General features: G+C 42.0%; 2 protein-coding genes and 1 long non-coding RNA gene across 4 annotated transcripts in view; 2 read left to right on the top strand and 1 right to left on the bottom strand.

Annotated features, from left to right (window-relative positions):
• Positions 1-2429: 2429 nt before the first annotated feature.
• LOC123745849 (activating transcription factor 3) lies at positions 2430-51950 on the top strand. Its single transcript, XM_045726916.2, has 6 exons — positions 2430-2605; positions 45287-45447; positions 46154-46561; positions 47588-47695; positions 48281-51022; positions 51402-51950. Exons 2-5 carry the CDS (start codon positions 45301-45303, stop codon positions 49145-49147), a joined length of 1530 nt encoding a protein of 509 aa, XP_045582872.1. The 5' UTR covers positions 2430-2605; positions 45287-45300; the 3' UTR covers positions 49148-51022; positions 51402-51950.
• Positions 51951-55718: 3768 nt separating this feature from the next.
• Positions 55719-72089, top strand: part of LOC138359015 (uncharacterized) — a 60599-nt gene continuing 44228 nt past the window's right edge. The window contains exon 1 of the long non-coding RNA XR_011225715.1: positions 55719-55860. This is a non-coding gene — a long non-coding RNA (uncharacterized lncRNA). The remainder of the gene's footprint in view (positions 55861-72089) is intronic.
• LOC123745847 (carboxypeptidase E) overlaps positions 62424-72089 on the bottom strand; it is a 17686-nt gene continuing 8020 nt past the window's right edge. For both annotated transcript variants that reach the window (XM_069317570.1, XM_045726915.2), the window contains exons 7-11: positions 71441-71577; positions 71017-71156; positions 70587-70728; positions 69673-69854; positions 62424-64516 (exon numbers count right to left, since the gene is read on the bottom strand). In XM_069317570.1, the coding sequence (XP_069173671.1) occupies positions 64385-64516; positions 69673-69854; positions 70587-70728; positions 71017-71156; positions 71441-71577 (733 nt within the window). In that variant the 3' untranslated portion in view covers positions 62424-64384. The remainder of the gene's footprint in view (positions 64517-69672; positions 69855-70586; positions 70729-71016; positions 71157-71440; positions 71578-72089) is intronic.

Below are 72089 nucleotides of genomic sequence, written 5' to 3' on the forward strand. Positions count from 1 at the left end.
CCTGTATATAAGGGTTTTAAAATAAAGGGCATATATGTGAAATGTAGGAGTTGTGCTTGTGTTGTCGGTGTTTGGGCTGGCGTGGAGGATGGGGGAGAATGGGGGCGTGTGGGCAAGGTTGGTGGGGAGGGTGGGCTTTGCGTGGGCGGCGGGCGTGGGTGCCACACACCTCCAGCCCCCCCTCATACATCTGTTTCTATAGTTTAGCGTTGCTAACCTGAATTGTTTAGCTAATTTAGGTTTGATGGATCAGTTCCGGAGACCATTATATGTGCCGTTGTAACACCATCCTCCCCCGTCATCATGGGGGTTAGGGAGAATATAATTACTGAGTTGTCAACAAACTCCCTTCCTCAGCCACCCCCACTACCACACCTCCCTCCCACCCACTACCACACCACCTCCCTCCCACCCACTACCACACCACCTCCCTCCCACCCACTACCACACCACCTCCCTCCCACCCACACCACTACTACACCTCCTATCTCCCTCCCACCTCACTACCACACCCCCCCCATCACCACCGTTACCACACCCCCACCCTCCTATCCTCACTACCACACAACCACTACCAACCCCCTCCTACCTATCACACCTCCCACCCACCACTACCACACACCCCCCCCCCCACTCTCCTATCGCGAAACGATCCCGTTTGTTGCCCGAAATCCACACATTATATTTGTAACTCATTTTGAATGTTTGTACTTTTTACCTGAATAAACATTATTATTATTATTATCCCCTCTACCAAATCCCTCCCACTCACCACTACTACCACACCGCCTCTCTCCCACCTACCCCCCCCCCCCCGGCTACCACTCTCACCCATCCACCCACTACCACACCCTCACCCATCCACCCATTACCACTCAGACCATTGCCACGCCCCCTCTCACCGAGCCCAAGTGAAATGTACCAAGAGAAGTTGTGGAAGCCACCTCCATCCACAACTTTAAGGAATGGTTCGACAGCTGTGGTGATTGTTAGAATAGTGAAGCTTTAACACACCGGGTGCAAGACGGCTAGCAGGCGGAGCATAAAAAACTAGACTTCACTTCCTTCGTAGTCATTGATAGGGAAGTACCGTGATTTACTGTTGAGGGGGCGGGACCAAAGAGCTCTGCAACTCCCTGCAGAAACAATTAGGTGAGTACAACCTCTCCCTCCCACCAAATACCACACCTCCTATCAACCCATTCCCCATTTTTTGTATAAAACAACACATCCCAACCCAACCAACCCACTCCCACCTAAACCCCTTACCAGCCTACCCCCCACCATTGTCCCCTACCACTATCCCACGCCCACCACAACCACCAACCCACGCCCACCACACACCATAACATGCCTCACCATACAAGTGGCCGCAAGCATGTGAGGTACACTAGAATAAGGGCCAGCTTCCCATTGACAACCCGTGCACTGCATGACCCTATAGCCTCCTGCAAGAACAAGACAGTTTTTAGCTTAGTTTAATATATGGATTCCATATACCCATCTTGCGGGCGGTGGCGGAAGAGTTAGTCATATAATTGGTTCAGGAAACTAAAAAGTTCAATTAGCCTAGCACGAGTTTGAGCCGCATATACTTAAAACAACACCTGGGGGGGGGAGGGGGAGGGGGGGATCATTCATTGTTCAGTTTGGCGCTAAGATTCAAAATTTTTGTGAGGCCGAATAACTTTGTGCTCCTCGCACGGTTAATTTGTCCATTTTGTTTGTGGTGGGAGTAAATGTCGTCGGCAACAGTCAGCTTTTTCTCACAAATAAGATTCACTGTTACCTAAGACTGAGTTATGATGGCTTAGGCTGGTAGATGGGAGCCAGGCTGTCTGACATTCTAAATTGTTGTACCGCAGACAGTCGCTCCCTCACCTGGGGTAAAAGAGCACCACTACCAGTAATGACACCTGACCAGGTGTAGCAAAGAGAGTACTGTCGGGCATGAAGAGGTGTTGAGAGTAGTATGCAGGCTAAGGGGTGTAGGAGGGGGCTATATAGCAGGGGTGCCTGGCAGGGGAGTGTGGCCGCCTGGGGCCAAATGGGCAAGCCCGCTGCCGCCGCCGCCAAGTAGTAGTAACACTCGCCTTATCGGCCAGCCCCAACCCCTTTTATCTAAACCCCCATCGCATCCCCATTACAATCTCACCCTCAGAGCCACGCACATACTAACCCGCAACCTCCCCCCTAGAACTCAATAACGCACCCCAGCGAGACAATTAACGCCGTACGCATTGAAAAATCTCGCTCATAATGGGGAGTTGGGGGTGCGCGCGCTGTCCCGCGCCTCACGTTTTTTCTGTTGATGCGGCGGCGACCAATCAGCGTCCCTCACATTACGTAGTGCAGGAGAGGCGCAGCCAACCACCGCGCACCCGCATGACATCATACCTAAAAATAACCCCGTATATATATTGAGGTTGATAGGGGTGGATTTCAGTGGCCAAGAGTGGAGTGCGATGGTAGGGCGAGGTGGGTGTCTGGAGCGGGCCGTAGATGACCAGTCAGGACATATACACCGGTGTCAAGTAACAGGATATACTTTGTATAGAGAGAGAGGGAAAGGCTATACTCTCCCCTGATAGAGCTATTTCTTGAGGTACGTATACAACTCTTCCCTCTATATATGTCCCAAAACTCATGCTAAAGCGTTTACACTTTTCTATGGTCATTACAGGTGGGACTGGGTCTATATATATACATATATCATCAATAAATTGTATAATACATGACAGATGAAGAGCTATACAACGAAACAATGTGGATATTGAACGTGTTACCGGTATACAGACGAGTGTCAGTGATGAATGGTCGTACTCATTGATGATTTACCCACCTACACCTTTGGTTCAGTTTTGAATGAATGGAAAAAGTTGAAGTGTTTGTTTACAAGCTGAAACGCAGAAAACAACTGTGATATCTAAATGGTAGACATTCTATCCTAGTCTTAGAACGGCAGGTCATCGGCGACCCGCTGCTATCACTATACCTGATATATCACCCAAAAAATATATTTGTGGCATATTAAGGTGAGTGTAATGTGGCTGACATTCGGGAGAGGCCTATACCCTGACACGTGTGTGTAGCTCACTAGGCCTAGTCACGTGTGTAGCTCACTAGGCCTAGTCACGTGTGTAGCTCACTAGGCCTAGTCACGTGTGTAGCTCACTAGGCCTAGTCACGTGTGTAGCTCACTAGGCCTAGTCACGTGTGTAGCTCACTAGGCCTAGTCACGTGTGTAGCTCACTAGGCCTAGTCACGTGTGTAGCTCACTAGGCCTAGTCACGTGTGTAGCTCACTAGGCCTAGTCACGTGTGTAGCTCACTAGGCCTAGTCACGTGTGTAGCTCACTAGGCCTAGTCACGTGTGTAGCTCACTAGGCCTAGTCACGTGTGTAGCTCACTAGGCCTAGTCACGTGTGTAGCTCACTAGGCCTAGTCACGTGTGTAGCTCACTAGGCCTAGTCACGTGTGTAGCTCACTAGGCCTAGTCACGTGTGTAGCTCACTAGGCCTAGTCACGTGTGTAGCTCACTAGGCCTAGTCATGTGTGTAGCTCACTAGGCCTAGTCACGTGTGTAGCTCACTAGGCCTAGTCACGTGTGTAGCTCACTAGGCCTAGTCACGTGTGTAGCTCACTAGGCCTAGTCACGTGTGTTTGTTTACATTGACATTCACTTGTATCTGCTTTATGTTGTACACATCACAGAACAACATTCAGGTGCATGGCCACATACAACATTCAGAGATGCAGCCACATAAACAACATTCAGATACATGACCATATTCTCACCAATCTTATACATGGCCACATGTATGCAACATTCAGCTACATGGCCACATATACACAACATTCAGATATGTGGCCACATATACACAACATTCAGATACGTGGCCTCATACACAACATTCAGATATGTGGCCACATATACACAACATTCAGATACGTGGCCTCATACACAACATTCAGATATGTGGCCACATATACACAACATTCAGATACGTGGCCTCATACACAACACTCAGATATGTGGCCACATACAACACACATACACACACCTGAAGTGTTTACACTGCAGGTTTATGTATTCACAGAAATGTAAACGAATCCCCAGGATGGCCCTGGCGCGGGCTCCCCGACTCACGGTGTTAGGAAGGACTTGGGGGTGAGGACAGTGAACAGGTCCTGTGGAACAGAGAGGTGGAAGAAAGTCATTAAATACACAGCCGTAAAAGCAACAGGCGATTATGGGCTCACCATAGCCCGTGCTACATGGACACTTCGTTCTGAGTAGCTGAATCTATAACAACAACAACAGCAACAGGCACAAGTGTCGTAAGGAACAGGAGAGTTGGGAATTATTGCGGTATGCAATCGACAGCGGGAAAGTCGGGTCTCAGGAGCTAACGCCAGCTCACCTACGGTATACACATACTCTATCCATAGCACTTGAGTGTGAAGGTTGTGAACAATTGAAGTGTATTAGATAGTTGAGTCTGACTTCATTCATAAATTCAGAATTGTATAACAAGGCAAGGGGGGGGGGCTAGAAAGGCCCAGCCCAGGAGCTAAAACTCAGCCCTGCAAATAATTTTAGGTCAGTTGACGCAATAAAGGAGCTGACTGTATTCCACGTTGTTGGAGAAGAGGAGCTGTGGATACATGATCACGACCTCAAAATTCTAAAGGGGAAAAATTAACAGTATAAACAGGATTAGTACGTACGAAAACGTCAGTAGGCCTATGACCCAAACGAGGCTGGTCCTATTTGCATTAATTCTTACAGATGTGCTTGGCCAATCTGTACTTAAGCCATTCCAGGGTAAACTCTTCAACAACACTGGCATTGTCTTCACCTGACTTATATAAATCTTAATATTCCTTCATACTTGTCTCATTCTCCTCTCATTCTGTCCTCTGGCATGACCCCTCATACGTGTCTCTCAAAAGAGTGTAACCAGTGATCTTAATCTGTCGTGTTATAGACAGATAGTGATGTGGGGAATGTCTTCCAGCTGTGTGTTGTACAGAATGTGTCGAGAGTCAGCAATACGCTGATCAAAACTGTACACCATGATCTGAGCTCTCACAGGAGTATATATAAACCTAACGGCAGCCTGTTTCAGCAGCCTGTTTCACCCTGTTTCTTGGTGCATATACTCAAGAGTTTACTGTAGCCTTGGTTTATGTTCAGGACTAAAGTATACTTAATGATGGGTCGGCAAGCTAATGTGATGGCAGAATAATAATCCCCAATAGGTTGGGCAGGCCCAATACCACACAACCAAGATCTCACCAAACTAAGGTAGACCCAGGTAGACCCAGGTAACATTAGTATTTCTTAGTGTCACATATGTAAACTAAATACTTCAAAAAGCCGTAGGAATATAAGAGTTTCTTAATCTTTAGGTAATGAAGAAGTATGGAAGTAGAGAGTAAACTAGTGGAGACAGACTCCATAAACTCATTCAAAAATATATATAGACCGACGACAGAATTTGGGTATAAGTATAATCAATTGCAAGTTAATAGGCGGGACCCGTGAACTTAAGCTCAACCCTTCACAAGCACAGACAGGTGACTGAACACACACACACGCAAACATCCCAATCCTTCAGGAACCTCTACAAGGAAGCTTTAAGTATAATACTATCCTAAGGTAATTTTTGTTATTATTTTTGCTCCGAGGGAGAAGTTATTGGGCAGCGTCACTCATCCTGTGAGTGGACACACCGCCATAGTGACAGTATTGGGCAGCGTCACTCATCCTGTGAGTGGACACACCGCCATAGTGACAGTATTGGGCAGCGTCACTCATCCTGTGAGTGGACACACCGCCATAGTGACAGTATTGGGCAGCGCCACTCATCCTGTGAGTGGACACACTGTCATAGTGACAGTATTGGGCAGCGCCACTCATCCTGTGAGTGGACACACCGCCATAGTGACAGTATTGGGCAGCGTCACTCATCCTGTGAGTGGACACACTGTCATAGTGACAGTATTGGGCAGCGCCACTCATCCTGTGAGTGGACACACCGCCATAGTGACAGTATTGGGCAGCGTCACTCATCCTGTGAGTGGACACACTGTCATAGTGACAGTATTGGGCAGCGCCACTCATCCTGTGAGGGGACACACTGTCATAGTGACAGTATTGGGCAGCGCCACTCATCCTGTGAGTGGACACACCGCCATAGTGACAGTATTGGGCAGCGTCACTCATCCTGTGAGTGGACACACTGTCATAGTGACAGTATTGGGCAGCGCCACTCATCCTGTGAGGGGACACACCGCCATAGTGACAGTATTGGGCAGCGTCACTCATCCTGTGAGTGAACATACCACCATAGTGGCAGTATTGGGCACCTTCACTCATCCTGTGAGTAGACATACCACCATACCTGCCAGAACTCCCAGAAACCACCTACTTGAAGGGGTTCTGTGAGTTCTACTCCCCAAGCCCGGCCCTAGGCCAGGCTTGATTTGTGAGAGTTTGGCCCACCAGGCTGTTGCTTGGAGCGGCCCGCAGACCCACATATCCATCACTGGAAGTATTGAGCAGCGTCACTCATCCTGCAAGTGGACATACCACTACTGATTGTAACCATGATATATATGTGCTACAATGGGTTTAGACCCATTGTCTTGTGTATGACCCTCTGTCCTGTGTGACAGTGAATACCAGCATTATTCTCACTTTCATCGAAATCCTCAGATTATGCAAAATTGTAATTAAATTTTGTCAATAAAGATGTTAATAATACCAGAGCAGTAATGTATAACACCTCAATAAGAAACGCGGCCGGGTTGTTCATCGTGTGGTAGTGCCGTTCAAGAATGTGTAGTTCGGGTGTGGAGTCCACATCTGAGAAAGCACACTGTAAAAGTAGAGAAAGTCGAGAGTTTCAGTACGAAACTGGTTCCTAAACTTCAAAGGGGTGAGCTACAAGGGCATATTTACAACATAAATTCTAAAAAGGCACCGAAAAAAATAAGAAATCCAAACAAAATGGATTTTGTTTGGTCGAAACCCGTGACAGCGGTGAGCCGGTAACTGAAAGGAGGGGCCCCGGAGCTGAATCTCACTGCAAGCACATTTACATGTGTTCATGTGCAAGCACACGCGCATGCGCTCGGGCGCGCGCACACGCGCACCTGACTCACATCGAACCCGCCAAAAAACTGAGTTTTGGACGCGGACAAAGAGAGATGCAGGCTGCGAATAGCAACAGTCTGATGCTTCGTGAGTCATACCAGGAAGTGTCTTTGAAGGAGAGGGGTAGTGGGCACGTCGGAGAAGTGTGTATGTGGGGAGTGGTAGTGGGGGCTGGTGGAGGTTTAGTTGATAGGGGGTGGTTCAGGGGGGGTGTATGGGGTGACTGGGGTAATTGAAGGAGTGCTGGAGGTGGGGGAGGAAGTGTGGATGGAGTGTACTGGGGTTGAGGGGGGGGTGTATTGGAGGAGTGTAGGAGATATGTGTCAAGAAATCACCAAGCATTAATAATATAATTTTAGCCTGAAGTGCGGCAAATCTCTTCAAATGCACCAGAGTATGGTATTACAGTTACCCATAGGCGTATAGTCTATAGGTTTTCTCACGATTTCAAAATGTTATAAGTATTTCTATACTATCAACGGATATTGTTGACTTATTTAGTAATGTTGTAGCTTTATTGTTAAACATGGTGGCGGCCATTTTTGTATGTACACTCCCAAAGTGTGATGGAAGGGTTGATGCCAAATTGTTTCTGAACCCCAAATATTCTGCTGTCAATTGTCTAATGTTGTGATCCTGATCATCGTGTTCTTGTCATATCTACTTTTGAAACTATTTTTTGTGTTAACTATTTCTCCCTCTAGTCCATTTCAGTTGCTCGCTATCATTAGGCAATGTTTAATAAGTTCTTTCTAACATCTGTGACTCAACTGTGCCCAAGGTGCCCAACTGTGCCCAAGGTGCCCAACTGTGCCCAAGGGAGTCGGCGGCTAAGCGGACAGAACACTGGACGCGTGATCCTGTGGTCCCGGGTTCGATCCCGGGCGCCGGCGAGAAACAATGGGCAGAGTTTCTTTCACCCCTGATGGCCTTGTTACCTAGCAGTAAATAGGTACCTGGGAGTTAGTCAGCTGTCACGAGTTGCTTCCTGGGGGTGGAGGCCTGGTCGAGAACCGGGCCGCGGGGACACTAAAGCCCCGAAATCATCTCAAGATAACCTCAAGAAGGTTTCCATCAATTTACTACAGTACTCCTGTACTCTTCCTTACATTGAACATGTCCCTTTTATCAGTAATCTTATCAGTTCCCTTAAGAATCTTTTGAATATTATTGACATGTCTCATTGAGTCCGCCTCTCGAGTCTCGTTGCATGATTCAGGACCTTTTCAAGTTTGGATTTTTTGATTCTTCAAGTTGGAGCACTGCGCTGGGGCGATGATCTTAGGAATGACCCGGAATGTGCTTTGTTGCGTCCCCTCGCTTCCTTGTCTCTCTCTCTCTCTCTCTGTCACACTACGTTATCTTAGGGTTTCTCTTCTCACGTCAGTATTTTAAGACACCCCAGTTTGCTTTTTCATCTTGTAAAATGAAGGAAGGCTTATTAGAACAAATGCTGTCTTAAACAAATGACAGTTTAAAGTTGACTAAGAATATGCGACTTATTAATTCTTGTTTGATTGTAGTTATACTTATGTATATAGACTATTAATTAGATTTGTTAGGCCTAAAATAAATTTTTCTGTTGAAAATATGATTTACAAATTTAGTGTCTTGCATAGATACAACTTACCAAATTTTATTTACATAAACCAGCATGGTGTACACGTTAGTGATACTAGTCTTGCAGTTTATTACCTGCCTGACTCCTTTTTGTTAAGGCTGACATTACATTTACCTTTCTCCAACTCTGACATCTCTCCTGACTCGAGTGAGTTATTAAAGATCTTTGTTAGTCGCTTTCCCTGGGAGTGTTGCTATTTCCTTCAATACGCATGTTGAGACCTTAGGCTACATGGCCTCTGTTTTGTCTAATTTTCTAAGGTGTGTCTCCATCTTTTTCTATCACTTCAATCTAACAAAAAACTACATTTTCTAGAATATTAATTAATATTAATATATTCTGTAACTTTGCATATTGTTAGGCCAAGGATAGGTTAGAGTAGGTGTTTTGATTTTCTTGACAATTATTTTTATTTGTAATAAGTGGGTTTTGAGGTTTTAAAGTGGGGTTTAAATGTTGCAATATGCAACATTTTGAGGTGTGCAATTCGAATACAGGAAGAGAGCAAAGCATTGTTCTTAAAATGTTCGAACTTATTACAATTGTGGGCCGTGTGTAACAAACAGCCCCTCATCATCATCAAAAGCCAAATGGTCAGTCCATACACCCGTCAAACCCCTGTTTATGAATGAAAATACTTTACACACGACTCATCCCGTCCTCTGGCTGTGTTTATTCCATCCAGCGGCCGACCCCAAAGACGCCTTCGCCAATTTTAACATGCTCTTCATTCAAAACAGCAATTATGTTTAAATGTATATTAATATTAACCATGTAGCACAAGCTATAGTGAGCCCGTAAGCGTTGTGAGCCGAATGTAGTGATTTTTATACGTAAACAGGGGGTTTAGTGATCGGATTAACGAGCAAATGCCATTGTTTATGAGGCTGGGCTGGGAGCCTAGCATTATGTTTTGAGCTCTCCCGACGTGGATTCCAGAGTTAGACGTTTACTTCCCGTAGTTGACAGTGACGTTGATCTTGAGAATACCCAGCGTGATGGCCGGAGCAGTCTTCCGTTCCTCACACTTGAGTTATGTTGTTTCTCACCTGACTTGGAGAGGGGGGGGGGGTAAGGAATAGGTCACACACACACACACGAACACTTTTTATCACTGTTGGTGTTTATGATAAGATTTTCGTTACATAGCTAAAGCGGGTCAGGGTTTACTCGTGATAAGAGCCCGGAGTGAATGTGCGTGGGTGAGCGTGTGAATAAGCAAGCGAGTGTAAGTTAGAAAGCAAAGGTGTGAGTGAACGAGTGAAAATATAAGCGAGTGAGTGCAGCCCATTATCTAAAGCTGTATGTACATTGCCAAATGCTGGTTAATCCAGCCAACGTCTCCCCTGTTTATGAATGGAACTTTACACATACCTCACAATTGTTAAGTTCAGTCCTTTCTCGAAGCGTATTTCGCTGACGTGCCACGCTCTGAACACTCCTGCCTATACTTAGCCGAACCTATATTGTCCCAAAGACTTAGCCGAGCCTATATTGTCCCAAAGACTTAGCCTGGCCCATATTGTCCCAAAGACTTAGCCTAGCCTATATTGTCCCAAAAACTTAGACTTAGCCTAGCCTATATTGTCCCAACTATACACAATGATATTAAGTTATACTTGAAAAACTCCCTTGTTTTATTACTGAGTATGGAAATATTTACAAGCGTCTGCGGGAGGCTTCATCAGCTTGGATCAGCATAATCTGAGCACATGCTTCCAAGCATAAGAAAGCTTGTGGTTAGGCATAAGACAACATGTATGAGATCATGTCAGTGAGCGACTGAGTTTGTGAGTGAACCTGTGAGTTATTTCCATTAGGAGGGGGGGGGGGGAGGACTGTAAGAATAGGCTATTGTTTAGCGCGACAATTTGCAAAAATCAAAATGATCTATGTATTAAGAGCGGTAAGACAAAAAGTTGATGTATATTGAGCCGGATACACCGCCAAGAATTTTATTAAAGGGATTGAATGCCGACCTGCATGAAGCGAGACCGTCGCTCTACCGTCCAGCCCAAGTGGTTGGGCATATATGCACCAGGGAAAAGATAAACACGATATGCAACTGGGGAAACACATGTAAAAGCAACGAAAAACATTTCATTTGAATTTTGGAAAAAAAGATTGTCAAGGCAGTAGATTTGTCGGCATTAATCAATCACTCATTCACTGGGCTGACACTGATATTCGGCCGACTGGTCTGTGCTTATTGCTGAGGAACCCAATGTCTTCCCCACTCTCTCCCTCTCTCTTTCTCTCTTTCTCTCTTTCTTTCTCTCTTTCTCTCTTTCTTTCTCCCTTTCTTTCTTTCTTTCTCTCTTTCTCTCTTTCTCTCTTTCTCCTCTCCTCTCTCTCCTCTCTCTCTCTCTCTCTCTCTCTCTCTCTCTCTCTCTCTCTCTCTCTCTCTCTCTCTCTCTCTCTCTCTCTCTCTCTCTCTCTCTCTCTCTCTCTTTTCCTCTCTTTTCCTCTCTCTTTTCCTCTCTCTTTTCCTCTCTCTTTTCCTCTCTCTTCCTCTCTCTTCCTCTCTCTCTCTCTCTCTCTCTCTCTCTTCCTCTCTCTCTCTCTTCCTCTCTCTCTCTCTTCCTCTCTCTCTCTCTTCCTCTCTCTCTCTCTTCCTCTCTCTCTCTCTTCCTCTCTCTCTCTCTTCCTCTCTCTCTTCCTCTCTCTCTCTCTTCCTCTCTCTCTCTCTCTCTCTCTTCCTCTCTCTCTCTCTCTCTCTCTCTCTCTCTCTCTCTCTCTCTCTCTCTCTCTCTCTCTCTCTCTCTCTCTCTCTCTCTCTCTCTCTCTCTTCCTCTCTCTCTTCCTCTCTCTCTTCCTCTCTCTCTCTCTTCCTCTCTCTCTTCCTCTCTCTCTTCCTCTCTCTCTTCCTCTCTCTCTTCCTCTCTCTCTTCCTCTCTCTCTTCCTCTCTCTCTTCCTCTCTCTCTCTCTCTCTCTCTCTCTCTCTCTCTCTCTCTCTCTCTCTCTCTCTCTCTCTCTCTCTCTCTCTCTCTCTCTCTCTCTCTCTCTCTCTTTCACTTTTCCACTCCTGCGAGAGGGCGTGTGAGTTAGACCAGCTAGGGTATTTGTGGAAGGGTGCGGGTTCCTGGCTGGGACTTCCCCTTGCAGCTAAACATATACTGTTGGTGTTGATGCATCATGTGTGTGAGTGTGCCTCTCCCCCTCACCTCGACTCTGTATGGACTACCCAAGCTCGCTCCAACGCACACCTTACATTGTTTACAGTTGGCTCCAATAGACCGAGAGGATGCGTAACAGAACGAGAGGACACGGAACCAGCGGACACAGAACCAGAGGATATATATGTGGTAACTGAAAGCCTGAGATGAGTGTGTGGGGGCTCTAAGGAATACTTTTGAACAAATTTGTAGTTAGCAGGATGTTAAAAGTACGAAGAGAATAGCCATTTATTACCTCACCCAGCTAATGGTTAAAAGGAGCCTAGGAGCTGGAGTTCGATCCCTGTAAATACAGCAATATGAGACGTTTCCTTCACATACCAGTAAATAGGCACACGGGAATTAAGCGACAGTTGTGGGTTGCCTCCTTGGGAAGGTAAGGTAACTATCAGGAGAAAGTACTAAGCCATTACGACTATATAGCACTTGGAAAGCATATGTGGAACGCGATTTGGGAAAGGACGGAGGGATGGAATGGTGCCTAACCTCTTGGATAGTCGGGGATTGAACGCCATCCTGCAACAAGCGAGACCGACGCTCTACCGTCCAGCCCAAGTGGTTGGGTCGTTGGGAAGGCGAGGTCGTTGATTGAGAGGCTTCGATAAGCCTGACAAACTTCTGTCAACAGCTGGACGCCGTACATAAGGACGTATTCTTCCAGTGTACGAGTAGTTAACAAGTGGAAGGTGGTAATGGAGGCTGGGCATGTTCGTAGCTTCATATGTAAATATGATAGTAAAATACTCTGGCTATTACACTTTTGGTTTATTTTTTCAGGGATATCCGTGCGCAGGCCTTGAGCCACCGCCTAGCCTGCTATGTTACTCATTTCAGTATAACTTAAGTGGTGTATTAATGTTCATTACTTGTTTGTTGATGTCAGTAATGTTATACCAATGTGTATTAAGACTTGTACGTTCTTAAAATCTCAGTGGCAGCCTGATTTGATTTGTAACTCCCGACCTGTGTTCCAGTGGTCAGTTGTGCATTTCTCCACAGTGCTGACATGTTTAATATTCTTCTTTAACCTGTAATCTTATTTCCCCACACACACGGGTATCCAAGCCTTATGCGGTGTTGGTGTACATTTCTTCCTCTGTTATTCCCTTGCAACAAAATATGTGGTTCATAGTCGGTCACATTTTTTGTACCATGCCGCAGGTCCTGACATAGGAGCTGATGCTCTGCGATTACTGTTTATTTCTTGCGTGGATTTAGCTCTCATTGTTTAGTTAATCTGTGCTAAACTCTGGGGTATGTTAATGTCTACTTTCTTCCTTTTAGTTCCAAGTTTTTGAAGCTTCGTCTGTAATGGCCTGACATTCGAACATACCTTGGCACCCAGTTAATAAGTATTCACCGTTGCACTAGACTACATATTAATATTAATTTTTTTATTATTAATACATTAGGTACATCTGCATTTGTGCAGCTACCCTAGACTATATGAAGAGGAGTATAGTGTGTCAAAAAGCTAGCTACGTGATGCTAAAAAATAATTAAAAGATGGTCTCCTAGTTATGTATGCATACCTACAATGAGGTGCACCCAGCAAGGTAAGGTACCTTAAGGGTGTCTCAGAGTTACAAGAGGTATTTCTCGAAGGATTAATGTGGAGGCCAAAGGTGCCTGGAGAGTCCGTGGATGTGGCCTGTTCCACATATGAATACACATACATATCCACATATATTCCACTCTGAAATGGGGAAAAATGCAACACTCAGGCACTCTACCTTAGGTTAAACAAGAGAACCACGGTAACTGTGGAGGAGGTACAGATCTTGCAAGTCTCGCAACCATTGCAAGATGGGCTCAGTAACAATTGCACGGTTGGGGTTTACGACTTCTGAAAGGTTTGACGGTTCCACAACTAGTGCAAGGGTTGGGGTCTGCAAGTATTGCAAGGTAGGGGGTTCTAAGATAAAGCGGACAGGTCGTCTGGTTTTCCGCCTACCATTGTTCTGTCACCTGAAATGTCATCTTCCCCACTTTTCTTGTCCATTATCATGTGCCGTGTAGGTTGGTAAGGGGAGGGGGAGTCTGTCTCTCTCTCTCTCTCTCTCTCTCTCTCTCTCTCTCTCTCTCTCTCTCTCTCTCTCTCTCTCTCTCTCTCTCTCTCTCTCTCTCTCTCTCTCTCTGTGGATTTTATTTGACTCAGAGTGGGTGAGAGATAAGAGGTATGAGCATCCTCTCCCAACAACACCTTCCCAACATTCTTGGGAGGGAGAGAGAGAGATGTGTGATAATTTTGGTTTGTTTTACATGAGTACATCGGCATTTGTGCAGCTGCCCAACACTATATGACGGGTTGTATAGTTTGTGCCAAGAGCTAGCTTTGTTGGACTATAATTCTGATTATCATAGGCTCTCATGTATGGGATCATAATTCATATTCTTAACATTAATCATATTGCAACGTGGGGCTTCACGTTGCAAGACAATTAGGGCATTTTATCTCCCACTTAACTGAAATTTTGCAATTCTAGAGTCCATTTCGTTGCATACATTTGTAAAATGTTATTTATTTATTTTATAAGTTAACGTGTGGTCACCATACCACAGCTCCTGCGGCCTATTCTGATTTACATTGTAAATAATGTATTTTTTAAATCTTTAGGTTATGGACTTTTTTTTAATTTACTTATTTTAGCAATTTTAAAATTATAATTTTAGAATTTGCAAAATTTGTAGGATACTTTTAAAGTTTTGTTTTTTTTCTATTCACAGTTACTCCTTTGTTCAACCTTGCAAAATGATTTCAATTCTACACTTATCCCGTTCTTATAGTCCTTCTACACCTCTCCCGTTCTTGTAGTCCAGTCAGTCTGGATTAGTCGTTGGTCGCTTATAGCATGAGAAGCAGTTCTAAGACTTTTTTTTTATTTAATGATTTTTTTTCCAGTCTCGGTAAAGACCTCATTTGTTGATAGGTTTAAAATTTAAATTACCTATGAAAATATTAAACAGGTATCCTGATCTGTATGCAGCAGAATTGTACCTCTTTAGAGTCGCCCCTGATTTAATTGTTTATTACCCCTTATACTGTAATTACATATACTTAATAATATATAATTATTATATAAAATATATTAATAATTATATCATTATATAATAATTATATATTATATAATATTTATATATAAATTAAGTCTATAATTAATAATAATTTTTAATTCGTTTTATGGGGAACAGGAGGCTTGTATGTATATAGGTTTGCATCGAGGTTCCTTAAAGTTACTGAACCTCCCCAGGATGTAACCCCATAATATTTGCCAAACATCTGGGCACCTATTTACTGCTAAGTGAAAAGGTGCATTAGGGGGGGGGGGGGGCGGGAAGGAAACGTGCCCAACCGTTCCTGTCTCGCCCGACAGTGAGTTTAGAACGAAGCCAACTGTGCTACATGATATTAATGTAGCAAATATATATATATATATATATATATATATATATATATATATATATATATATATATATATATATATATATATATATATATATATATATATATATACTGTTTACATCCCGTAATTATTTACCATATTGTTTACATCCCGTAATTATTTAACACATTGTTTACATCCCGGAATTATTTACCATATTGTTTACATCCCGTAATTATTTACCATATTGTTTACACCCCGTAATTATTTACCATATTGTTTACATCCCGTAATTATTTAACACATTGTTTACATCCCGGAATTATTTACCATATTGTTTACATCCGTAAATATTTACCATATTGTTTACAGTGGTATTTGCTATACATTGTTTACATTATGATATTGTTTACACTTACGTTGCTTCCCGGTCGGATTTACAGGCCAGTAATGTGTCCACTTGCACTGTAAGGTAGACAGCCCGTCCTCTCAAGCGTTCCCATCGTCACTAACCTGTTGTACTACATTGCCCGAACCTAACCCAACCGAGGACCCACCAATAGAAAACGAGACCTCACGTCAATTGTACGAACCGCTATGATGTTTATACGTCAAAAATGTGATGTACTATGAACGGGTGGAGCGCTCAGCGGTGAGGTAGAGGGCACACACACACACACACACACACACACACACACACACACACACACACACACACATATCGCCAAAATTCTGCTAGGTTTTAAAATACAGCTGGAAAAAATCATCAGGGCAAATTGGGGGGGGGACCTTTGACAAGCCGCGGGCTTTCTGACCTCGTCGAGGTAGCCCTCAGGTAAATCAAATGGAAATATGACGGCCTGGCTTTATTAGTGACATAAATGGTTTGTGAATGAAGTCTGGATTAAATTTATTAGCGTTTTTATAAATTCAATGAATAAATAATATAATAAACATGTCAGTTGTGGAGAATTCAATTAATTTTCATAGCTGTTAGTAATGATAATGAATTAATAGTTGTGGTAATGGTGATTTAGACAATAACAGTGAGTGATAATACTATATTCATAATAATTATTAAAATAAAGCATTGTGAAATGCTCATTTTCCGGACGACTACTCACTCCTTATGACTTACAACTATGACTTACAGCAGCTGTTGGTCATGTTCCCTTGTCTTGTAAATCTTGTAAATATATTCCCCCGTCTTAACCTTCTCGGTGCCCTTGAGTATTTTACATCTTTTGTTTTATAATTTCGAGTAGCGTTAGCCCCATCCAATTGGAGGAGTGTTGCTGGAGTAGGAGCTAGATTAAGTGCTGCAGGAACTGGAGTAAGTGTTGTAGGAGCTGTAGTAAGTGTTGTGTTGTAGTAGTGTGGGTAAGAGTTGTAGGACGTGGAATAGATTTTGTAGTTATGTATGGGCTCCAGATTGTTTGGGGTGTATACTATACATGTGCAGGTATGTATTGTAGTTATAAGTGTATGTATTTTTGATAGGTGGGTGTACGGGTGATTGTGAGTGCGTAGTTTAGTATATTTGTGGATGCTGAAAATACAGGAGATGTGGGTGAGGGTGGGCTGCCTCTCGTACACTGCAAGCTTTTGTATAAAGTATAAAGCTGATCAGAATTACATTTCACCATTATAAATTCACATTAATGCATTCATAAATTTGTGTATCTATGTATTTACGTATGTAGCTTAGCCTAACGTTTTAAAAGCACTAGGATCACCTTCCGTGGTTGTTCAATAAATCTCTGAACAGTATGTTTGACAAATCTTTCACCCTGTCCATGGAGGACAGAAGAAAATGTATATATGCTAGTTAGCATTGTAAATGTATGGCCACGTCTGCGATAGAAAATAATAATATAATAAAAAACTGCAAGCTTTAGGTGATGATGTCTGCTCCCCCCTTCCCTGCATCACCCCACGCCATTTATCACCGCCCTCCTATTTGAAACTACCTCCTTCCCACCAGCCATCTCTAGTGTCTGTCCCCACCTGTCACATCACCGTCCATTGTTTCCTCTTCCCATCGTTGCACAATATCCATCCCAGACAACAAACTGAAAAGAAAACCATCTAGGGGGAGACTGAGCTGTTATAACAGGTCCAGTTGTCAGGCCCAACTGAGGAAGGCCGCCAGTAAGCTTTGTGAAGGGAGCTGCCACCATCCTTGAGGAAGGCAGCCATCATGATGAAGTGTGGGTAGGGAGGGGAAAGGAGAGGGATGGGGTGGGGTGGGGGGCCTGCCCACACAGGAGAGGTTGTTCCTTTCCAGCGCGCCAACAAGAAAGTGGGACGCGTCCTTCCCGCCAAAAAGTCATGATGCCCCGGAGGTCCTTCTCCCATTATAAACGAAGGAGTGAGAGCTCCTCTGAATGCGAAAGTAGGATTCCACAAAAAAAAACGTCGACTTTGATATTTTCAGCTATGTTTTATTAGTTTGAGAGGGGGGGGGGCACGACATCTGATATTTCCATGTGGAATAGAATATTTTTATTCCTTGCAGTATCAAAGCTTTCGGTGTCATCCATGTTGCTCTTTGTCAGCCATTTTGTAACACCTGGTAGTTCATGGACCAACAGCTGTCGTGTGATGACTGTGAACTGTCTTGTTGTAGGGAGAGCGCGCGTTGCTTTGTGCCACGGGGACTGCCTAGTTCAGTAATTCTAAACTTGGTATAAGTTGTTTTGACAGTTGAAACTTACTGAAGCCAACATAGAAACCGCTGAAGCCAATATAGTACATAGAAACCGCTGAAGCCAATATAGTACTGAAAAACTGCGAAAATCACATTTATTAAAATTTGGCTTGAGTGACTACGTGGGCGTATTCGACGTGAGGACATTGTGAGTTTTCAAGGTACTGGTGGTGATTAACGATGCTGGTGGAGCTTCAAGGTACTGGTGATGGCTTTAAAGTACTGGTGGTGCTTCAAAGTAGTGGTTGTGGTGTTTCAAGGTACTGGTGGTGCTTCAAAGTAGTGGTGTTTCAAGGTACTGGTGGTGCTTCAAAGTAGTGGTGGAGCTTCAAGGTACTGATGGTACTTCAAAGTGGTGGTGCTTCAAGGTACAGTGACAAGTGCTTCAAAATAGTGGTGAAGAGGGGCAGAACCGCGAGCCAGTGCCGTTGGTGAGTAATAGAGCCAACAGCCAACGGGTACAGGACACCACACCTTGCTAGGTTATATAAGAACACGCGGGGTGGGGCTGGCACGCGAAGTTACAGCCCCTCTCCTGTGCCAGGTAGGTCTACTACGGGCTCACCATAGCCCGTGCCACTTGGAGCTTTTTGTTCCAAGTAGCGAATCTTAAACAACAACAACATTGGGCTGGCAGCAGCGAGCAGGCCACTGTCACCGATAAAGAAAATGTCTAGCTACATCTTACTAGTTGTGGCTAGCTTAAATTATACCCCTTAATAGTTAAGGTCGATCAGGGGTTGCTCTGTATCCTACCACACCAACTTGGCTGCCGGGGACTTAAGAAATTCAGTAGAACACGATAATCAACCGTGAGGTAGATCAGTGGGTTGGACCTGAGGTTCCTTCCATATATTAATTATAACTCGTGCGTACGAACCTTGTGCACTATTGAGACTTGGCAGTAGTCCAACACCTTCCGTCGACCTTCTTGCTAAAGTCTCATTAAGTCTTGGGTATCTGTTAGAAAACGGCAATTTTCTTTTATTTGTAAACTCACTATTCATTATTTTTGTTTTGGCTTTTGATACCTGTAAGTCTACTTATTTGTGTATTTTTTAACTGAGAGAAGGAACAACACACAAACTTTGGTTTCAGTACATGAATTAAGGACTCGTACTGGAGAGACCAGACCGCGCTTCACAAACGACCACAAGAATACAAAATGCTGAGGCGCAGCACTGTGCCTGGGTGTTGTGAAGGGCCGCCACAGCACTGTGCCTGGGTGTTGTGAAGGGCCGCCACAGCACTGTGCCTGGGTGTTGTGAAGGGCCGCCACAGCACTGTGCCTGGGTGTTGTGAAGGGCCGCCACAGCACTGTGCCTGGGTGTTGTGAAGGGCCGCCACAGCACTGTGCCTGGGTGTTGTGAAGGGCCGCCACAGCACCTTGTAAAACATCGGTTGTGCATGGGCAGTATATAAAGGTAATGAAAGGATCATGTCTAGTACACAGAGATTAAACAACTGGGCAAGCACGACGCAGACTGAACTATTGGGTATTTATCTAGCCACTGAGTCGTACCTTAAGCTGGTGGTGGAGTGATATTCTGTGACTCTAAAAGTGCTCTGCAGTTCCTAAATAACCTATCACAATTTATGTCTGAAGTAGCTTGTAATATTATATGGAATGTAATTTTTGCACAATAGGAAGTTGATTTTACATATTCATACATAAAAACATTGATTGTAACCATGATATATATGTGCTTCAGCCTACAGTTTAGACCTATTGTCTTGTGTATGACCCTCTGTCCTGTGTGACAGTGAATACCACCATTATCCTCACTTTAATAAGACTTAATTGAAATCCTCAGATTAGGCAAAATTGTAATTAAATTTTGTCAATAAAGATGTTAATAATAATAAATGTAAAACACCGTGGCTGGGCCGTGAGACACTCTGCCCCTTCACTTAGGTCTCCCGCTGAAGCCAACATTTCTAGCGTTCTTTTAACTGAACAGTTGTATTTCTGGCGCGGTGTGGCTGGTCACCGCCACCGCCATCAACGATCATTCACACATCTCCATGGCCTTTCGTAATCCCCTTCAGTAAAACACATCCACCACTAACTTCTGGCTAAGCTGCGTCCAATGGACTACTGTATAAATACATCAAACAAAACATAGAAAGCTAATGAGGATTTACTAAGTTGCATTCAGATTGTCTCAAATTTCTATACTGCATCCAGATTGTCCAAAATACGAGGAGCTTGAGTATTGTGGGGCTCGAGTATTAGTGGGGCTCGTAGCACCATAAAATTAAGAGGCGACACTGGACGTCAGCAGGCCAGCGTCGCTAGGCTAGAAGCATCAGCACACCAGTGCTGCTGTTCCGCGTATATTTTAATATAAATCACAATTATTAAAGTGATTGGTTCAATATTAATTTAGGTTCAGACTTGGCACATCCATACGTATGAAACACTTAGGTTGGAAAACTGTTTAATAAAGTGAAATCAGACACTTTTTTCTGGTTAGCTAAGACATCTTAAACTGTGGTTTCTGGCCAGCTAAGATATCTTAAACTGTGGTTTCTGGTCAGTTAAGATAACTTCATGTCATAAGTGAAAAACGTGACCAACTTAGCTTGTATAGGAGATATTGCATGTGCTAATTAAAAGCAGGTCTGGTATAATTTACATTATATTTATATCCTTGTTCTCAGTGAAATATAAATTGACGAAGCAGTTACTTAAAACTGTATTTAACCAAACGGTTCAATCTGAGTTAACGCTCATGACTATATTGATCAGAAGCTATCCTGGCTAGATAACTACATTACACTAACACTACACTACACTATTTGTAGGAGAACAGTTCTCTATGTAGAACAGTTTTCTAACCCTGTCCATGAAGGATGGAAGAATATGTATATATGCTGGCTACCATTGTATAAATGAACGGCCACGTCTGTGGTAGAAAAAAACTGTAACAGCGGGTTCTTGAGCTATTAACTTTGTAGGTATCGATGGTCGTCACTTAGTGACCTGCTATTATTTACATGATAGCTTATTATTTTTACTAGTGTAGACTGTAGTCTGAAACCTGGTGGCCCCGCACTGCTGCTGGTTCTGTGTCGGGTGTGTATGATAGGTCAGCGAGTACTGCCTCCCGCCACCAGCAGCTCAGGCTACCAAGACGTATTACCTGAGCGCCAAGGCAGCCACGCACATACGCGTTCCTTCCCCTTGGGAAATTTAACACAGTTGCTTCTTGTTGTTTTAGATTCAGCTACTTGGAACAAAAGTTCCAAGTAGCACGGGCTATGGTGAACCCTTAGTGGACTTACCTTGCACATGAGCGGGGCTGTAACTGCAGCTGAATCCGGTTTACCTTCTAGTAAAGACAAGGGAGGAGGGGGGGAGTGGTCGGTTACATTCTGGAAGCAGTATATTTTGACCCCACGAACATACTTGCAGTTTAAGCCTAGTTAATTTCTATAAATTTTCATTCACTGGCGACGCAGTGTGTCGTGTAATACCCATCTGCCATCAAGGAAATATTGGTATTGCAGAGGAGTTAGCATGTGGGAAGTGTTCCCGGTAGTGAGGAGGTCGACAGCATACTGATGATGTGGGTGGCCGCAGTAGAGATTAATCTTCATGAAAATGGTCTCCTCCGTTTTTTGGACTTAGTTCCTGAGCCCATTATGTGCTCTCGTAGGCTCTGTAGCCTATCATAATACATTTCCACCACCGCTCATAGGGTGAGAGGCCAGGCTAGGAAATGAGGGTTAAATATGACGTGACTTTAACAATTTACTGTTACAGTTAGTGATGTTGATACTTGGTGATCAGGTTTGAACACACCATGCAGGCAGCCCTCTGCTCTTATAGCGCTCCCAACAATATTGAACATACAACACTAATTCATTTTAGGGGGGAATATTTTCTGTTTCATAATGCATGTAAATATTAGCACCCATCTGTTAATGCAACCATCTGTTTCAGGTAAATTTGGGTTATAGTACACTAGTGTTAAAGTTCGTCCCGTGGCAGAAATCACCGACTATGATATCGTGTGATAACGATATATAGTGTGGATAGTGATCCACAAGTTTTATCTCTACGAATCTACCATAGTTCCTGGCCCACTGTCCCTATATTTAGGTAAAACAGAATTCATTCTATCACACATTATAAACATAAACCCAAAATGTTATGGGTATTAAAATCTACAACCTTCTTGACTGTCACAAGACCGGGAAGGTGATGCGTTCACCTCTTGTTACCTCCACCCGGATTTGTGACGTCACAAGAACTCATCTGGATTCTAGGCCCGTGGGATGGGAGGAGGGAGGATGGGTAGGACTTCACACGGCTCGAGGACGTTGGTGGATGTTGTGGCGAGGCCTTACCCTTACCATGAGCCGTCGCCACACAGGCACGGTACCTTCTAACGATTCGAACTCAAGGATTTTCGCGTAATTATACATCACGCTATTGTGGTTTTCTTAAGTGTGTAAGTAATAAAAATCACATTAAGGTGATGTATCAATGAGAGAATCTGTTGTATTATTCAGTATGCAGTACTTGTTACCTTCATTTATACATAAGATTAATATTAAACAATATAGTAATATGAGAAAAAAGGACTGGATAATTTTTTTTTTTTTTAATCCTGGTGTGAATAGTGGGATACCGTTTTAGTGTTTTTAATATACTAAAGGGGACCCCTTCTGCACCCGGTTTCCCTTTCTGCTATCCTCCAGATTTCCCCTTCCTCTCCTCTCCTTCTTACTTCCCCTCTTCACTATCATCCTTCCCCCGCTTTCACATCTCACCTGTCTGCCATTCTCCTTCCTTTTCTCGCAGCATCATTTTCTTCCGCTCTCTCTCAGAAAAACTACTCAATGTTTTTTTTATTAACGCATTTAGGTACATCTGCATTTGTGCAGCTACCCTAGACTATATGAAGGGGAGTACAGTGTGTCAAAAAGCTAGCTATGTGATGCTAAAAATCCCCATCACACAGGATGGTTAGTCAAACAGAGGCACGTGATAAGTAGTCTGGACTGGCAGACTCTGGGTGCATTATGAGGATATCATCAACACAAGGGTGAATAAGGTAGCACTGGTACTAAAAAACCCCATTTCGCAGGATGGTTAGTCATACAGGGCCATATGTTCAGTTTCCTGCACTGGCAAATTTTGGGTACACTGAGGATATCTTCAAGAGCACGAGAGTGAATAAAGTAATTGCAAAGCTCTAGGTACCTCATGCCAACGGATCTAAAAGGTCTAATAACAATGAAGCAGTGATTTTTTTTTATTAATACATGAGGTACATCTGCATTAGTGCAGTGAAACTGCTAAATAAGTCTACGGATACCACAACAAAGATTTCAGCCTCAATTTTATGAAATTGCACATGTAAGGGGGGGGGGGAAGGGTTAGATGCCATTTTTTTTAAATGTGCCACTTGAGCCGACCCCGATTGGCCTATGAGACTCCCATGCCGCACATTCTTCATGTCTGAAAGTTGGGTGAGGCTAGCCCCATGCATCCGGTCTCCAACCTTCAACAGACAAATATTCTCTCTTATATATAGATTCTTAAAGACATTGACTATATTGATAATAGTGGTAATAATAAGCAGAGATGTGGGCGAGAGGTCGTGGGTGGAATGTAAACACTCTGGTGAGCCATTGGCATGTAGGGAAGCACATCTTTAGTATACTTGTAGCGAGCATATAGAATGAGTTTGGCGAGGCAGAGGAGGATTAACATCACGCGCGCACACACACACATAGGCTGCGGGCCTCTTTAAGTATAAGTGATAAATACAGTTATGAGAGTTGGCAATATCTGCAGATGCATGGTAGCCGCCACTAGGCTATGACTGTCTCCCCAGGATCCTTTGACACTGGCCAACATCTGCTGTTAAGTGTTTTATAGACCAACACGGGAAGCACTAAGTTGATTACGATACAGACAGACAGTCAGAGCAGAGAGATAAGACCCGAGGTGTTCATGGAAATACTTCAACAACATTTCCTGCCAAGAGTCAGGACAAGTGTGAATGCATAATAAAAAGTTGTAACTTTGACTAATTTCGAGTACCAAGAAACACAGTTTGCCTGTCAGTTATGATTTAACATAAGCAGGGAAAGCAAGAACACAGGCCATTGTTTTCTCGTAATCTTATTTTTAAACAAAATTCTTAATTTTCTTTAAATAGCCTACATGTTGTATATGTACTATTAAGAAATACATTAGAACTTGTTTGCTGGGTATCAATTGAAGAGGGTTTTGTAAAACAATAATATTGATAATAATAATATTGCAAAATAATGAATCGTTTCAGATGTTAGCACTTCACGTTTGTTCATATTTCGCTAAGAGTCTTCAGCTAGTCCCTCCCCTCTTACCCCTCCCTCCATCACCCCCCCCCCCCATTAAAGCAACTTACCAGTTGAACTCTTACGAAAGAACTAAATACGAAAGCAACTTACCAGAAACTGGAAGGTTCTTACTGAGTACCACACATGGTCTAGATGTGTGATACTCATACTCAAGATGATAAGTCCACAATTTGTCTTAATGGCAAAAATTTTAATACATTTATTGGGTATACCTTTTTTGGGCACTGTTTTAGTGCCTGTAATATAATTTTTTTTCAATGTGGTAAATTGGGGACTAATTTGTCGAACGTTTATATCTTTCAACATAGTTTTATTGTGATTATAAAACTCTTATTATGAGAATGCTTTGCAAGAAGTAATATTAGTGTGGCAAGCGAGGCGGGGAATGGAAAAGTGGGAGACAAGGAGCAAGACAGTCCAGCAACCACTTAGGACGGGATATACTAGGCAGAGAGAGAGAGAGAGAGAGAGAGAGAGAGAGAGAGAGAGAGAGAGAGAGAGAGAGAGAGAGAGCAGGTGATAGGGAAGCGAGGATGGAGGCTTTTCTCATCCCCCCTCCCCCGTACAGAGGTGTGAGGCCAGGTGGGTTGCAAGGGTGTAGGTGTGTGTGCGTATGATAATGAGTGCTACACACACACACACACCAACCCCAGTACACCCGTCCGCTAAGCCATCAGTCTTTGTTATCCATCCACCACAGTATGGGTTATGTTTACCGATGGTTGTTAGCTGCGGTGGACCTATCCTTGAACCTCCTTTCTCTTCCCTCTCGCCACTCCAACTCTAGCTGGAGTACTGGAAGAGGACTGGGTACCGGAGTCCAGCGCCGGGATGGGGGTACAGGGGTCAGATACCGTACACAAATCACTGCCATCACCTTCCCGACGTTTGCATTGTTTTAGCATTTTTTAATATTTACATGAATGATATCAGCGATTGATTAATGTGTTTTTATGATATGTTATTTGTCTCTTTCGTTTGTATTTCATTTACATTTTAATGTGTTTATTACGCAAATATGAGCCATACGTTACTTGGGGACGATGTACTTCTTTGTCTCTGTGGGCTCCAAGACCCCGCCCGTGGTTGTCTGGTGGGCGCCAAGACCCCGCCCGTGGTTGTCTGGTGGGCTCCAAGACCTCTCCCGTGGTTGTCTGGTGGGCTCCAAGACCTCTCCCGTGGTTGTCTGGTGGGCTCCAAGACCTCTCCCGTGGTTGTCTGGTGGGCTACTAATTACTGTCTCTTGTTGTCCCCACACAAAGAGGCTAATTCGAAATCAACTCTATCCACGCCTTGAATACAAATTCAATGCACCGCGTCATACCGGTACTATAGACACAAATTACTCCCTTTGCCCAACCCTGCACACTCACTCATCCTGTCCCCGCAGTCGTGTGATGTCGTAAGGGAAACAGATGACACCTAAATTGAGAAGGAAACCTGAATAAATAAATGGGTTTCCTCAAGAGTTAGGTTTTCTTGAGATTATCTTGAGATGATTTCGGAGCTTAGTCTCCCCGCGGCCCGGTCCTCGACCAGGCCTCCACCCCCCCCCCTCCCCAGGAAGCAGCCCGTAGCAGCTGTATAACTCCCAGGTACCTATTTACTGCTAGGTAACAGGGCCACCAGGGTGAAAGAAACATTTTGCCCATTTGTCCTCATCTGCCCATTTTGCCCTCATTTGCCCATCCTCCACCGGAGATCGAACCTGGAATCTCAGGACTACGAATCCGAAGCGCTGTCCACCCAGCTGTCAGGCGCCCTGTATTGTGTAATATATCCTTGCTCACAAATTTGTACATCCTTCCAAATTCATACCTTAATCATTAAATTACTATTTCAGAATGTCCTTAACTCCCAAGACATTATTGAACCATTTTTCTGTGTCAAGCAAGGTTCAGTGTTACAGAATTATTGATATCCTAATACATGATGGAACTGACGAACTAGCCAAAGTAATTTATCTTCAGGAAGGTGTCAGTTCCAACGTTAGGCTGCCTATCGATATCCTTAAACACTAATATTTAGAGAGCTTCAAAAAACTTTTGCAAAATTGAATGGAAATCTACTGTAGATGGTCCATCTGTCAATATAAGAAGAGCCTTTTATCTGTACTTCAATAAAAAGACTCCTAGATGCCACTCTCTCTCTCTCTCTCTCGGCTTTGACCAAGCACAGTATCTATAGGAGTATACACTATACCCGCTGTCGTAGATGTATGTGGCCAGATTCACAGTATCTCTGGGAGTATACACCACCCGCTGTCGTAGATGTGGTCAGGTTCACAGTATCTCTGGGAGTATACACCATCCGCTGTCGTAGATGTGATCAGGTTCACAGTATCTCTGGGAGTATACACCACCCGCTGTCGTAGATGTGGCCAGGTTCACAGTATCTCTGAGAGTATGTGTCCTGTACGTGGAGGGTGAGGGCGCATTGTCTAAGGTTGCTCCACCTGAATATTTCTGGTAGTAAATGTTTCACTAATAATTTTAACCTGATTAGCAAGAAAATAATTACATGGCATCCATTTATCCATTATAGTTAAATATTCAAACTTCAAACGTGATTATTATTATCAATTGGTATAATTCTACTTGATTTCAATTAGTTCACCATTGATATAATTACCGTTAAAATACTAATGCGGTTCAGTTAATTGAACCAATACAATAAATGTTGTGTGCTGTGAAAATCTATACTTTCTGCTGATGTATGTTAATAATTTATGTAAGTAGTTATTAAGTATTATAATTTAAGCATTGATGTAATATACTACCTGCACCATGATTACCACAGACGGGGTTTGTGGTACGAAAGTCAGTTTTAACATTTTGACTAAGACTCCACAAGATTTAATTAAACTGGAAACGATAGGATCTGTGACGCACTAGGCTTGAAGGATGGAACACACTTAGTGTACCTCATCCTTGAGTCAGAAGAGGAGCAGCATCCTGTGTCATACTCAAGTTGCTGTCTCGGTCGCCGTAGAGAGACCTCCTACAGTCCTACAACCACCTCCCCTAAAATAAATACACAGCGAAACTAGAATTTAGTATACGTAGAAACGAAACTGTAGAATTGAGTATACGTAGAAACGAAACTGTAGAATTGAGTATACGTAGAAACGAAACTAGAATTGAGTATACGTCGAAACGAAACTATAGAATTGAGTATACATCGAAACGAAACTATAGAATTGAGTATACGTCGAAATATTACTCAATAACAACAAATGAGAATAAATCCAAGGTGAGCATGAGGTATAGACAAACGCGCGTGGAATAATAAGCAGTTAGTTGGAGGCACGAACAAGTGCTCACTCTGTAAGGTATGCGGCAGTAGACAGGGCAGCCGGCAGCAGCCTCACGTTTTTCATGACCTGTCCGCCTCTGTCAGGGCGCACCTGGATCTGTCTCCCTGTCGAGCTGGCAGGAACACAGTCGGTGCTCGCTTCTTCCTACAGCTGGCTGCATGCTGCTCTGGACAGAATTTATTCAATATTTTCCCTATTCAGTCTTATCTTTTAGTCAAGCAGTCGAGGATGTTCAGAAGTTGGATTTTTTGTACGTTCTTTGTCATAATTTTTACGTGAGGTAATGTATCAGTTTGTCATCTTCAGTATGACGAACAACACAACTGTTTATTTAGGTTTCTAGGATAAAGTGTTGCGTAGAAATATGATTAGAATGAGTGTATTGAGAATAACTGCTTTGAGCCAAGATCTGTGCCGGCCAGTGTACAGGGTATAAGCCAAGGAGGAAGTCATGTGGGTTATGTGGCCTAGACCCAACTCTTCAACCTTGGGCGTGTTATCCTTGTAAGTTGAGGTCAGGATGCTTCTCTGCTGCTGACTTTTGAACAGAAAGGTCAGGTTAGGCAAGGTTTAATAAGCTTTGGGGAGGTGTAATGCGAGGCGTTACACATTTCATGATAATAAAATCTTTTAGTCAGCTCGAGTAATTACGCATGTGAATGAAACCATTTTTATCCTTCAATAAATGTTCACTAAAGAGCCTCTTCACCAGTGCACTTAACGCGATTAATTGTTTCCAGGATCAATAGATGTTGGTTAATAACAACTGTTATGATTACCAGTGAGCAATAGCGTAATTTTATCTTTTAAATATATAAGAAACGTTTAGTTTACTTAATTTCGCCATGGGTAATTTTGTCCCCAGACTGGCAAACCAGTTTCTCGTCAATATATAATATATATATATAATATATATATAGTTTGGGTATATAACCCAAACTAGTTATATATTATACTAATGTGTGTGATAAAGTGATTACCTTTCATCCTTAAATGGCGAGCACAAAGCATGCCTACCTGCACGTGGCTGTGGGAGCCAAGCAAGGCTGCAGGGGCGTCAGGAAGCCTCATATGGACTTGTTGACTTAAAATGTAACTCACGTGCTATAGACAGTTAACGCGCTGGGAGTGCACCTTTATGTGTTGATACAGTTGTAACTCATTTCTACCATCTGCTACATTTTGACCCACCCCTAAATATATATATGTATATATTATGGTAGGCACCCTACAGGTAATTGGGTCTGTATACTAGTGTTTTATTTCTTATCTGACTATGCGTTTATAGGCTCCATGAGACACACACACACACAGCATACATCTTCACACCAACCCACTCCTTCCTCAGTGTCATATACTCTACTGGTCTGCACTACACCAAAATTATCGCCCCCAGCTGCCCACGACTCGCCTACACTTCGCACACCGGTCCACATTTACTACCCAGCCTACACCCCCATCAACTACACCCACTCCATACACCATAAAACGGCACCCTGTGCACCCACTACACTGCTAGGTTTATACTGCGTGCCGCACTAGGACACCACCTGCTTGGGTTTATCCTCAAGTTAACTGTGAGCTACGTCAATCTATGTCAGATGTTAAATTTTGTGTTATGTATTTCATCAGAAAAAATATATATTCGCACTTTTGAAAAGTTTTCTTCAGTATGAAAATAAACACTTCGCTGAAGTTTAGTTTATTTTAGTTTAATTCATTTATTATGCATCTTGTGGGGGTGGTGGACCCCATACCCATCCTGGGGGGGTGGTGGACCCCATACCCATCCTGCGGGGGTGGTGGACCCCATACCCATCCTGGGGGGGTGGTGGACCCCATACCCATCCTGTGGGGGTGGTGGACCCCATACCCATCCTGGGGGGGGGGGGGTGGACCCCATACCCATCCTGCGGGGGTGGTGGACCCCATACCCATCCTGGGGGGGTGGTGGACCCCATACCCATCCTGTGGGGGTGGTGGACCCCATACCCATCCTGGGGTGGTGGTGGACCCCATACCCATCCTGCGGGGGTGGTGGACCCCATACCCATTCTGCGGGTGGGTGATGGACCCCATACCCATCCTGTGGGGGTGGTGGACCCATACCCATCCTGCGGGTGGGTGATGGACCCCATGCCCATGCTGCCGGGGTGGTGGACCCCATACCCATCCTGCGGGGGTGGTGGAAAAGGTTACAGAGGCACATAAAATACTCAGAAACTAAGCCCGAGAATTCGTTTAGCTAAGTTAATTGCACAGTTTAATATATATTGTTATATCCACAATGGACTCGAGAACGACCTCAGGTACACTCGCTAAGCAATTTCCGTGTGTATGTGGAGCTTGTTTTATAATTTTATATGTGTATTATGCACACCGCCCCGCCCCACCTCTCCCCCATGTGAAATAACACCATTAAAACTACTGGGATGAATGTTACGTGGATCATATGCGATTAATGAAAGTATATACAAAATTATCAAAAGAAAAGTGACAAGCCAGTATGGCAACATTGCACCCCGATATAGGTAAACAATACTGGAAAATTTAGGCTATGGCCTATACAAATAAAATAGAAAAGTATGCATGTTATCGTAAAAGGGGGAAAGGAATGGTGCCCAACCACTTGGACTGTCGGGGATTGAACACCAATCTGCATGAAGCAAGACTGTCGGCCTACCGTCCAGCCCAAGTGGTTGGTGTTATCTTAAATAGTAAATGTGGACTTTGTGGCTGACACCTTTCAGTGACTAGCTTTAATCTTACTTGTCTGTAAAACCTACTCGATGGAGACTTTGATAGTGTATACTATAGTAGGACGTGTAGGTCAGTCAGTAAGTTGAGGTTAGGCTGTACAGCAAGATCTCTGTGCTTCCTTATAGATGTTTGTGTGGTCAGAAACAATTACTGCAGCGTGGCACGCCTAAAACGTACGTAACTGGCTGTTTACTATCCATATCCCCATGAATTATGCAACCCTACATCCAAAAATGATTAGTATCCAGTAAATTATAGTTTATTGTTACTGTGGAAGGAATGAAAAAATATACTTAAATTTGCATCCAAATAAAAAAATCACGTTTTGTATTCTTAATTTTGTAAGCTCAAGAAAGACAACAACAACAACTGAAAGACAAGCAAATTATTGCTTATTTAAGTCAAAAAGAGATTTAGATAAAGTTATGGTTACTTTCATTATGTAATTTGGTACTAAAAGAGTAGAGAGCGAGAACTGTTTCGTGGGGCGGGGTAATTACCACAATTCATATTGTGTACATTCCATCCATACTGGTTCTACAATTTTTGGAGGATGGATTGGAATTATGTTGTTTTACTACAAGGACCTATATTATCGTTGACATATTCTATATTGATCTTATGTCAGCGATCGAAGTTTTTTTACCACAATCTCCAACACCAGACAATCACACCACATGAAGAAAAAGAAAAAAATCAGTTGAAAATTCCTACTTACATATTGCTGTATAGGAAGAAAGGAATTATCAGGGGGAAAGCACCAAGCCATTATGACTATATAGCACTGGAAAGGGGTCAGGATAAGGATTTGGGATGGGACGGGGGGAAGGAATGGTGCCCAACCACTTGGACGGTCGGGGATTGAACGCCGACCTGTATGCAATTTTTTTTTAGTCAAGGTGTGTTGAGGCCAGACTTGAAAGGCTATGTTGGATAACGTATTGATGTTGCATTTGTATGTTTCTTTAATTTATTTTTTTACATTGTGAAGCCCAGCACTAACATTCACCAAGGTAAAGCCTTCTGGGAGTCTCCTCAAATGTAACTAACCTTGAAGCGGTGGTCAGTAAATATTACAAAAGTTAAAATCTTTTAATCTTTTCGAACACTTATTTAAATAAATTTCCAATCGCGTCTTGTCTTCACGCTAAATTATTACCCCATACTTGTTTGGATATTGTTTAGACAGTGATTGTATAGTCTCCCCACTTAGCGTGTTGATGTTTAGCTCAGTGGCAATACAGACCCAGGGTATTGTAGGACTTAGTCACAGCGATTGCTTAGCACCGCATATAACCAAGATGAAAAAGACGTGGTTTGTGGTGGGGGAAGAGACATGAGTTGTATGGGGGTGGGGAGACGGTGTTTGTGGTGGAGGGTACATATAAGTGATTTGCGGAGGTGGAGACGATCCCTTAAATAAAATAAAATGAACTACCAGTTTACACACAAAGCAACACAAACGCGCGCTAGCATACTGACACAACTAGTGAACGCTGATTCCACACACGAAAGAAAAAAGTAGGAATAGAAAACTCAACTAGATCACTCGATTTACAAGAGGCAGGGCCAAGAACTGGAGCTCAAGTTCCGCAAAGACAGCTAGTTAAGAAGTACACGCAGCTTGTAGACCTTAGGTACACACGTTCGTGTGGGAGCTGGATGACTGTAGGAAAACAGCTTCACTCATGGCAGTCAGAGACAGTATCTCCCAATACTGACCAGGCTACCTTGAGGTACCTTGAGGTGCTTCCGGGGCTTAGTGTCCCCGCGGCCCGGTCGTCGACCAGGCCTCCTCCTCCTCCGACCAGACCAGGCTAGCCAAACACTCGTCATGGATGGCAGCTTTTCCCTGTAAATTGGGAAATGTGTATGATACCTTTATTTATATTTTGGCTGCTTTTATGTATACTGTTATTTTCTGGAAAAAAGGAATTAAAACTTATATAAGTATAGGAATATAGCCTCAGTGTATTCTGCATAATATAACTTTGATAATTAATCATTACATAGTTTTATGATATGTGCTACTTACATGGGTGCGTTTACCTTTTGATTAGCCACACTGACCAGAGGGTGGGGATCCGTTTAGCTGTTTTGGTCTAGGGACCAAAAACAGATCCGGCCCTGCCTACAACTCATCACATGACCAACCCAGTCCATAGGCAAGCTAGTCCGTGCCCTAGTTTAATATTCACATTCCCACATATTCATCCCACCAGGTCAGCTCACAACCCACTCACCAGTCCAGTTCACAGCCCACACACCAGCCCAGCCAATAAGCTAGCCCGTCCATAATCCAGTCTACAGCCTCACCAGCCCAGTGCAAAGCCCACACCATAGCCCACTCAACAACCACTCCACAGCCAACCCGCCAGCCTAGTCCCAAGGCCGCCCGCCAGCCCAGCCTACAGTCCTTAGCCCATCTTTCAGCCCACGCCACTGGAATACTGACCAAACTTATAATGAATCTTGCAGAGTAAAGAAATGTTTGAAAATATATGATATTTTCCGTGCTTGTTAGGCTAAACAAAAATTGTGATTATGTTTTTTTTATATTTTTAATACTGCCTTTGAATTAGTGTACTGTGTAAGTGTTATAACATTTTAGTATAGTATTTTTAACCTTTAATTTAAAATTAAAACTTTTTAATCCTAAGGTAATAATAGCAGTTTGCTACTAGGACCAACGCAGCCCCTTGCTGTAGCCCCAGGGGTGCGCCTTCTGTTTTTATTAATATGTTTAGGTACATGTGCATTTCTGCAGCTACCCTAGACTATATGTAAGGTTACATAGTGTGTCAGGAGCTAGTTATGAGATGGTAAGACATCCCTCTCCCTAAGGGCAGGCTACTGCCTCTCCCTACGTGTACTGCAAGTACAATAGCCTGCACTTGCAAACTTTGGGTGATGTGCCTTTTACATCTTTGACAGTACATCAGTAGTCCACTCTCTTGCCCCCGACATCATTGACGTCTCAATATCGCTATCGTTCGTAAAAAAATTACTAATTTCGTGGCAGTAAAACACTAGTTACGTTTTCTATTAAAAAGAGATCAGTTTAAATATAGCCAACTCCATGTACACATTTCACAATGTGGTTCCTGTATTAATATTCTACTGATGTATGTGTACATGCATAACTGAATCTCAGTCCGTGTCTGCGTATTCGTATATGTTATATTTAATCTGCATCAAGTTGTGTAGCCAGCAAGGCAAGCAGGGTGCCCCAACAGTAGCCAGGAATCCTCTTTAACCAAGCGCCGTCTCATTAATTACTCTGCTTCACTCCACAACACAGCGCTAATCCCCTTGTAAAACTGACATATACTTCCCGCAACCACTTGGGCTGGACGGTAGAGCGACGGTCTCGCTTCATGCAGGTCGGCGTTCAATTCCCGACAGTGATTGGGCACCATTCCTTTGCCCCCGTCCCATCCCAAATCCTTATCCTGATTCCTTCCAAGTGCTGTATAGTCCTGATAGTTCCCTTCCCTTCCCATCCACGATAAAATGTATTGTCCGCGAAACCTGAAGGGTTTTGTGTCTGTATCTGATGTACAATCATAACATAACTTAGGCTGTGTTATGATTGTGCACCATCAGCGCTTGCACTTATTTTGTGTTAATATTTTGAAGTGAAGATGAAAATGTATTTTAGGATTTCTTTAGCTCAACTTCCGAGACAAAACTACAATAACACTAGGTTTTTGGGTCGTGTGCTTCCAGTTGTGAGTTCAGGGTAGAAGCTTTTGGTCAAATGTAAAAGGCATTCTCTTCTCCCCACGTATCTCATCTCTCTCCCTAATTGTACAAACCCTACTCGGAGATGGCAGGTGGTCGACAGGTGGAAAGCTCCATGTGTGCAGGTGGTGGTGTCGGATCCGAAAGGTAGCAGTGCTGTTTCCTTAGTATGGGGGGTTGGTTTGAGTGGGGAGTGACGGATCAGACGTGTGGGCGGCATATAATAAACTTGACTTGTGGGCGGCAAGTGTTAGACTAGACTTGTGGGCGGCAAATAATGAACTTGTGAGCGTCAAATGTTAGGCTAGACTTGTGGGTGGCAAATAATGAACTTGTGAGCGTCAAATGTTAGGCTAGACTTGGGTTTTTTCCTTTATTAATAATAAAACAATACAAAGATCATATTTACATAAATTTACAAGGGAAAATACATTTATATATAGTGTATATATAAACCAATTTTTCACCAAGAAACCAATAAATTGGTTCCTCAGTAAACCAATTTTTCATATGACAGCATGAGCCGTAAACCCCAATGTTATAGTATACTTGATCCTGCCTCGCAAAAACTTCAATATTTTGTCTACTGAGTAACCTTCTTGCCTGCCGATCCACACACAAAAAATATAGTCAAAGTAACATAATTATTGTATTTTTAATTTTCTTGCATTTTATGTCAATATAAAAACATTAAAAACTCATTAAATCCGTTCTAATGTTTGGTCCACATTCAATTTTAAGAGTCTGTAAGCCAATCTACAAGAACAACTTTCTGCTTACAGAAATATTATACAATATATGCATATTATTCTCATTTTCAGTACTAATGGTTTTCTGGGAAGAACTACCATGGGATAATGGCGTCCAACTAGAAACTGGACTGAGCTGATTGGGGCACTCAGAGGCAATGTGGTGCTAGCTATTGGTGTTCTGAACAGAACTGAATTTGCTTAATGGCACCCATGGAAATCAAGCCCGTCCTCTCGAACGTTCCCAATCCCAACGTCACTAAAGTGATGTGCTAAAATTGCCCTAACCTAACCGAGGATCCACGAATAGAAAACTGGACAACACGTCAATTTTGCGAGCCGCTATGAATTTTAACACTTTTTTTGGACTTAGGGGATAAGCATAAGTCAAAATGCAATGTTGTCTTCGGAGCTGCTTTGTGGATTTTGTTAATGCTATCCTAAAATAAATTGTGCAGGAAGCAATGGACTTGGTGAGCTGTGTCAATGGACCGTGAGTTGTATTGAATCCCACCAAGAACCGGATTAATTGTGCCCAATAAGTAGTACCGAGTGAACTTGTGTTTGCTTAGGAATAATGAGCGAGGTTAATGGCATACGACTTGTGGTAGGTATTGAATTAAAAAAATACAAGTGATATAAAATTTTGTACCGCATTAGTTTTTATCTTGATCCACAAAATGTCGAGTCATTATATGACCCTGAAGTCTTCAAAATGAACCAACTGACAGTTGTGTGTTAATACCTTGAGCCAAAGAAAATCGGGTCATAAAAGATTTAAATATAAAAAGAGAAGCACTGGGTTGATGATTCCTGGATGATGTTTGTAGAGTATGTGATGATTACACCGTGGCGAGCTAGCTAGCGGCACTGAAACGTGGACCAAAGCGACGTAATTACTGCTCAGTTTATGCTAGGCGGAGACTGTCGTCATCTTCGGCATTATAAGCCAGGGGGTGGGAAGAGGGAGGCAGCGTCAAGGTCTTCCACACTAGAGAGGATCCATTAGCCCACCTGCAGGGCATAATGACCTTGCCACGGAACTATTATTACCAGCTAACCAAGCAGTTGCAGCTCCAAGCTGACGGGTCTTATGATGACGCGACGAATGGTAGACGGCGGCTACCTGCTTGATGTCTGGTTAGGGGGAGGGGAGTAGGGTAGTGAATGGCTCTTCATCTCTTCTTGTCGTTCTGTCGTAAGAGTTTTGGTGTTATGTATTTTGTCATTGGGTGTAAGCAGAAATACTCGTACCCTGTGCAGGCGGTCAACAAGTGCAATACACTGAAAGAAATCACAGAAGTCGCCTCCATCCACAAGCTTTTAAACCAGATTCGACAGAGTTTGAAACGCCGGTATAGTTAAATTATAATGAAACACCAAGGTGCACCAAGGCTAGAGGTCTTAGAGGGCACTTTCCAGCAGCGAGGGAGAGATGACGCGCCAGAGCGCGCCACCACCACCATGCCTACGACTGACAACAGATATAATGGCCACGAACGTTAATGGAGATGACTCCGTTTACTTGTGACTTTTTCCTGCGGGAAGATGATAGATAAATGTTACAACCGCTGGCCTTGAATACCTGCTGAGTGTTCACTGTTTACGTTTACCTGTGGCTTGTGTGCGTGCGTGTTTACCATTTGTGCCTGCAGGATCCAGCTCTTAGCTCTTGGACCCCGCCTCTCTAACCATAGAGTGTCTAATGTACGGGCCCCCGGCCTATTTTCCTATGTGATATATACTATATATGTTTATCTCACACACATACCCATGATGCAGTCCGTAGCAGTTGTCTAACTCCCCGGTACCGATTTACTGCTAGGTGAGCAGGAGCATCTGATGAAAGAAACTATGACCACTTGTTTCTGCCTCGAAACTAGGAATCAAACCCGGACCCTTTGGACTACGACCCCGGAGCGTTGTCCACTCTACTGCGAGGACCTGTGTGTGTACGCCTGCTTTCGTACGCACTCACACAGCATTTCCTACTAGCTTTTGGCTATTTTCACGCGTTTGATTTTCATAAGTGAATGTGTGCTTATACCTGTATGTAGATGCAGTGTTGCGCATGCGCACAGATGTCCACACATACGTAAACCACCCACCAATCACCATCGCTCATAGTAACCGCGCGTTGCAACATGTTCAACCCACACCTATACTATCTCTGGTGAAGTCTGCAGATTAGCATATGTATGACTTGAAGCATTCGTTACGTTGGGATTATCATCCATGGGATGTATGCCACCGGCCCCTCGTAATACACGGAGGTGGAAGTTGGGTGGGGAAAACACAATTGAGGTCAAGGCATTAGAGTTCTTGAAGAAGACTATAGTAAATTTGAAAGGGGTGACTAATATCTCCATATGTTCTTAAATTTCTGTTATGGTCCAAATGAAGCCAGAGACAACAAACAGACAGTGAAAAACTAAATGTGATGTTAACCCAAATATAAGTAATGACTAATAATATAAAATGGGTTATAAATACCTTCCTTATATTAATGAAGTAGCCTAGGGTAAATGTCAACATAGAAACTACAAGGAGAATGACAATGGACGAATGACAGAGAACCAGTTCTCCAGGTTCTTAGTGTTAAGTACCAACATCCAAATTCTCTGAAACCTGCTGCCATACCCGATATGCACTAGTGTGGGTTGTAGCCGAAGAGTAAATAAAACGGAGTATGTGAAGCAAAAAGTTTGGAGAATCATCAAATTACCTGAAAAGCTTCATGACTTTACCTGCTAGTAGTGCCTTCTGACAACCCGTCCTCATAAGCAAATGCTAAATGCTCGTTAGTCCAGCCACCAAACCCCCTGTTTATGAATGAACAACACTTTACACATGACTCACAGCTGATGTATTAATTTTTCTCAAGCAGTGCTTCGTTCACGTCCTCTGCTCAAATAACACCTCTATAAATATTTTAGGTTAGGTGTATTGTCTGTGCACCTCAAACATGTGAAATTATGACGATTCGCATAGGCTATACAACAGACGAATAAGCTTTCCTCATCTCGTCGCATAACCACACATTGAATATCTTCCCTCATACTTTATTTCAATTGCAAATAAGATTATCTGTTCTGGAACACCCAACATGACCTGATATAATGAGTGCATATTGCACAGCAATCTGTAATTATGGGTGTGGAGGTTTCGTAGATCAATTTCCGCGCTCTCACACCGGTACATGGACGAGCAGAGCCTGAGGATGGATTGATGAGATGCTTAATTCAAGACCTAGTGCCTTGCTCTGCATAATAATGGTTTATTGACAAACACTGGATGGCTGACATGTAACATTTCAAGGTTGCTTCTGTCATCAATAGGGCAAACTCGCGCAAATACATAGGCTTGATCTCTACAAAGTTGCAAATGGCTACATATGATCTATTAAGCATTAGCTCAGGCTTTTGTAAGTAAGTAATTATCAAAGAAGGCACCAAGCCGGGAAGGCTATGTAGCACCATCAAATGTGTGTAATAATCAGGCTTTTGTGTTATTGATGGTTGTGCCGGGGAATTTTTAAATATAATGATGAATAAAATACAGTAATTTATATCTGCTGGACTCAATACTGTATTGTACGCAAACGTATCCCAAGCAAAACCTATGACCTGGGTGGCAACTTAGTTCAACCAAAGCCATCATTTGCATGTTGAATATCACTTGTGTGTAGTTTTAGCCTTGAAGAAATTCAAGTCTTTGACAAATGTAAGCGAAAATCAGATTTGTTAATTCTGTTTTTTCTTAATAATGGCATATAAAAGTGACACGCTTAATATGTTCCCTGACGCCTTACAAGAACAGTAGTACTGTGGAAAGCACGAATGTTATCTTAGTCGGCTCTCAACTAGTTGGTCACGGGTTCGATACCTGAGCAGGGCAAGTCATTTGAACACGTTTCTTTGCACGTGATGCCTCTGTTCACCCAACAATGTCAAGCCATATTTAGAATTTATAGGGCAGTTATTTGAAGGGTTCATTGCAGTGTGGAGAGTTATACTTACAGTGTAGTCCATTGTGTTACAATGAGGAGTGTTGTGTTAAAGTGTAGCGTTGTACTACAGTGTTGTGTGAGAAGTGCTGTGTTACAGTGTACAGTGAGAGGTGCTGTGATAGTGTAGTGAGAAATGATGTTACAGTGTAGAGTGTGAGAAGTGCTGTTACAGTGTACAGTGAGAGGTGCTGTGGTAGTGTAGTGAGAAGTCCTGTTAAAGTGTAGAGTGTCGGGGTTTGCCACGGTGGCGCTGTGACCAAGGTGAGGTATTTTGGGTGTGAATTGGTTCCTGCCCCGTCATGTTCTCTCCCCTACCTGCCATGTTTCTCTCACTGCGTGGGTGATGTCGTAGTGTCACGCTGCTGCTGGCTCGTGGGGTGAAGGGAGCCTAGGGTGGTGCGTTAATATGATGTAGCGATGTGAGAGTAGCAGCGAGGTGTGTGAGAGAGAGACCCAAGCCTCAGACCTTGCTAGAGGTGACACTGCTGGCCCCAGACACCCGGCCATGTGTTAATATTAGAGAACATGTGGCTGCTTGTTATTACTGGCTCCCAGCAAGGCACCAGGTCACTTATCAACACCGGCTTTCTTTACCGCACACCTGCTTATTTGTCTCTCTCTCTCTCTCTCTCTCTCTCTCTCTCTCTCTCTCTCTCTCTCTCTCTCTCTCTCTCTCTCTCTCTCTCTCTCTCTCTCTCTCTCTCTCTCTCTCTCTCTCTCTCTCTCTCTCTCTCTCTCTCTCTCTCTCTCTCTCTCTCTCTCTCTCTCTCTCTCTCTCTCTCTCTCTCTCTCTCTCTCAAATTACTTGCCAGTGTCTGTTACTGTGTCATCGGTTCACAGAAAGAGACCTAATTTATTTTTTATTTTTTTGGAAATGATTACTCACAAGTAGGTGGTAGAATCCACGTAAAACGCAGTGATAAGATGCTTGTAAGGAAATCCTGTGTGGGTGTAGGTGCGCGCGCGCTTGTACTCGTCTATTTGTATTCAACAAATTATGCTTGTGGGGGTTGAGCTTCAGGTCATTTGGTCCCGCCCCAAAAAATGACTGTCATATCTACATTCAAAGCTGTGTATGGGGGTTTGCATTTATCACTTCACTCTGCAGTGCATTACATTTCTTCATCATTTTGACAATAAATGTATACATACTAATACATATATATTATGCGAACAAGCTTGAATGGACCCCAAGCCAATATGCAACTGAAAACTCCATTCCCCAGAAGGATTCGAACCCAGATAGCCAGAAGCGCTATGCACTTTGGCGTCCCTGATACCTTAACCACTAAACCAGCATGACTACAAAATCTTGGTAGTCGTGAGACTATCTATCCAAGATAAATAACACGACTACCGAGATTTTGTAGAGTCGTGCTGGTCTAGTGGTTAAGGTATCAGGTACGCCAAGGTGCATAGCGCTCCTGGCTATCTGGGTTCGAATCCTTCTAGGAAGTGGAGTTTTCAGTTGCATATTGGCTTGGGGACCATTCAAGTTTATCCCTTCATTAGTAAGTGTCAGTAACGTGGAGGGTCGGGGAAGGGGTGCTAAGATCAACCCATCCTGAAGGCCAAGGTCTTAAGGCAGGTGCTGACTTGTATAAATTTTAATTAGTAAGTCAGTACAAATTTTAATCAATAAGTCAGTACAGATTTTAATCAATAAGTCAGTACAGATTTTAATAAATAAGTCAGTACAGATTTTAATAAATAAGTCAGTACAGATTTTAATAAATAAGTCAATTTGATTTATACAATAGACAACCCAACCGGCAAAATGACTCTTTACGCGGTATAATAAGAAACATTTTTATGATTTAAATTATTATTATATTTTATTATATTGTGGGTTTATGCATAGTTATGTCTAGGCAAGGTTTGGTAAGGTGTTTATATTATTTTGATTTAGTGTGTTTACAATGAGACTGAAAGTGAACGGAGCACGTTTCATGTGAGATTTTATATATATATATATATATATATATATATATATATATATATATATATATATATATATATAGATATATATATATATATAGATATATATATATATATATATATATATCTCACTACATCCTGCTCGAAGCTATGCCATATAATATCGGTCACCAAACACTACTGACTTATGTTGGTTTTAACAAGTCAATATTGAACTTGTACGTTGTGATCCTGACAGCCCTTTGTTTTGACGATGAAATTTGCTTTGTTTTTGACGGCTGGGGGTTGTGGTGGTGTTGGGGTAGCGGGTGTGTTGGCCTGCAAACTCTAGTGACGCAACACAAAACAAACGCCTTACTTTGTCATGAAACTGGTGCATAATTTGTATTGTTATAATCGAGACTGGGGTAGGTCGAGTCCTGCCTGACATGTCACGTCGGCAATAGCAACGGTAACTACAAGTAAACAGTATCAACCAACTATATTGACAACAGTAGGAGAGCTGCAACTCTGAGCAAAAAGTTCCAAATAGCACGGGTTATGGTGAGCCCGTAGTAGACTTACCTGGCACAGGAGCTGGGCTGTAACTGAGCTGCATCATCGACAGACGCAACTAGAGTATAGTGGCGAGGTGCCGCTGCAATTTCTGTTGTTCATGAGTCAGTTGTTAAGCTTGCAACTTCTACTGTAGAGCTGAGTCAGCGTTATCTGCAGAAGCCATAACAGTTAATTAATGTGACTGCAACTCGACAGTATTTACATCGACTATAGAAACTGTTAACACTTACAATAGTTGTTAGTATAGATGGTAATTCTCGGAGCATCTGTATCTTCCGTTTCTCTCTTACTATTGCGTTTGCCATTGCACATGCAGCGGCCGCTGTTCCTGCAGCAGTTTTATCTGTTGCAGCACACGGTGATATATATCCGTTACCTAACACACGGGAGACATCTCCCGTCACGCAGGGTGCAGTTGCACCTCCACAGATCTCCAGTATCAGCTCTTGATACTGGTAATGGCTCAAAAGGGCCCACCACTTACGGGCTATTCATGCCCGTGCCACCTCTTGGGTTGCTTAATCTTCATCAATCAATCAATCGTTACCTAAGTAAGTAATTATCAATAGAAGGCACCAAACCGGGAAGGCTATGTAGCACCATCTATCCGTTATCTAATGCCCAATAATCTGACCACCAACGGGGCACTCAGCTTCCTGTCTTCTGTGTGTGACCTTACCTGTGACCTTACCTGTGAGTGACCAAGGTGATGACATTGTGTTTTACCTCTCCTCGTGACACCGTCGAGGACACATCTTTTTCGCTGTGTATCAAGGATTTGTTCGTACCTATTTTGCTGAGGTTTTACAGTCATTTGTTTATATTTTATTAGTACATTTATTCACATAAATATTTATTTATATAGAGAAATGTATTCATATTCTTTGACACTTTTGTGTTCTCAGTATTCGATTCTGTTTTAGAGATTCATTAACTCTTTGGGTTTTTATAATCTTAAGCAGAACCCAATTATCTGAATATAATCTTAACATTTAACAGAGAACATGGCTCATGAAATTATAAATTAATAATGAAGTTTCCCCCTGCTGTGATAAGTACCGTATCTGTCCTGCTTGGTATGCTCTTGGCAGGCTCTGCAAGCTCCTGTACCCTGCTCGACTTTCCCACAGCGTAATCTGACGTACCGCTTGGCCATCATTGCCCCCCATCGGTGCATATACTTGTTTTAAGTCATGATGTGTGCCGCCTTCCTCTTCCCAGTGACGGCCTTGTGGCAGGGAGACAGGTAGCGCCACCAGCGGCCTCCACTCACACCTCTCTCAACTTGGCGCCAGCCCTCCCGTTCCCTACTCACCGATATTTACACCCACAGCTGTATTCCGCTCCTTGGTGTACATACACTTGAGAGTTTAGTCTTGAGCTATATTCAGAACTAAAAGTGTACTTGCTGGTTGGTTAGTAACTTGTGGTGACGCAACCCTCATAGCGGGTTGTTAGGCCTTCACTACACTTGCACGCAGATGACAGGGTTTTTTTCGGAGGGGGGGGGGGGGGGGCGGGATTATGTAGAGATTGAAATAGTCACTATTTCCGTAGCCAACATTTGCAAACGTTTTTAAATGTTTTGGTTACGAGGAAAACGATCCATGTGACGGAGCTTTGGTGCCGTTGGCAAGTCTGACTTCATGAAGTCTCCCTATCCAAGACAGAGCACGGTAACCCAACCAGTTGCTGATCTTAGGAAATGTAGATGTTTATCTCTCAGAATGTTTGGTAATATGTTTATTGTTTGTGATGTGTGTATATGTATGTATTAACACGATGTACTGAACGGGGTGAAAATAGTTTGAGCTACCTCATCCCTGTGTGTATTTTACCTAAATAAACTTATTTCAATTTCAATTCAGTTGCTGATCTGACTTGGTGTTGTTTAACTAAGAGGCGGGCGTATATAATCCTCTGCGCTATGACAGACATTTTATCTTGCCTTTTTATAATGTTATTTGGCAGTGATATTGCTTCCCTTGTTGCATTGTCTATGTATCAGTTATTGACGTAGCCTATACGATGTTACTAAAGTGTGTGGTGTACCGCAGTATCTGTAGTCTATGGTGTGTAATGACCTCACCTGTCTACCGGGACCTCAGCTCATGTTGTGCTTTGGGTTAGATTGAGGTAGACCGCACGCTGAAGTGGCACCGGCTATATATTATAATATAAAAATTATAATTACTATTGAAAAAAGGTTGTACAGGTAAAATATCGTGAAGTTGTATAGATGGTGGCAATATATCTATTATTCTGAAGCCTTCATAAAAACTATGATTGTTTCATTCCATCTTAAAATATTGCACTGAAGATTGTTTGCGTCTTAATTGTTGTACCATTTCACTGACTTTCCTACCCCAATAACCTGGTAGAAAAAAAATTGATTTCTTCTTCGTTCCTGCTCTCATTTAGACGTTTTGCCTCTACGTGGTTCAGTTTCATGTTCTATGTCTTCTTTTAAAAGATCTCGTCTTAATGGCCATAATTTTCCTTCCACATCATTTTGTAATTTCCTAACATTCTTTAGTACTTCTTCCATCTGTTTAGCACAATTTAGGGTGATCCTCAAAGGTCAATCTTTTCCTTTTTCGTACCTGCCAATTCTATTGTCGCAGACATTTTCTTTGGTTGTAAGACCTTCCACTAGCCCAACAATTTTATCTTCTACTTCCGCTTCTTCTACAGCTCTTTCTGACCTAGATGGTATCTCCTTTTCTTTGCAACCGAAAATGAATAGGGACTTACTTCGATCGACTGCATTTTGCACCAATTTCGGGTTTGATTGCCAGTTCCATTGACTTCCAGCCTCGTTTTTTTTTTATCCTGGTTGCTGCCGTTTTTGGCTTCCTTCACTGCTGCTTCTATTTTTTTCCTTTTCCCTGGCCACTTGTGCATACGTTAGTTACATATCCTTCTTGCACTGTTCTATTCCCTGTGTAACTTCCTCCATCTGTACTGACAAAAACTGTTTTTTTTCCTGATGGATTTCCTTACCTAACCTATTGTAGTCATTTATGTATATATTTGCATTAACTTCTTCGAAAGCTATTTTCATGACTATTTTCTTCTTACATGGCTTTGTATTTAGCTTCCCATTGATTCTTTTCCTTGCATAATTCTTTCACTAGCCCTTCAAGATCTAATACTTTGCTACTCAAGTGGTCATTATTTTCTTTATATTTACTGATTATTTCTACATGATAGTTCACAATAAAGTGTTAATTTTGCCAACTTGTTGTGGTGACTGCTAATATTAATACTCTCCTCATTGAATCGACCAAAATCTAGCCCCGTTTAGGTGTTCTTCTTCTCGGCGGCCATCTTGAATTTTGTTGTCTACACTATTTACACTAGGGCAACTTTTTCTCATCCAAATATTTCACTTCCCCAAGCACATTCGTTTTATCTCACCTATTTTTCAAATACACTACACCTTAATGTTCCTTAGGACATTATTCCAAGTCATCATGCGCCAAGCCATCACGGCTATATAGCACTGGGAAGGGGTCAGGATAAGGGTTTGTGATGGGACGGGGGGGAAAGGAATGGTGCCTAACCGCTTGGACGGCCGGGGATTGAACGCCGACCTGCATGAAGCGAGACCGTCGCTCTACCGTCCAGCCCAAGTGGTTGGGAACCATTCCTTCCCCCCCGTCCCATCATAAATCCTTATCCTGACCCCTTCCCAGTGCTATATAGCCGTAATAATAATAATAATAATAATAATAATAATAATAATAATAATAATAATAATAATAATAATAATAATAATAATGGTGTTGCAGGCTCACTACTCACCATGTACCTGAACGTGAACTTGACGCCGCCACCACCGGCGGCGGGCGAGGGTTCCTGCACTACACCCAAGACGCCGGAGATCCTCAACTCCCTCATCAACCTGACTAGTCCGCCCCTGCCACACTCGTACTCTCAGTACCAGACACAGGTCAGTTCATGTCAGTGTCAGTGACACAGTGCCAATCATGTCAGTGACACAGTGCCAATCATGTCAGTGACACGGTGCCAATCATGTCAGTGTCAACCAGGTCAGAGCCAGGTAAGTGCCAATGCCAGAGCTACGTTGGTGCCAGAACTAGGTCACGTACAAGAGCCAGGTCAGTGCCAGTGCCAGACCTAATTCAATGTCAGAGGAAAGTTAGTGTCAGATCCAAGTAGTGACAGGACTAGGTGAGGTACCAGAGATGGTCAGTATTACTAATGCAGAATAATGACTTAAACAAATAAAGTGTTGAACATTTCGTATGAATTGTCAGTAGGCTTTAATACTGAATGATATGCAACACTGGGAAGAGCCTTCTACTAAACATCTATTTTTTCCCTCATTACATTCTTTTTAATTAAGAAGCTTAGGTACACAGCGTGCTGCTTTCCTTATTCTATGTGAAGAATTACAAAGTATAGATCAATAGCTAGCTATGTATGAGTTCATCAAATATCCCCATCTCACAGGATGGTTAGTCCTACATGGAATCGGGAGAAAACATAAGATGAGAGTCCACTCTACTAGCCTGGATTAGCACTGGAAAAGTTTTTTTTTTTATTTTTTATTCAGGTCTTAGACGTCTCACTTATCCTGTGTATAAATCTTAGATGTAATGAACCAGTTGTAGAATATTGTGTTACTGTTGCAGGTGGAGGGCGGGACACTACTGAGTCCCATTAGTGACGTGAGCAGCCCCGGCGACGAATCGGCAGTCACTCCCCTGACTAACATGTGTCGAGGCAGAGAAGATCCCACATCACGGCACATGAGCGAGCATATGTCGGGCTGTGGCGGGTTTCCAAGCAGCGGGGGTGTTGGAGGTGGCCTGGTGGGCGGGTCCCCCGGCACCTCAGGTATGGGCGGCCCCCTGGCTGGGGCATCGCCCCCCTCCACCCCTGACCTGCCCTCGCCTGTCAATACCGTAGAAGCAACGAAATCGGCACTCATCAAGGAGGGTCTCAAGCTACAAATCCGCACCAAACTGCAGGCCGCTGGCGTCGAATCTCCAGAGTCTATCCTCGAAGACACCAAATATATTAAGGATGAACACAGCGATGTGAGTAGCCTAGCTTCCCATGACTACCCAAGTCATTTTTTTTTATTTTGAAAAGCTATAAAATTTATAATCTCCCACTGATGTGCACTAAGCTCTACCTGCCATAGTAATCACAGGAGGAACCTCTCCTAGTGCCAGAGACGTTAGATGTTCCTGTAAATTTAAATCATAACAACTTTGACTGCAATTCATGAATGAAAATCTGCTAACTTGCAGCAGCAGAAGGAAACTTACCAAAGTTTGAATGGTTACAAAATTACGACTTGGACTGTATTGTAGACTGTGTTTTAGGAAATTTACAATCGTAGGGCAACCTCGCAAATTCCGAACAACAATTTTATTAGATAGTTATAATTTAACCTTTAGTGTTCTTTCACATCACACTAATTTGATACAATCTAATTTATGCATAAACCATAATTTTTAGTAATTATAAAGATAAATACCAGTTAGTTTTAAAGTTCAGATGGTTTGGTAAATGATGGATTATTGGCGGGTGCCAGTCTTAAAATTAATTACAATTCAAATTAAAAAACTATTCGTAAATCATTGTTCTCATTTGAAAGACATTGCAAAACTCTCTACCAAACGAAATTATATCAGAAAGTGAGTGTAATTACTTTTAATTAATCACACACACACACACACACACACACACACACACACACACACACACACACACACACACACACACACACACACACACACACACACACTCTCTCTCTCTCACTTTCTCTCTCTTTCTTGGGTGAGTACACATTAGGTAAGCACACACCAGGGAAGTCTTCGTGCAGGATCCAGACACTAGGCCACAGTGCTGGCGAGTAATGAGCAGCCTACCATCAGGAAAGCTTGGATAGGCTGAGACTGAGTTTGGGTTGGTATCGAGGCTTGGAAGTAACACTATCATCACAACAGGTGGTAATGACGTGCTAGTGTGACCTGGTGTGAGGATGAGGTGAGGAGACGTGATGCTAGTGACGTGTGGTGATTCACGTCATGTTAGTAACATGTTTGTCACAACAGCTGACTGAGGAGGATGAGGAGCGGCGGCGACGGCGGCGGGAGAGGAACAAGATAGCAGCCACCAAGTGTAGGAACAAGAAGAAGGAGAAGACCATAGTGCTCATGACCGTAAGTCATCATGCTTGTTTATTCGCTCTTACTCTCACCGACTCATACTCACTCTTACTCTCACTGACTCGTACTCACTCTTACCGCGACTCTCACACCCCACCAAAAAATCCCCCACCCACTCATTCTCTTCCCCTCCCCTTACCTTCTCTTTTTCATGTTGACTGTGTCTGGCTTTTTACCTGGTATTCCCAATCAATCCAGTCGTCTTTTTCTCCCTGTCTATCTAGTAGTCTGCCAAATACTTTACTCTCAAATGCGTTGCTTTATTTATATACCTGACTCATTCTGCCGGTCTCAGAATGGCATTTTTTTTTTTTTTTTTACATCTGTCCATCTTCACCTTTGTCTCTTCCTTTTCATTTATAATTACATATTAAGCAGATTTATTTTTTAATGAATCATACACTAGAATTACAATGCTCATTTAAATTAATGAACATGTATAAGATTGTAGCATGTTGTACAGCATGCAATGTTTATAAATGCACAGAATGTTTATAAATGTGCTATTAGTGACTAGAATAAATCATATTTTTCATGTATACTGTAATAAGAATTGTTGTTTTCATTTTTCCCCATTAGGAATCCGAGTCTGTGGAAGATATGAATATTAGGCTCAAGACAGAGATACAAAGGCTGAAATCAGAGAAGATGAATTTGGAGAAGTTGCTTGGTGACCCAAAACACCGTGCATCCTGCCGCCATTCACCACGTTGTTCTAAGACTCTACGGCCACCGCTCGTTATTGTCACACCGGCAGACTCGCCAGACACCACTTCCAGTTCTTGCTCCTCCTCCCCTACTTCCTCCACCTCGTCCTCTTCCTTGGGCAGCCCTACTTCCCCTCCTCTCACCAGCCCCATTAGCTACAAGGCTCCTCCCCAGGCTGCCCCTCAGACCCCACCTTCTACCCAGGTCACCTCACCCATGACATCTCCTAATGCCACTTCCTGTGCCTCGGCATCTTCATCACAATTCTTGGCACCAAAATATAGCCCTCCTCAAAACCTGAATCAAAGGCACAATCTATATCAGTATCCAGGTCGATCCCAGCAGAACTTACCTTCTATGGGGGAAAAACAGCACTATGGAAGTCCACCCTCCCCCACTGGCCCACATGCTAAGCCTGCTTACAATTATTCTTGTTTGGGAGTACCTCGGAGTCATGAGTTTATACCGCCAAATCCGCCATCTCAAAAATCAGTATATACGACACCTAAGTCGCGCAATGCTGGATTAGTTCGTTATAGTCCATATAGTGGACGCCCTCCACCTGTGCCATCCCCGCTGGCTACCCATACCCACCCACAACCAGGGGCATTGCCTGCTGGGGACACCTATCTTCAATCAAACAATAACAGTGGTTGCGGGCGTGAAGACCAGCAAGCCTATGTAACAGATGCACACACAAATCAGTTCTTTCCTCCCTGCTCATACAGCAGCATGTGACCCACAGCTGGGGGCATTTAACCCCAAATAGGTTTTGGTTCAAGAATAGCATATTCTACAGGAGTGACATGCAAAGTGGGCTCCTTGTAAATGTTGTAAATTATCACTTTTTTTTCTAAAGACTGCCCCACTTGCCGAGAGGGTCAGCCTGCCAACCAGTCATTAAGACTGCTACACAAGTTTGCTTTAATCATGGCCCGTGATTTTTGGGTGAAATTTACACATGTTCGCTTGCCTTGTATTTTTTGCTGTTGGATAAGTTTTGTTGTTGCATGTTGTTATATTAGACCTCGTATTTTCTGATGGTGTTGAACATTTAGCCAAGAAACAGGATTGCGCCATAATTGTCAATATTGTGTTGGTGTTGCCCTGTTCTTGCTAGTGCCGGGTTTGTTCGTGTGTGTGTGTGCGTGTGTGTGTGTGAGTGAGAGCTCCAGAGCCTGGTTACTTAGGAATAGCACTTCTTATAAGACATATCCGTTATATTTCCCAAGTGTCTTGTATTATGTGATCCATACATATATATTTTTATTAGCTTTATTTTCGTAAGTGAAATGTTGGCAAATATAACATGATGCTAAACGACTTAGGTACAAAACTCCACAACATTCCTCTCTCCCTGTATCATGGTGAAGGACGTGTCTGAGTGTGGCCACACCAGGAGGTTGTGTGGTCCCGACCACCAGCAGGTCTGTAGTGCCACTCAATATGGGCTGCACACTTCAGTGCTGGCCACGCTCACCTATTATCTGCACTTAATATCATCAACTTTGCAAGTGCAGCTTTATGCTACTACCCATAATCAGTATTCCATCTGCTGTTACCTGACTTTGGATTAATGGGACCTCACTATGGAGGTCACACATTGTTGTATATGATAATTCATCATAGACAATGTTAGCGCCATGATTCTGTGTATCGCACCCTTCGTGTTTGTGAAGGTGTTTGTATACTGTATATTACCCCTTTTGTGTATCATCAGTCACTATGCATCGGCTGATGGTGTCCCAGGTGGACTGCTTGAGATGGCCTGGTGCCCGTCCGATGCAATTAGTGACTGCCAGGTAGATGGGTGCCCGGGACCAGGTGTCCCAGTTGCATCCCGCTCCTGAGCTGCTACCTACCCTCACCAACCTTAAGTTCCAAACAGCTGGCTGTTAGAGGAACTAGTTGTCCTTTGTTTTGTCTTACGTTAGCTTAAAGCTGCTCAGATCCCCCACAATACATGGTTGCATTGTCTATAACATTATCTCTTGACTAGTAACTGCAGGCATCCTGCCAGCTTGAAATGTACACATTTATAGAGCCATTAGACGTTCTACTCGACTGCAATTTGTACGAGGTCTAAGACCATATTCAAACTTCAGTTTCATTATGCATTGCCATTATGATCATATACTTAACCCCAGGAATATGATCAGTTTCTTATGTTACAATCAACTTCCTGTGTTACAACCAACTTACAACATTACAGTCAACTTGCTTCTTATGTTAGTCAACTTACTTATGTTACAACCATCCTCTCCCTGGAACCAAACTTCCTTTCACAGTCATCCAATTTCTAATCCTTACAATCCATCCTTGTCATCTTCTGATTACATATTGGACCAGTAACCAGAAGCTCCTTTTCCTTTCATCCTGCCTCCTTTAGTACTCCAGTAACACAGGGGATGAGGAGACAAAATAATATGAGGCTGATGGTGTTGGGCACTGTACAAGAGGTCTGCTTCCCAGCCACCACGACCCTACTGTCGCAGTCCTCTGCACCAGTAATTACTAAGCCGTCCAGCTCTACCTGCTGCTGTCAGTAAAGAGCTCATTTAAGCAATCCCACGAAATTGATTATATTTGAGGAATGTCCCAGAAATTAATTAGGTAAGATGCAACACTTTACTGGCTTTATAAATAAAATTTATAATGGCAGGATTACTACAAGAATTGTAGTTTATGAATTAGTATGTAATTGCCCGAAACGCATTGCGTAATAGTGGCTTTAGGCATTGTATGTACTAGCTCTGTCTATATATCAATCCATTAATGTAACATCACTTGTATGTATATACCTTACCTGAATAAACATCTGAATCTGAAACATCTAATACTTTATGTTGAATTTGTTTTCTGTATATACATGTACAGTATTAACTTGTATTTATTTAATACATATTTGTAATTAAAATAATAATGACATTATTCATTAATGACAGCCATTAATATTCATAATTCATAATGACAGCCATTCCATTCCCAACAGAAATGGACGGCTGCGGTGGGTGAGGCAAAGTTCGTTAAATATAGGTCACTCACTCACTTGGCAATACTGCCGATGCTGCCCCACGCTACCGCCACACTCGATCACACGCAACTGAACGACTACTAAACGAAATTACAACGAAAACGACATCGCTGATCCAGTACCCCTCACTGCCGAGAGCACCAGCCACGGACCCTGTCATGGTTGAGGGCTGGTGCCCCACGCCATCCCACATTGAATGGTGACATTCCAGGTGTGTGAGGGGAAACTTGAGGTCGGGGTGACACTGACCTACTCATCGACTATGTCTTCCTCCTGCATATAACTGCAAGAAAATCCGAACGAGATTGATATTATGTATATAATTATCTGTAAAAAATGCAAATGGGAAACTACCTGTATTGCATTGGCATCATATTAGGTTGGTCATGTATATTTATAAAAGACATTATCTCAGCATTTACTATCAACTGCTAATGTGCTATCAGATATTTTTATAAAGCTGCTTCATTGAAGACAAAGCAGATTATTAAATTTGCGATATTCTTATTCATGTTTGTTCTGATTTTCCCTGAAAAAATTATATCTATTTAGAGCAGGAATTTACAGCACTGAATCACACACAAACACACAATATCAAGTGTTGGGTATTCCAATACACTCCTATACATTAATGCTGGAATTTTTTACCTGCATATCCCAAGTACATATTAGAAGATAAAACATACATTCCCAATGGGCATAATATCCAAAACCATCACCAAATCATTCTTATCACTGTTAATTCAACATTGAATTAATGTTGATAACTTTGAACCAGTGTTGAATCAATGCCACTCTTGGATATTGTGCCCACTGGATAAATTTAGTAGGCTAAAGCCTACTAAATTTTGTATTCCTTGCAGTAAAAAATTAACAAATAGGGTGAATACCTAAAGAAAGCACACACACTGCTATGCCAAGTAAGAAGAGGGTCATTATATCAATATGATGGCCAGCAGTGGTTTTATGGTATGTGATGTAATACAGGGCAAATTGTTAATAATGTACACTCGGTGACAAAATAATGTAACAATGGAAACTGCATGATGAGCTAGCAATGTTAACTATTGACTGGTTAAAAATCATAAAGGGTCTGAACAATTTTACCTTGCAGAAACCTAAATATTTTGCAGAAGAACAATTAATAATTACTGTAGTTTATTAATGAACTACAGTAATTAATGAATACAAGTACTCTTTCATCACCATACTGTTGTGCTGAACATTTTAAGGTGTTATACTGAATAATTATAAACCACAATGCAGAACTAAAATATATATACTGTTCATACTGTAAAATATTGCACTTTATTATGTAGAACAAGACTCAGTCTATATGGAATAATGCTGAACAATGAGCACAAATTTGTGTTAATGATAAGCAGCTTCAGATGCTGACTTATACTTAACAGGACCTAGATCACACCAAATACTAATTAACAGGACCTAAATCATACCAAATTCTACATACCCAGGGGCCTAGATCATATCAAATTCTACTTACGATGGTCTAGATCATACAAATTGTACTCACCAAGACAAAGATCATAGAAAATTCTACTTTCCAGGGAGGTGTTAGATCATACTGAATACAACTAAACATGGCTTGCAACATACCAAATACTATTTAGCATGGTTTAGAACTGTAGATCATACTGTATACCAAATTAATTTGCTGAGCTTAGATCATACTGAAAACTATTTAACAGGACCTATAACATACTGCAAACTATTTAAATAGCCCAAGATAATTTTGAAACTATATTAGTACTGTATTATATTATTGTTACTATTTATTTATTTATTTGTATATTTATATACAAGAAAGTACATTGGGTTGTGAGAGTACATAATATCGGTGTTCTTAGATTCTTACAAAGCCACTAACATGCATAGCATTTCAAGCAGATCCTTAAGCTAACAAATAGTGAGTAAGTAATTATCAAAAGAAGGTACCAAACCGGGAAGGCTATGTAGCACCAAAGCTAACAAATAAAGGTAAGATTATTAATTGGTACATTGTACCAAAATTTATGTTTGCCATAATAACTACAAGATAAATTGATGGGAATGATTACACTGGTGAAGTTGCATATCTTCAATACCGAACTCGGGGGAGTTGGCAGCACAAAATACAGTGTGATTTTGAAGCACAAGGTAGAAAAGTATGAGGATGAAATTAGGTCTTTTTTTTTTTTTTTTTTTTAAATAAAGCATAGGTTGGACAATTTTTATTCATTAAGGACTGAGTTCCATAGATTGGGTCCCTGTTTGTTATTTGCATGGAGTATTTGCACAGATTTGGTCTGACTTGGGATATCAAAGATATACAGTACTGTATTTATTTCTGGTGTGGTGCTCATGGGTTCTATTACATCTGTCAAGGAGGAGTTTCAGATCAGGGTTAGCATTTAGGAACAAGGGTTATCAGGGTTAGCATTTAGGAACAAGGTTTTGTACATGTAAATAGCATGAGAATGTGCTGAGTGAATGTTTAGCTAGCATATTTAGGGATTTAAACAGAGGGGCTGTATGTTGTTTGAAGACAGTTTGTTATAGTTCTGATAGTAGATTTTTGCTGGGTGATAATGGCTTGAAGTAATTTGCAGTGGTTGAACCCCATGCATTATTATTATGTACTTATCGGGGCATATATCATAATGAATTCAGGTACAGCTAAGCAGTACTGTACAGTAATAAAGAATTACCAAACAAGAATGTAAAACGACTGACTATGAAATTTTGTCAAATATTACCAAAAGCATGGGTTACCAGGAAATGGATCATGGTGAATATGTAATACCTGATTCCAGATCATAATTAATGTGACTTGGATTATTCTAAATGAAATTGAGCAGAGCCTAATTTTTGCCCGAAACGCATTGCGTAATAGTGGCTTTAGGCATTGTATGTACTAGCTCTATCTATATATCAATCCATTAATGTAACATCACTTGTATGTATATACCTTACCTGAATAAACATCTGAATCTGAACATCTAAACAAAAAGTGAAGTGTGGGAAAGCAATGTCTGGAGTGAAACAACTGAATAATGTTTAATACGACCAGGCAATGATCAAATTATACTATATTCAATCTATAATGAACAGTATCTCATCTATAAAACTATCTAAATTATATCCAGTAATACCATAAGTTAGTGATTCCCAACTTTTTTTGCCATGGTAAAACCCTAACAAATTATTTTTTCATACACCAAAAAGCTGTCAACTTATGTAAATATACACAGACTTTTTATAGAAGAAAGTACCAGACAGTGTCTGGGATGACCTTAAAAAGTCACATTATTTAAGTGTTGGGAGCCCACAGAATGCAAATCTACTTTCAGAGCATATGTTTTGCATGTATGAATATACGATGAAACTATGGACTCGGTAACCCCCCTCTAATCTCCAACTTCATGAGGGTTTTCATGAAAGCTGACCTTTTTTAAAGGGAGTAACTGATCGTTCACCTGTGATAGTCCCCTAACATCCACTAGCCACCCTGCAAAGTTTAATGAGGCTAGCCCAAGGTGTAGGGCTCCAATATTGAACAATTAAACATTCTATTATTGATTGATGCCTTACCTTCCGGGATCCTTCGATTGTACAGAACATATTGGACTCTTCATTCTGTGCAGGGAGAGCACCACATGCATCCCGTCTTCAGGCCAGACTCGTTAATTAATGCTGTGTCCATCCCCAAAGACGCCTTCATCATAGTTCTATGTATAGTTAGGTGTAGGTTAAGATTTTAAATGAATGAACGTCATCAGTTGAGTCGTGTGTAAACCACTTTGCATTCATAACGAGCATTAATTTGGCCTTTGTTGACAAGGACGGGCTGAGGTCCGACGTACGGCCATGGTTCCTAAGCAAGAAGTGGAGTAAGCTTTGTCCAGCAGTAACCTCGGGGGAGGAAGATGATACGGCAGAAACCTGCACAAGGAACGCGAATGCAAGCCATATAAACGTGATATTCTGTAATCAAAAACAAAGGCTAATCCAGTTTTTTTTAATGAAAAAACGCTTTCCATTCCACTAATAACTGATGACGTTCGAACATTTCTCAGGCAGCGCTTTGCAGATGATTTATGTTCGAGTCCTACGTCTATAAATCTATAAATGCTTCACGCAGGTATTACAAACAAATAATTGCCAACATATAACATTAACACTTCATTTAATTATATAAATTTGTAAATGAGATAATAATTATTTTTAATAAAACAGCAACATCAACATTTATGAATGCATGAATGCGTCGGCGGCCTCAGAGACGAGCGGCGCCGGACGGGCTGCCTCGTCGACACTTTGACAATTGTTAATATTATTGTTGTGATTTCTCGGTCTCCTTTATACAAGGCGTCACGGGTCTTGTCAGCGTTCTTGAGAGATGACTCTAGCAAGAACCGTGAGTATTCTTTGGCTGAAGTTGTTTATGGGCAGCGTGAGAGTTGCAATCATGTCTTCATGGATTACTTGTTTGGTCCACGGGTCTGTCGACCCTTAATGATCATTTTTCTTGTTAGGAATATTTGTCTAAGACGTCACGCCATTCTGCGATGTTTAGGTGTGATCGTGATCATGTTAACTTAATCCGTAATTTGTAAAAAGCTATATTAAGTGCGTACTAGTGAATGTTACAGGTGTAGTGTGACCTGTTTACAGCAGACCTGTTGACACTAACTGCAGCTGTCATTACAGAAGGAAAGCATATAGCTTTCCTTCTGTAATACCATTAATTATACAAAACGTTCCTGAATTTACCTGCATTTACTTAGTGTAAGAGTAGACTCACTCATTCTTGCAACATTCATCCAGGCATCATTGCATATGGCTCTCCCAAGCTTATTTTTACTGTTCGGTCACAGTAGATAAATTCTTGGGTTTTCAAGTAGCGAATATGATTCATGAAGTTGTTGATGGGGTTTTGGAAACATTTCACAGATATTGTTGGATGTGGGATTTTTCAGAGGCAGGCGAATGAATGCATTTAATGAACAAATCCACAAGGGCCGTGACGAGGATTCGAACCTGCGTCCAGGAGCATCCCAGACACTGCCTTAATCGACTGAGCTACGACAGGGTAAAAGAGTTGAAATGTAATGATGTTAGGAATGCATTTAATGTTTAGCAACAGCCAACAACAGCAGGTGTGTTGATTGAAGATGGTGTGATTATCGTGTGTGAATACCGTCTCTGAATGCTACAGGTTTGTATTTCATACATGGTTCTCTCATATGTGTAGCCAAACAAAGTTACTTTATTTAATTTAACCCCCATAATATGTTATTAACGTCTTACAGTCCCTATGGATATATACAAGGGGTATTAATTCTTTAATATAAACATAATTTTGCTCGTATCAAAATGCTTGAAATAATCTTTGCTTACAGTTGTCTAAAATGTGCGTTGTTTGACGGTCGTTTAGTAACTACCTCTTGGTAGTAACTAAAGTAGGTAGTTACTTAGTAACTAAATAGTTAGTTACTTGGTAGTTACTTAGTAACTAAGTAACTACATCTTGGCCTATACGTGAGATTACATCCTTAATATTGACATTACAAATGTTTTAAATAAATTGTGCCTCATGCCTGTATGGGATATGCATGGAGATTTATTTAAGGATTTTACAAACCCATGTTATAGTAATAATAAAAATAAAATTGTATTCATAAAATATAGATAACATATTTACAATGGTTTGCACCTGGGTTCAAATGCTAAATTGTATGAGTTTGATGCCAGTCCAAAAGCCAGATACTAGTGAGAAAAACTCACATCATAGTGAATACCCACATCACACTGGACAATACCCACACCATCCTCCAAAAATGGTAAGACCCAATAGCTCCTATGTATGGAACTCAATATTGACTCTAGGAAGTGTTTAAGGTCAGGATTAGTAGTGCCATTCAGAGTCTTATAGAGATAGAGTACACTAAAGTGTGTGTGTGTGCAGTGAATTTATGTGTGCAGTGATTTTAACATCAAATCACTGTACATTGTATTAGCTTGTATAAATGAGCTACTTACTGTGTTAGCTCATGCAAATCATGCTTAATCTAAGCATTTCTAGCCTAATTTACTGTGATCTCTCTCTCTAAACAACGACTTTTAGGCCAATGTAAGCTTTTAGTGCCAAATGAAAACATTCCACGTTAAATACATGTGAATACTTCAAGCTTTGGCAAGAATCCCAACTAAATATAGCTAACTCCAACATGGGCACTTGAAGTGTTCAATTTGCCCAGTATAAAATAAATAGAATAAAACATTAAAAATAGGTGGTAAACATTCATATAGGTATATAGGTATAGGCGAGAACGGGTTGAGGTATATCAATGGAAATGTTACTCATATAATTACGTTTTCTTTTAACCTAATTTGTCATAGTTAAGGGGAAACAAATATATTACCGTAGCCACTCCTGAGCACCAAAGTCGGGTGAACACACCTAGTAAATCGAGGTTAGTTTACGTGTCAAGATAAGCAAGCTGACAACCAGACTCATTAAGACAGCAGTCTACCTTGCTTCTAACTATTACATATATCTTAATCCCTTATATAATTAGAGTGAAGTGTGTATTAAGTATTCCTGTACTCCAAGATGGTTAAACACGATTCGGTCATCATCTTGAAGTACACATACAATGTAGATACAACAAGAAGAGAATACACCTCGAGAAGTATATATATATCTCTTGTATGCCAAATTCTTGCATTACATCTCAAATTGTAGGTTTTGTAACAGTGCAACTATTATATTACAAACAGCTCAACATATTAATGTGTCTACAAAGAGTCTACACAGGGTAAACAAAAATCCTTGTTCAAGTGGGTTAGGGATCAAGCTTTGCTGATACTCATCCGGAAACAACACACATCATTGTTTTCGTGACTGAAGGCGAGATAGATTAGGGATCCTGGCAGAGGATCAGAGAGGCTTCAGCTGCCACCAATCACTTGTAAATGGTCACTAACGTAGCCTCGTGTCGTAATATGCTGAAGTTTGAAGTTAATAGTCACTAATGTAGCCCCGTGTCGTAATATGCTGAAGTTTGAAGTTAATGGTCACTAATGTAGCCTCCTGTCGTAATATGCTGAAGTTTGAAGTTAATAGTCAATAACGTAGCCTCGTGTAGTAACATGCTGAATTTGAAGTTAATGATAATTAAAAAGTCAATTTTTATTTGCAATAAAATTGATGAAATGAGAAATATATTTAAATAAATCAACTTTATTATTAAGTGAAAGGTTCTGTTTAAAATGTGTCCAGTACACAAAGATTATAATATTTTTGGTTAGCAATAACCATATATGTATGTAGATGTATATCTAATATGCAGTTTGAATTAAGATATAATCGAAAAATTGTATTGGCTGTTTCTTTTCAGTAGTTGTTGGATTGGCATTCTATGTTTTGAAGATTCCCATTATCTATCATATTATTTTCCTTGTTGAAGTGTTTGCTTTATTGCGCTCTCTTTAAACCTAAGAACGTTTGACATTATTATTCCAAGATCTTTTACTTAGTCACTTCTTTCATTAAAAGATCTGGCATTGTCTTGAATATACTGGAGTCATCTAAGATGGAGCATGTATGACTAACCATCCTGTGTGATGGGGATTTTTAGCATCCTTTGACACACACTGTACGCTCCTTCATAGAGTGATTGGGAGCTGTACAAATGCAGATGTACTTGAATGCGTTAATAAAACCTTTTTCGTTTATCTTGATATGGTAAGGGTCCGAGAATGGACCGAAACGTCGTCACTTGCTTTTTCATTTCAAATATGAGTGGGGTTGGGGCATTAATTTCAGCCCCGTTATTATATCTGCAAGAGAACATTTATTCATAGTGTGCATAAGAGTGCGGCTGGACCCAGAGGTACAGTTGTGATGTAGATGTTAAGTGTGTGTGTAACACATCGTTTCGGTAAGGATTAATGGGATTCGTGTATAGTAAATCCTTCATGTAGCACACATGAAACATACCAATTTTGTTTTGTGTTATAGTTAAAATAATTTAAAGTGAGGCGAACAGTAAAAAGCCCAGAACAATGACGCTTTAGTTTTGTCAAAGTATCTGAGATTAATGGGTTCTGCATAGTATGTAAAAGAGTCCCTGGGTGAACAGCGCTGACGTGTTCAGCTAGTGAGTCCCTGGGTGAACAGCGCTAACGTGTTCAGCAAGTGAGTCCCTGGTGAACAGCGCTGATGTGTTCAGCGAGTGAGTCCCTGGTGAACAGCGCTGACGTGTTCATCGAGTGAGTCCCTGGTGAACAGCGCTGACGTGTTCATCGAGTGAGTCCGTGGTGAACAGCGCTCACGTGTTCAGCGAGTGAGTACCTGGTGAACAGCGCTGACATGTTCAGCAAGTCGTGTGCACAGGATCCATAGTGACGCAGGAGACGCTACATTTATAGTGAGTTGAATATTTTCCTTCTATAAAATACATTTTATCTCGGTTAAGACGAGAAATAGTTTTATTACGAAAGTAAGGATAAAAATCCCTTGGCATTACCGATTGTAGTTTATTTGTTATCATTGAAAATTATGTGTACAGGGCTTACTTTAATCTTGTTAATTGTTTTTTAGTTTTAAGTTCAATGAGGATAATAAAATATACGTCATTTTCTTTATTTTGAAATATATTTATAGACACTTAATCCAATATATATATATATATATATATATATATATATATATATATATATATATATATATATATATATATATATATATATATATATTAATAATATATTACATATAGTCAACTCCATTCATTATATGGGTTCTGATCTAGGCCTAAAATAATAAATTTGTGCATTACACATTAATTATGTGCTGTATAAGAAAATCAACTTCAGTAAGTTTATCAGTGATATAAATGTTATAATGACACGTCAATTTCTCACGTTGGTGTTATTTATACATTGGTCAATTAGATTTGTAAAAAGGTAAAGAAACCGTTTATAAATAATGTGTTCGGATAGAATACATAGTGAGTGTAATACTCTTCTTCATTTAGATTAATTAGCCTCTACCTGGTCATACCTGCTTATTCCCGTTAGTGGGGCTTAATATTAACAATGTGAACTTGAGGAAGATTCCTCCTAATGAGGAGAGTAAATGGGAGCAGTTCAGCAGGCTCAGACGAGGCAGCTTCCCTAACCTACCAAAACTTATCTCAAATGTACATTAGATGATATAATATCAAAGCTAAAATTCGTTTCAATGTGCCAAAAATATAAGAGGATGATAGCAAGCCTCTCGCACGCTTTTCAAGTTAATTTATACTCTTGTTTTCCCAAGATGGAATTCCATAACTCCAGGTGTTTATTGACTGACAGATGTGCAGACATTTCTTACAAATAAATAGTTTACCAGTTGTGAATTCAGCCCTAAAGGGACTTAAACTGGGTAGTTAATACAGCAACCTCAAGCGGTGCCGACACCATCTGGCACCCGAGTTGGTCCTTAGTACAAATTAATTTCTCTAGAACATTAAATTAAATTAATATTTACCTCTTGGGTTTGTAATACTGCGGGCTGGGTTGCGTTTATTATCGTTTAACCTTAATATTATGATATGGATTTTTAATTTATAATTGCCTCCTATGATATAGCTTTATTCACCATTTAAGGGTTTAAATGTAGCTACCACCATCATTATGGTGTATTATGAAGGTACGCGGCTATGGGCTCCACTACAGTATGCTACTTTTGTAGCCTCATATAATTTTGTGGAATAAATTTGATTTTATTTGTAGACTAGGCTTAGGTCTGGCTGCTGAATCGTCACACAGGATTCCTTAAGTAAATATATATATATATATATATATATATATATATATATATATATATATATATATATATATATATATATATATACAGGAATGTGTGTAAATCACGAAAATTAACACGTGATGAAAAATGTGACAGTGTCAGACTACGGAGGAACAATTGAAACAAGAATTTCCTTAAGTACTTTCGTTTATTAATACATGTTCAGAAGGAATAGGAATGATTCCTATTCAGTGACAGTCACTGGAATAGGAATAGGAATCATTCCTATTCCTTTTGAAGATGTATTAATATACGAAAGTACTTAAGGAAATTCCAATTTCAATTCTTCCTCCGTGGTCTGACACTGTCATATACAGGAATGAAAAGGTGAATATATTATCACTGTAAAATGTTTAGATTAAGTCCGCGCGCCGGGATGCCTTTCCGAGATTTTCGGGCGTTTTATACGGAGAATAGTTTCACCTTTCTAAGGAATGATTACTCTCGGAGGTAATGTCACAGGACTAATTATACCTAAGAGTAATGTAACACGGAATGATTATGCCTTGGAGTAATCCTGTACAGTACATCTGGAGGGATCTTACACTATACACCAAGTACCTCTGTTGTCATACAATGCATTTACCTAAATCTGTTTTTGTACAGTCTATTTGTTACACCTAAGAACAAGCAACAAACCCATCGAGTCGATTTCAAAAGTGCAGGTGTTGAGTGGTCGTACAGCAGTGATAGGTGAGGGGTAGGTGTCTCCAAGTGCAGGTGTTGAGTGGTCGTACAGCAGTGATAGGTGAGGGGTAGGTGTCTCCAAGTGCAGGTGTTGAGTGGTCATACAACAGTGATGGGTCAGGTGGTAGGTGTCTCCAAGTGCAGGTGTTGAGTGGTCGTACAGCAGTGATGGGTCAGGGGGTAGGTGTCTCCAAGTGCAGGTGTTGAGTGGTCGTACAGCAGTGATGGGTCAGGGGGTAGGTGTCTCCAAGTGCAGGTGTTGAGTGGTCGTACAGCAGTGATGGGTCAGGGGGGTAGGTGTCTCCAAGTGCAGGTGTTGAGTGGTCGTACAGCAGTGATGGGTCAGGTGTAGGCTACAAACGTTTACGTAATAAAATACGCAATTATATAAATAAAATATTAAGGCTAGTATGGCTGTATAGCAGCAAAACAAATACAAAATAAAAGGTTTATTGGAGACAACGATAATCACAACGCTTCAGGAAATTAAATTTACACCATATTTCAAAGCATAGATGCCAGCAGTGTCTCTGGGGAGGACATAATTCATCTCCTGTACAGGATGAACACAGCGGGGCAGAAATAGCCTAAGCTACTCTATCCCTTTGAGATGTGTTTTATTGTCTCAATAAACGAACTTGGAGGATGAACATTGTAGCCCATCTTCCTAAACTGAAGGTACTTATGGTAATTAGGTGATCGAAAGAACAAATATGTTGTGATGGACCACCAGAAAGTAGACTTTTGTATTTTGAAATACAAAAGTCTATTTTCTGGTGGTTTTAAGGTTGAAATACAACAGTCTACTACTATGATTACTACATATTGGTATGATCTATCACATTGTTACACAGAGTACTAGCATTTCAGAGGATGGTTGAATAATTGTGGTGAAATGTCAGAATAGTTTAGGTGGGTGATGTATATGACAAAAGCTCTTCACTATAGATGGTGTCAGCTCGTGAAAATGGTTTGTATTTATGGGTGATAATACCGCTGCCAGGCTCCCAGACTTCTCAACAGCCAACGTGCATATTCAACCTGTCTTCAGGGAGGAAATCCTCCTCACTGTAACTGATTCAGAACGATTATGTAGTTAGAGTTTCTTGTCTTATTATTGTTGGTTTATAGTACTGTACTCTGGTGCTTCTTCTTTTATGACTGTGTTGAGGTGTTTATCTATGTTTCCGTTTCCAATTTGTGTATTATACGACTTTTGCTTATGTGTGTGTGTTATACTGTTCTTGAGTTCTGTTCATGTGTTTCTTGCCTTGTTAATGTTAATGTTGATGTTGATGTTTTTTCTGTTATGGCTGTATTTATGTGTTCACCAAATAAAAAAGAAAAAATGTAGTTAGTGCTATTATCTACTCTCTATCCATAATTAGGTTAAAATTTTGTTAGGTTAAGTTTCATTGTGTTTGGTTACATTAATATGGTATAATATTGTTCAAAATGTGAAATATGGAATTCGAAAACTATTTAAGTGTACACTTGAATTTTGTTTACAAAAATAAAATCTTTAGCCCGTTTCCGTTTCGAAGAAAACGTGTTCAGCATATATTTGTTATATTTTAAACCAGCGATTTATATTACAATAAAGTTATAAGTTGAGAATAATCTCTGTTTAGGACAATGATTCATTTGGCAATTTACAAGCAGACTAATTTACTGGAACCATAATATGCTTTCAAACCATCAGAGATTTCTAGATAACTATCCAGGGGCCAGATTCACGAAAGCACTTACGCAAATACTTACGAATGTGTACATCTTTCCTCAATCTTTGACGGCTTTGGTTACATTTATTAAACCGTTTACAAGCATGAAAACTTCCCAATTAACTGTTGTTATTGTTATAAACAGCCACCTGGTGCTTCGGAGCTCATTACTTGTTTAATAATTGTAAACAAAGCCGCTAAAGATTGAGAAAAGATGTACAGGTTCTTAAGTGCTTGCGTAAGTACTTTCGTGAATCTGGCCCCAGGTGGTTTGACGGGGCGGTTTGCTGCTCGAGGTAATGAATTTTGTCGCACATTTGGCACATGTTTGCATTTGCCTAATATTCGTAGTTTTCCATTGTCTTGTCTGATATGTCTTGGCGTGCCATACCTTATCACGCTTATTTTGTTAGTTTCCTTGGTCACGGTGGCACCTAGAAATATTAATTGCTGTTTAACATTAGTCTTTGATGCAAATATCTGATGTTTAGGTGATCTTTCACGCGGAAACATAACCAGTGTTTCCTGAAATGTTATTTGGAAACTAGAAGCAACGTAATCAGTTAACGTAGATACAGCGTTTCTCTACCAAACATGATCAAATTAATCTGGAATTAGATGATAATCAAGGTTGCAGAACATGAAGACAGTGGCTGAGGTATGGGAGGCAGAAGTTAGTATCGTAAGCGACCCAACATACGGAGGCGCCCCAAGATGTCGTCCTCTAAGGGCAGCTCCAGCTCGTCTGGGCTAGGCTCCTGACCTCTGGGATAGGTGTCGTATACCTCTCCCCCCTCGTCTTCACCCTGTAATACAAAATTTCTGTTATATCTTGACGTTATTAACTATAATTTATAGTAAAATCTGAAATTAGTTAACTATTGTTGTACATATGGGTACACCTGTCATGTATCTGAAAACCACGGCATAATGTAAAAACAATGGATATCTAGAATACGAAATAATGGATACAGATTGGGTAAGTTTAGATTCCGAGAAGACTGGTAAATATTCTCTCTCTCTCTCTCTCTCTCTCTCTCTCTCTCTCTCTCTCTCTCTCTCTCTCTCTCTCTCTCTCTCTCTCTCTCCAGGTCCCTCTGTTGTTCACCGTATAATATAATATTATATTTTGTTACCGGGGCGAACCGTTTTATTGGTAAAATTGACAGTACTAATTTATTGTGAGTAATCTGCACCCTATCCTCTGGGAGGAGATCCGGTCAAGGGAATGGATTGGGATCGAGGTTTCATTACGTTTAGTTACGATAATACAGTTATTGATGATAATGTGTAATATGGAATTCGAAAACTCTTTCAGAGTTCTCGAGAATTCCGTTTACAAAAAAACAAATTCTTATAAGAATGTTTTTTAGCATAACCTTTTTATATTTTAAACCAATGATTTAAAATGCAATAAAGTTATAACTTGATAATAATCTTTGTTTACGACAAAGGTTCATTTCCCAGTTTACGTGTAGACTTACTGGAGCCGTAATATGCTTTCAGATCACAAACATCTAGATAACTATCCAGGTGTTTTGAAGGGTTAGGTGTGATTTCTCCTGATAATTCATTTGTCGTGAGGACGGCTCGTAATAACGTGATATGAAGAACTAATTCAACTTATAAATGTACTGTAAACGGCAGATCTTCAGAAACAGTGCGGGACTGTTGACAAGCTTCCGACTTCCTGTCACTGTCGCGACGGCAAGAGAAAGGGGGGAGGGGGAGGGAAGCGTCTTGAAGTAAATTCAGGTAAATATCAGGTACTGTATCTCACGGATGGATTGTTATACAAAATACTTTAATGCCATCCTTCAATCGATTCCCGAGCATCATGTCTGCAATATTCACACATGGGATCTCTCGGAGGATCAAGCCAGTATCGGACACGCTCTACCTCTGAAACCCAAATAGATGCATTGCCTTGGTGCATTCAGATTATGAAGATGGGAATTATCTGTGTGGGGAGGGAACCAGTAGGCTTATTCTGGCAGGCCATTAACGTGGCCGCTGTGGAAGATCTGATCTAATTGGTAATCACGCAACCCATGATGGACCACCCACCACCTCTGATGGGCCAGCCACCACCCTCAGGTCCCCTCGGACCACCCATCATCGAGACCACCGTAGAGTCCCCTCAGACCACCCTCGAGACCACCCACCACCAGGAGCACCTCTGCCAGACCCCCCCCCCCACTAAGTCTGTCACAAGAGGACCACCCAGTTCACCCGCCCTTCTCCACCACCCAGACACACGTCGAGGCGGTGGTCCAGTAGCACGTCAGTCACCAGCACGACCACCCAGGACTTGTTGGCACGTACCACCTCACCTCCAACATTACCAGGTCACAGGACCACCCTTCAGCCAATAACGTCAACACGTCTAGGTTGACATAGACCCACCCTAAAATCTAGCAGGATGGCCCAGGATACCCTCCCAGCAAGACCACCAGGACCTCGAAAGAGCAAACGTATACCAATAACACCAGTACACCACAGGACCGTCCGCCCGCCCGCCGACCACGACCACCCACAAGACCTCACGCTGGTGGGCTCTGCCATAACTAATCAGCGTGGAAATGGTGTAAAAGTAAGCCGCAGTAGCTGAGAGTTGTGGCGGTGGGAGAGGGTGGAGCAGGTTTAGAGGGGAAAATGTGTGAGGGCCACCGAGCCAGGGTTGCTCACCCCACCCCCTCTCTCCCTTCCCCTCTTAACCCCACCACACCACCGGCTGCAGCCTCGCTCCACAACAAAGATTCTGCTCACCTATGTAACCTTTAGCCACCACCCACAAAATGAGTATATGGGTTACACAGTAAACTAATTCCACTAATAATTTATCCTTACTTTGTTCATTGTGACTACTACTTATAATTATTTATCCCAGCTTCCCAGGTTAATCATTTTACGTAAAATAGAAAATAAAATACAAATGATATAACATGTTACCTTCAATAAATTATAGTTCACAACAAAGTGGAGACCCCCCTCCCTAGTGCTAACAAAACTTTAACACACTAAAACTCAATAAATGCATTCCACGGCGGGTAATGAATGGGAGCAGCCAGACTGCTCCTACATAATTACTAATTAAAGTAAGGGAAATTGGCCATAGCTGCCTGTCACGTGGAGCGAGGGATCTCCACCCGTATGTACACTATAACATACACAGTTTTCCCCTGAACAGCTTTAATGCCTGAAGTGTTGTGTGTACTCACCTATTTGTGCTTGCGGGGGTTGAGCTTTGGCTCTTTGGTCCCGCCTCTGTGTGTGTGTATTGAAGCTTGTATTCCTCCAGCTGACCCCGCCTCGCCCCGCCCACCTCGTGACCCCGCCTCGCCCCGCCCACCTCGTCTTCATGACGTGACCAGGGGCCCCCATGACGTCTCCATTAACGGCTCACTGGAAGGTTTCAGAGTACTAGGAGCACAGTAGTAATTAATTAACTTGACATTATGCGTCGCCTTAATGTTTCTTCAAGTTGCATCCTGTCAGCCAAATATTGGTTGAAGGTAACAATATAGACGGTTAGTTTCACGCACACAACGTAAGGTTTTATACTGTTAATTTTAAAGGACATGAGAAAGAAGGCAACAACTAAACTTAAACTTTCCCAGGCCTAGTATAACACATATATGTAGTAAATTAGGCCTAAGGAGGCGTAATTAGGCTTGGGACAAGTTAGCTTGGGATATATAGTTACTACTCTACTTAAAGCATGGCGTTTGGAGTATTCCAGTAATGTATAATGTAAACATAAGTGAGTACAACAGTCCATAAAGACTTGTCTTTTTGGAGGATGGGTTGTGAAGACTGTACGGTTGTCTTGGCAACAGACCGCCCTCCCCCACATCCTGTGGTGGACTCGCCCGGAACTCCCGACGTAAGATGCTAATTGTATTCTCTCACACGTGACCTACAGATGTATAATGTATTAATCCCGTAGACTGACATTAGCATATTTTTAAGAGGTCAGTGTTTGAGTAATGAATCAAATGTTTATGAGTTTTAAAAATAAAAGGCGCATAATATTCCCTCTTAGGGCTGAGGTTATTATTACCACAGCAGGTGAAATATGTGGAGGGCGGTGAAGAGCTTCTCACCAAGGCTGAGTTCAAGGTTGGGCTCCCCTGCCCTAGCGGACGTCAATACCAATGTTGACACCGCTGGCGTATGTGAAGCGTGTGAACCGTGTGTTGACACCGCTGGCGTATGTGAAGCGTGTGAACCACGTGTTGACACCCCTGGCGTATGTGAAGCGTGTGAACCATGTGTTGACACTGCTGGCGTATGTGAAGCGTGTGAACCATGTGTTGACACTGCTGGCGTATGTGAAGCGTGTGAACCATGTGTTGACACTGCTGGCGTATGTGAAGCGTGTGAACCATGTGTTGACACTGCTGGCGTATGTGAAGCGTGTGAACTGTGTTGACACTGCTGGTGTATGTGAAGCGTGTGACCTATGGGGTCGTATGGGTGGCGGGGGGGGGGGGGTGGGCGTCACCTGTGACACCCCTTGACAAGCTGACATCATGCAATGTTGACAGGCGTCTCCCCCCTCCCCCCCAGGCCCTCACATCAATCTGACCGGACGAGGCCACGTCCAACTCCAGGATGGGGGAGTACCTTACGCAACCTCACCCCTCCAAATTAACTCGGATTTTTACGTGCTGGATGTAATTCATGGCTAGTAATGAAATGCTTAAATACCGTAAGTTGTAAATCTATTATTTTTTAAGCATTTACGAAGCGAAATTGTTAGCCCTGTGTCTTATTTTTAGCGAGAGGGTTCTCCCCCGTGTGGGAGAATGGTGAGGCCCTCAACGTGTGTGGTCCAGGCAGGAGCCGGGCCACCCACGTTGTTGCCTCAGACCACACACGTCGAGCTGGTGAAGACTCCCCCCCCCCACCCCAGAACCCTACTCCCCCTCCCTATGCCCCCAAGAACCCCTCCTCGTACCCCTCCTCCCCCATCGTGTTTGGCAGGGTACTCGCCTAGTTGCGCTTGCGGAGGCTTGAACTTCGGCTCTTTGGTCCCGCCTCTCAACTGTCAATCAGCAGTACATAACAGCGGTGGTCTTCATTTTTGCAAAGGCCACTAAGACGCATCATGCACTTAGCCTACTCTAGAAATGTTTTTTCCCAGGGATATTCTTGCGCGGGCCCTAAGCCTCTGACTGACGCACCTGTGTGTTACTCGTTTCTAGTTTGTCCTTACTTAAGTGGTGGATGAGCATGCTCGACTCTTATGTAAGATTATGTTCAGTAGATATGCGTTGGGGATCAAGGGGTACACTCTTGTAAAGCTGTAATATGCAGTATCCTGGCTTAACATCAATATACTCACAAGGAGAACACCTCAGTATTCTGGAGTGTTAGTCTTACTGCTAACGCTTCTGGAAATACATCAATGTATTCTGTTTGTCTTAATTCTGGGCATTTATACATTTATTTGTTACAGTTTCAACCAGGTATTAACCAGTTTATTTTACTACTATATAACAAGTATTTAAGTTCCAAGCTATCACACACAAGCCTCAAGGAAGATAACAAAGCTAAGCATTAGAAAAACCTTGAAATCTCCTTACTGGGGTAACCTTGAGGTTACCTTAAGGTGTTATCGGGGCTTAGTGTCCCCGCGGCCCGGTCGTCGACCAGGCCTCCAGTTAGGAGATCCCTAATGAACAAATCCACAAGGGCCGTGACGAGGATTCGAACCTGCGTCCGGGAGCATCCCAGACACTGCCTTAATCGACTGAGCTACGACAGGGTTAAAAAAAAAAGAGTTGAAACCGAAGTTCTACTGAACTTACTGGATCCCGTAGCCTCTCCGAGGCACAAACCAGGGTTTTACAACCCTGTTTTTTTTTTTTTTTAGCCCTTGTGGATTTGTTCATTTGATGCATCACGTTAGTGTGATCTCTGTGTGTAGGGGATCCCTAATTCTTAAGACACTTACAGTCACCTGCAGGAGCTTGGAGTCGTTGGGGGCGGCGGTGAGGTCGAAGTCCCTGGTGATGGCCTCTCGGTGTGGTGGGTTGGTGACGGTGACAACGTGGGTGAGGGGCAGGTAGCCGTCAGCGGTGGCTGTGATCTCGTACTCTCCGGGCACCAGCAGTCGCCAGTAATCTCCGTCGTGTACTGGAACACACACAAATATTTATTTGTTGTTGTTGGGGGATGTAACGGGTGATCCCACACTACGGAATCCTCAACAGTGTGTTAGTGTGACATGGATTTAAGACAAATTGTATTTGTCTTAATATTTTTTGTGCAATCTATGTTGTAAATATGTCTCAAAGTCGCTTTGTATTAAAAATTTGAAGTATAAGTTAGCATATTGTAAATTAAATTGTATTTAATTTATAATATACTAACTTATACTTCAATTTTTTAATACATAGCGACTTTGAGGCATATTTACAACATGGATTGCACACAAATATTGCTTTATACAGTATTGTAAATGATCGGAAATGATTAAGTCGACATTCTAACCTAACACCTTCTAGGCCTAACGTATCTAAGGAAACATATAGTACATAAATGTTGTATATTAGGCCTAGGGTAGCTTAGGTCATGTCTAGTATTCTTATTTTAGGCTTAGGGGAGGATGACTTGGTTCTTCTTCAGTTGTATCTAGAACTGCAGGCTGAGCACACGGCCGTGAGACCCTGTGTGTGTGTGTGTGTGTGTGTGTGTGTGTGTGTGTGTGTGTGTGTGTGTGTGTGTGTGTGTGTGTGTGTGCTGTGGATTATGAATAAGCATGAATGTAATATTTTATGGCAAGTAAAGATGAGATGTACAAAAAAATGTGTAAGGTGTAAAAATGTGTAACAAAAGGTGGTGTAGAGGCAACGGGTGATGGAGTACCTGAAGTGACGTCGTGGTTGAGGTCCTCGTTCCTGACGTGAGTGTCGTTGATGCGGGTGATGTTCTTGACGTGGATGAGGGCGTTGGGGATGCCCTGACCCGTTACAGAGTCACGCACCACACCCTTCACGCCTATGTGTACCTGTCGCCAAATAATCACTCTGAAACTACATGCAAATGTTTATTTTATTTCATGACAATTTATTAATAAGGAACCATCCAGGCGCCGGAACAGCGTGACTGTGACAGAAAATAAAGTGGGAGGAAACAAAACGCTCAACCCTACACTCCTATTTTTTTTTACTTAATAAACCCATTAACAACTTCATGCACAACTGTGTAAGAGTGACATGACACAAATGACAAGATAACATTACTATGATGACCAAAACTGGTGAGTGAGATAACCACTGACGGGGCTGTAACTGACCTGCCACATATACTCTAAAAGAGCGTCCTTGTTGTCAAGCCACTCCTGCTGGAGGGATGAGGCTGCAGGGTACTTGTCGCACCCAACCTCCAGCGTCACCTCCAGGTCGTTCGAAGACAGGTAGTTGAAGTCCTGCATACCTGAGCTCGAAGAGTATAAAAAAACGTTAGACATTATATACATATAATATATGACCACAAGGGGAAAAAACAAGAAATTATACCATATATAAAAATATATAAATATAACTTGGTATACATGTATTTACCAAAATCATGCAGATTAATAATTTGATAGCATCTAAATTTTGGGCATATACTGTGTATAAATTATAGTCACGCCATATATTTGTATAGTATATAGCCATATTTCTCTGGTATAGAAGGTAGGGAGAGACTAGCGCAATTGAGGCTTGAGAACTGACCTCCGCGGACGCTGTACCAGGCGGCGCCGTTGGTGACGCCACCGTCGGGGCCGAAGGAGTAGTCTCCCGAGGTGCAGGGAGGCCGGTGGGGGTCGGACATCCTGGGGTGGCGGCTGGCGTACACCTGCGCCAGGTGTCTGCATTCACACACAATCACATGTTACTTGTTGTGGCCACCGGCGGATAATTCGGTAAGAGTGAACTCACCGGCGGCTAATTCAGTGAGCGTGTGTAGCCCAGAGGATGATAATTGGCGTGTGTAGCCCTTTTTACACTACCGCTCAGAGGATAACTGTGGTTATCGTTAGTGGTTATCATATAACGCCACAGTTATCCTCTGAGCGGTAGTGTAAAAGGGCTACACACAACACAAAACGTCTTAATCACACATAAGTGAATGTTGCTTAACATTTTTTTTTTACCCTTTATCTGCACCATATATTTAATTACAATGATAGCTAATAACAGATTAGTAGTAAATGTGCTATTAACTGTTTGTATGCCAGTATTATATTGCATATTAGAGGCAAATTATTTTGGCAGAAGTTAATATAATTTTCAGTATTTATCCTGTAATAATCACGGTTTAAGATATTAGGACACTGCTTAGGGAAATTTGATTATACTTTACTTTCATTTCACATATTTT

The sequence above is a fragment of the Procambarus clarkii genome, chromosome 88, assembly GCF_040958095.1.
Source record: "Procambarus clarkii isolate CNS0578487 chromosome 88, FALCON_Pclarkii_2.0, whole genome shotgun sequence".
Classification (NCBI taxonomy): domain Eukaryota; kingdom Metazoa; phylum Arthropoda; class Malacostraca; order Decapoda; family Cambaridae; genus Procambarus; species Procambarus clarkii.

Coding starts and splice junctions, on each gene's coding strand:
- LOC123745849 (XM_045726916.2), top strand. CDS start 45,301: ATGTACCTGAACGTGAACTTGACGCCGCCACCACCGGCGGCGGGCGAG. Junction 45,448..46,153: donor ACTCTCAGTACCAGACACAG/GTCAGTTCATGT, acceptor TTACTGTTGCAG/GTGGAGGGCGGGACACTACT. Junction 46,562..47,587: donor TTAAGGATGAACACAGCGAT/GTGAGTAGCCTA, acceptor TTGTCACAACAG/CTGACTGAGGAGGATGAGGA.